Source organism: Mesoplodon densirostris, chromosome 2 (assembly GCF_025265405.1).
Source record: "Mesoplodon densirostris isolate mMesDen1 chromosome 2, mMesDen1 primary haplotype, whole genome shotgun sequence".
In the NCBI taxonomy this organism is placed as follows: Eukaryota; Metazoa; Chordata; class Mammalia; order Artiodactyla; family Ziphiidae; genus Mesoplodon; species Mesoplodon densirostris.
The window spans coordinates 26,084,068-26,150,481 of NC_082662.1; the positions used below are offsets into that span (position 1 = coordinate 26,084,068).

Consider the following 66,414-nt stretch of genomic DNA (forward strand, 5'->3'; position numbering starts at 1 on the left):
GTTCATGGAAGCCCCATGGTTGACCCATTAGAGGTGAGGCATAGCTTGGTAATGGAAGGACCATCCACTGGAAACTATAGCCACCCCTGGAGACACATCATTCCCTCTAGGCCTCCTGTCTCAGCACCAAGCTCCAGTATTGCTTACTGAGAAGGAATACCAATACCCACTTAATTATTATGGAATTAATTCTCTTTGATTCTGACTAGATCCAGTTCCAAAATTTAAATTCCATTTGCATGCCTTGGATCAGAGGGTGATTTGTAGCTTTCCACAGAACCAACAGAAAAACGAGAACAGCAGACAATTGGCCACACTCCCCTAACATTATAGGATAATATGGAGGCTGCATTGATACGTTCTATTCCCATAAACTATTCAGGACAACAACAAAATGATCTAGTCTTATAGGGGGGTTAACGGACCACATGTGGAGTCTAAATAGATTCTGTTGAGTTCTGGTGACAGGGAGAACATATTATGACAGAAAAGAAGACAAATTCCAGAAGGCATCAAATTCAGGGATTTTTCTCTGCAGAATAAACATGCAGCAGCCTTTTCTCCATCTTACAGAGCAGAGGGTTTCTCAAATTAAGAATTCCCTGTTAGGCAAACCTGGCTCGACACAGCCTCACGTGAAACCCTTGCTTCCCACTGTCTCTCCCGCTCACACTCCACGTTCCAACCACATGCACTGTCTCTCATCACTCAGCGTGCTGTCCTCAGTCATCTCTGGACCTTGACATGTGCTGTTCCCTCTGCCGACATAGATCTCTGTCTAGACAAGTTTAGGTCTCTCAGCTCTGTTCTCCCCTGGCGCCTGGTACTGCCCCATCATCCCACGTTGTTGTAACTGCTTGTTTAACTCTCTGCTCTCCCCCTAGACACTGTGGAGGCAGGGATCCTGTCTGTCTAGTTTGCCTCTGAATCCCCAGAGCCTGGTACAGTTCCGAGTACAAAGTAGAAAGAGGAAATGGACTCATCAAGTTAGATATTGCCAATCTGAATGATCCGTGTGTTGCCTTCAAAGCCTGGAATAACTACACTAAGAAATGAAGACAGGCGGGAAAGTGAGAGAGCTGCCTGAAAGGAGGGGAAGGGGTGCACCCCTCCTTCCTTTCTCTAAAAGCTTACCCAGCTCCTGAACTTACCAGCAAAATCCATGGATTTTTTTTTTTTTTTTTTTTTTTTTTTTTTTGCTGACCACTGTAACAGAGACTATAAAATTCAGCTTTCCATCTGGTTCTTCATGGTCCAAGAGAATACAGCAATTTCAAACTCCAGGGAGACAAACACTCAAATCATGAAAGCTTAAACCTAGCCTGTCGCAGAACCCCCTAAGAGTAGTATGAATTTGGCTCGAGAAGAAAAGTGAAGAAAACATCATTTACTCTGTAAGGATCGGTTCCCTGGTGGTCCTCAGAGGGTTTGAGTTTGATGTTTCCTCATAGCAATTTTCCCCCTCTGGCCTTCAAAGCCAACCTGCTCAATGCAACAGCTGGTCCTTGCTTCCCTTTCTTTCTGCTCACACCAACGTGCTCCTTATCATGAGGCCCATCATCGGTTAGTGCTTCACTAACTGGGTGGAAAGGAAGCTGGCCTTCCAATGGGAGCACTTTAACATCTGTCCTCATCGGCTGTCCAAAACCGGCTGCTACTTCAGTGCAAAGAGGATGAGTTTTCTTTTTAATGTTTTATGTTAGAATCAGGGTTAACTGAGAATTGCTGGTGAGAGGTAAAATAAGAATTGGCTCCTTTATCTAGAAACATCACGTGAGGCACTTGGCATGCTCAGGAGTCTGCCTGATTTCATTTCCCTGGCCATCGGCACACCTCTGCTCCTGGCAGGAAAAAAAAATAGGGCAAAGGTTCTGAAAAGCTCTCGGTATTTGGGGCTCAATGGGAGAAGGGACTTTTCAAAACTGTGCTGGAAATGCCAGCTCAGGAGAGATTTTACGGCCAGTTTGAAGGCTTCAGGCAGTTTCGATAAGCATCTGGACTCTGGGTACATTTCTCAGCCTGCTCTGTGATCCCTTTGAAGTTTATCCAACTTGAATAAACCTTCCAGAAAGCTGGGGCCAGTATAAAGGCTTTCTTTGGAAGTCCCTCTGGATGTGCCCTGTTGATTTCTCACAGAGCAACCAGCCCCTCAGGACAAGAGATCTGAAAAGCAGAAAAGGAAGAAGCTTGAGATAGAACGTTTCTGTAATATCCAACTTGCTGTCTTTTTTTTCTTTTTCTTCCTAGCCTTTTTACATATGGAGAAGGAGGCTGCAGATAGATCACCAAAGTCCCAGTGGACTTTGAGGACATTGAATTCAGATCTGATCGTGGCTTGCCCATGACCCCTTTGCACTGATGCAATCTGTTTCTGAAGGCCTAGACTAAGAGGTACAGGAAAAGCACCACACGAGCTAGATTAACAAAGAATAACAAAAGATGTCATGCGCCGTGCAGGAGAGCTGGTGACAGGGTCATGCACTGGTACAAGCAGGAGTTTCCATGTCATTTCCTGGAGAAGCAGCAGTCCCTCGTTGCCTGGGCCAGGGGCTGCGACCTATCGTTCCTCCTGTTTGCACAGGCTTTCTAATCATGGAATTACTGGAGCAGCAAGAAGAGACCGTGCGTGCTTGGAGGTGCTGCCAGGCACATGAATGCACCTCAGCAGCAAGTGGCAGTTCCCAAGGTGCACCTGGATTGGCTTTGGGTCACACCCAAGAAGAGGTGGGTGGGGTACCAAACACTGGTTTCTTTAGGGAAGCAAATAGGGAGGGGCCTTTATCAGCTGCAAGCAGAGTCTTCAAACCCACCTTTGGCTCACCCATGGGAAGAGGCTGAGCGATGCCCCGTCTCTGACTTGGAGAAGTGTGCCATGAAGGATAGGACACAAGGTCCAGAGGCCCAAAGGTTGACTCAGAAGTATCTGGAGAGGAGAGCTGACCTGGGGGCCCCCTATACAGCAGCATCCCACAGCTTGACTGGTTGACCACAGACGATGAAGGAAATGCCCTCTTTTGACCCTGGGACCAAGTGACAAGAGGAGGATGACAGGGAGATGCAGCTGCAGCCCCAGAGAAACCCCACTGGAAGTGAGATTTCAGATAGTTTTGTTTCTTTGTTTATTGATAAAAAAATATTAATAGCAATAAAAACTCAAAACATTCACAACCCATCCAGAATCCTATAAGTTTTAGCCATTTGTTCCCAATGGAGTCCTTCATCTGATGGAAATGGTGATTTCAGCCAAAAGGTCCCTTCATGTTTTTCATGGGTGGGTACTCTTGCTCCATTGGCATGGCCCCAAAGCAGTCAGAGGGGTTACAGTGGCCGGCCTTGCCCGGCGGGCCCATGGAGCCTGGGGGGCCAGGGATGCCAGGAATGCCTTGCTGGCCCATCGGCCCAGTTGCACCCATCTTGCCGTATCCTGGAGGACCTTGAGGACCTAGGGAGGAAGGAGTCAGAGAAGGAAAATCAGGAAACCCAGATCACAAGAAAAGAAAAGATAATAGTCATGGTAAATAATACCTTACATTTGATAAATATTTCTCCGGTTACACCATATTTTCATGAAGACCTGATCTGATCCTTACATTAGTTTAGCGCTAACAATAACACTACTGGCTAGTTTTATTCAGAGTTTCCACGTGCCAGGCACAAGGCAAGTGCTTTTTCTGCATTATTCATTGAATCTTCACAACAATTCCGTGAGAAAGAAACTACTATCGCATTCTGGAGACGAGGACGCAGGCTCAAAGACGTCACCCACCTGGTCAGTGGTGAAGCTACAGCTCAGAGCCAGGCTATCAAGCTTTAGCCATTTCTCTCTTAGGCTCGTCAAGGTCACAGAGCCAGTAAGAGGATGAGCAGGACCTGGACTTGCATTCCCTGGCCCCACCACATCCAGCTCTCTTCCACTGCGTGGTGCTAGCCCAGGTTAGGACTTGAGGGCAGGCACTGGGTCTTCCACCGCATCCCCAACACCCGCCCCCCTCCCCACGCACACTCACACACACGCCCTCGTAGAGTATTTTACACGCAGTGGCATTACTCTAAATGATGGTTGATAGGCCTGTGGTTACTTCAGGTTCTACACAACTATGTTATAGAAGGAACATAAAGAAAGGCCATCTCAACTGCTCCAGGTTCATGGTCTCAAAGGCTGGCTTTTCCTACCTGGGGGGCCGGGGAGACCAGCTTCTCCTGCAATGCCAACACCAATGTCTCCCTTTTCACCTTTGGTACCAGGCAATCCTGGAACAAAAGAAATAAAATAAGAGGCCCCATCCCTGAGTAGAACAATGACACACCCAGCAGGATTATTTGAAACACACGTATACACGCAAATGCCATATTCACAACAGACCTCATGCGTTGCTCATGTTTGCCCCCAAGAGCTAGGTATGCACCTCAGTAACCGGACGGCAGACCTACCTCTCAACCCGGGCAAGCCCTGCCGACCTTCTCTACCAATCTGACCAGGGAGCCCAGGTGACCCGGGGGCACCTGGCCGGCCCGGGGGACCCTCCTTCCCTGGGGGCCCTGGTCGTCCTGGAGCTGCTGCTATCTCCATGGGAAACTGCATCCTGGAGGTGTAGTAAGCCATTCTCTCTGTAAGAAGGGTCAGGGACAGGTCACAGGGTGCCCCCCAGGGACTCAGAACGACTGCAGATGCTACAGACAGGCCCCCAGCATGGAATCCAAGACAGCCTTTCTTCAGAGGGATGTCAGAGCAAGGAACGTGTGGGTGGATCTCTTAAGTGGTCTCCTGTGCCCTAGCCCCACCTCACTCCTCGCTCTCCACCGTGAGCTTCCTGAAGCACAGATCTGATTACAGCATCTCTCTTCTCCAATGGCCTTCCTGAGTTCACCACTGGCTTCAGAATAAAGTCTAGACTCCTTGCTTGGCATTCAAGGTCTGCTTCCCAAGCAGGATGTCTAGCCCCTTCCGGAAAGGTCCATGTTTTCCCCAGTCCCTAGCCTGTCAATGTTGGACAAAAAAATGAACAGGAAAAAAAGCTTAAAATGAAACCACAGCAGCCTTCTTAGAGCTGCTGCTTGCCCCTTTATTTAGAGCTCACTCTATGCAGACTCATTTGATATCAATTTTCTTGTCTGCTCCAGCGGGGGCTTGGGGAGGGCAGGAGGGAATCATTCTGTCTCTGAACAGAGCAGGTGGCAGGAAAGGCTGAAGCCTAATTGAACATATGCCTGTAAGTGGGAGAGCAAGGTAAGTAGCAGGTGGGGGAGGTGGATATTGAGCTTTAAGGAAAAGGAGGCCAGGGCGGGGTGGAGAAGCAGCTGGGAAGGGCGAGCAGCACCCACTGCCACCCAGCCAGCTGCCAATTACCATCAAACATTTTAATGATCTCTTGTCTGATGAACCTCTTGATTTCATCATAATTTACCATGTCTCCCTGAGGAAAGAGAAGAAACCTGCCTCAATTATACTTCCAAGCCTGGGGCTCATCTCCCCTGGGGATGGACTTCATGGAAGTAAAGGATGGGGAGGGAGGCAAGGGTCCCAGGAGCCTCCCACAGATACTTAACCCACTGTCCTAACCCCCTAAAGTGGTACAAAACATTCCGAGAGTCAGTGCATTTTTCTGGGGAAAGGGTCCCCAATCCCCTCAACTCGCCCACACAGTTAAGAACCACCCATAAGGGGGTCATGCTCTTTCCTGTAGAGTGTCAGCAAGAGCTTCTAAAATGGTCCACGCTCTACCCCGCATGCCTGCTCTGTGGGCCAGCGCCCATGGCTGCCAGCCTCCCCATCTTACCATGGTGCCAGGCACCCCGGGCAGGCCAGGGCTCCCTGCAGGTCCCGGAGATCCAGGGTGGCCTCTCTCTCCTGCAGGACCCGGCGGCCCAGAAGGTCCCATGGAGCCACTCTTGCCAGGCCCGCCAGGCATGCCAGCTCTTCCCTTCTCCCCTGCCTGGCCCTTCTGCCCTGAAGGTCCCGGGTCACCCTACAAGGACAGGAAGTCACAGTCCAGCATTGCAGAGTGCTGTCAAGTCTACCTTACGATGTCTCAGCAATCTGCTCCTGTCTTCAGCCCCCTACCTGGCCCCCAGCGTCTCCCTCTGGACTGTGGCCACAGGATCTTGACAGGTTGCCCCATGTCGCTGCCCCCAAAGCAGTCCTTCTAAAGGACAGTTTTCATGTTGTTACTTCCTACTTAGAAATTCTGATGGCTCCCAACTGCCCTCAGGACAAAGGTCTAATTCCTTGGCCAGGCATTCAAGGCCATGCATGATGCGGTCCTGACCACATCTTCTCCAGCCTCGTTGCACCTCCAGCCACACCTCACTGGTTATAATTCTGACTCGGCCATGTGTCTTAGTCCTCCCTGCCTGGACTGCCTTCCCCTCCTCTCTCCGCGGTGCACTCCTCCTACTCAGCTGAAATGTCCCTGTTCTCTGTGCAGCCTCCCTGACGCCCTAGGCTGAGCTGATTGCTCCCTCCCTCTGATCCCACGGTGCTACGTCTAATCTTCTTCGGTAAAACCTGCCACGCTCCAGTGTAAGTGTGACTGGACTAAGTGGGCACCTATTGTTCAGGGACCTCTGTTTGCCCAAGGCTAGGACAGAGGGCCTGGCGGGTAAGCAAGGCCAAGCAGATGCTCGCAGAATGAATGAATGAATCAATCAATCAATCAGGAGTGAATGAACCTTGGAACAGCCCCACGTGAGAAGCTGTCAGAGATGAGGCTGCTCCAAGTTCTGCCCACTTTTTCCCCTGCCCACTGGCCTTCCTGTGTCTCCTCTCCATGGCTAAAGTCAGAGCTTAGAGTTGGGCTTAATCAACTCATGAGCTTCTCCTCTCAAACCCAGCCAGTGCCTACTCACCTTTGGACCAGGGGGTCCGTAGATTCCTTGTTTTCCAGGGGGTCCCTAGAAGAAAACAAAAGTCAGGGATCAAGTCTGGGCAGCATCTCCAAGCTGTCCAGGAAAGACAGGTGCCGTGAAAGGACCTCCCACAGTGTTAGGTCCCCAGGCCATGTCCACTGGGCTCTGTGTGAGAAAGGATGCCAACCTCCCTGCCAACAAGAGCGGGGACATCTGGAAGGGAGACTCATGTTCCTGGGGTGTGGCCGTGTATGATCATGTTGGTTGGGTCTCTCGTCACAGACAAAAAGAGGTGAGAAGTCAGAATGAAAGGGAGGGCCCGGCTAGAGCCGGTGCCCAAGAAATGTTTATTTGGAGTCATTATTATTATTGGCTCTTTTTGACCAAGTATATGGTAAAAAAAAAAAAAAAAAAAAGAGTGAAAAACAAGGCTCACTCTCATCCTTTTCCCCTAGTCCCCAATCCCTCTCCCCAGAAGAACAAGGGCACCGATTTCCTGTATATCTGTCCAGAAATAGTCTGTGCGTACAGGGAGCATTTACTGAATGAATGAAGAGGGGTCAGGGCAAAGCTAAAAGCAAGAAGAAGCATCCCGAAGAGAAAAGGAGAAGCCCAGCACAACGGTACCTCTTTGCCAGCTGCACCATCTGCACCAGGTTCACCCTGGGGAGTAGAGAGCAATGGAGCTGTGGTGAGTGCCAACCCAGGTGGGCATTTCATGTCTCACCTCGCCCACCAGGCATGGCCAGCCCCAGTTCCACCGAGGAGTCATGATCCTCCCCACCTCCCCCCAACACTCCAGGCACAGGCTGTGGAAACTTAGACCCCATCCCACCCTCCAGCCTGCTCCCAGCCGCCCCACTGACTGAGCTCTATGGGGGAAGAGCAGACTGCGCCTGCCCTGCTCTTTGCTTGAAATCCTGGCATCTCGCACATTCCCTGGCTCTGTGTGTATGTTCAATGTTTGCTGAATGAAGGTGTGAACTCTGAATCTCTGGCCTTGATGAGGTCCCAGAGATCGGCCAGGGCAGCCTCAGTGTCCGCTCCCTCCCCAAAACAGGAGAGGCTGCCTCCAGGGCCCTGCCCATTTCTAGTGGGATGCTGGGGAAGAGGAATCTGTGATGGCAAGGCAACTGACACATTCATCCGGGGACCCTGGAGGCTCCTGAGCCTGTAGGCAGGAGGGATGGAGGGTTGGCGGGACCTGCCTGCCCAGGGTCCGCAGCAGGAATCAGATGAGTGGGAGGCAAGACTCGGCCCTCTTGGCAGATGGGCCGACCGATTACTCCTACATGGGCTAGAGTCATCCACCCCATTCCAGGGCACCAGCCCCAGGGGCATTGCTACTGCTCCCCAGAAGGAAGTCTGCTTGGGTGGAAAACACCCTGACCTGGGGGCTAGGAGACCTGGGTCCCTGCCTCAGTCCTCAGGGAGATTTTTCATCCCTGAGACTGGCAGTCAGTTCCACCTGGTGTGGCCACCTGTCTGGAACCTTTGAAAGAGAAAGTATCGCAGAGTGGCTCCGGACGCAAGTTCTGGAGTCAGGCAGCCTATTCCACTCACTAGCTGTGTGACTCTGGACAACCTACTTAACCTTGCTGAGCCCTGGTTTCCTCATCTGTAAAATGGGGACAATCAGACCTACTAAGTAGGGTTGCGGTACAGATTAAATGACAAAATGTCAAGCACGTAGGTCATCATTCAGCACATTGTCAGTGACCAATATATCACAGCTCTTAGTATAAACTCTAGCTGAAACTAAGGAGTGGTTTCTGAGCTGTTGCAAGAGCTCCAGCAGTAGCACAGCGTTTCTGGTGCCTGACATTTACAGGTTTTCTGTGGTTGCCAACAAGCTCCCCTGGGGAGGGGGCGGAGGTGGAACAGGGGTCAGTCTCTCCTGTCCGACACCTAGTGGGAGGATCTGTACAGCGGAGCACGGCTGGAAGCAGCGGTCTGCTGTGTGGTCGGCCCAGTGCTGGCTCGTACAGCTTGTCCTTCCAAATAGGACGTGATCCTCAGGCACAATCTCCGAGCTGCCATCGTCCGTGCTAAATGCCTCCCCTTCCCTGGAGACCCCGGAAGTGCAGGGCTGCGCGCAACTGACAAAGCCCACTGGCCCTTTCCCCCGGGCTGTGCCGCAAGATGTAGGGTCTTACCGGGGGGCCAGGGTGTCCAGGGGAACCAGGCTGGCCTGGAAGACCTGAAAGGCCCCTTTCTCCAGTGGATCCTCGGTCTCCTTTCGGGCCCTAGGGAAAAAGACGGGGATGGTGAGAGGGAAGAGTGAGCCCCACGCAGCCAGAGGCAGACATTGTGCGCCAGGGACCACGGCCCCCACCCTAAGGCCGCACACGGGGAGGTGGCGCCGCCTGAACTTGGAGAAGGACCCTGGGATGGCCTCCAGGCTTCTCCAAAGGTCTTCACCACAGGCCAGTGAGGGAGATGTCTGGACGCAGGAGAGGCCGATGCCAGGGAAGGAGGGGGGCTGGGGACACGTTGCTCTCCAGCCCTCACTCCCCACCCCACCCGGCTCCCTCTTCAAGGAGCCTGCAGCAGAGCAGGGCCAAACTCCGGGGAGGGAGGGACAAGGGGAGCACACCACTCACCACTGCAGAGATCCCAGCTGGGCCTGGCTGGCCTGGAGAACCCGGGGGCCCCTAAAGAGAGCCACGTCAGTGGGATGGAAAGAGGCTCCAGTAATAAGGCCCCGGAGGCAGCGAAGGACCAACAGCAAGAACACGCCCTAACCTTGTTGTGACTGCTCCATTCTCTTCCCCGAACCCTCCTTCCTTCTGCTCTTGCACTTGACCTGTGCCAGAGCTGAGGCCTGGGGGGCCCTGAACACACAAGACCCTCATGCCTGCCGCAGGCCGAGTGGTACCTCTGCGGCCCGCACAGAGGGGATGATCTGGGAGCCAGAGCCAAGTGCAGAGGGAGTAAGGTACATGGTACGTGGGCCTGGGGGTCCTCTGAGTACCGCCCCCCACCCCCTGCTGCCTTCCTTCTGTTCTCTGGGAAGAGCAGAGACCAGGAGCTCTCCTCTGCGCAGCCGGGGGCTGAGGGGCAAGGGCTCAGCACCAACTCCAACGTCCTCGCAGAGAAGCCCCAGGCTCCCTGGTCTCCTGCCGCTCACCTACTGATGGAGGGCGATGAGCCTGAAACACGCAGGAGGGCTCCGGCCTGCCCCATCTCTCCACATCCTGCCCCTGAGGCTCAGCTCAAATGTCACCGCCCTGGTGGTCAGAGCTACACTTTCTCTGAACCCCAGGGCACACAGGTCTCTCTCAGAGCACTTCCCTACATGCTCCCAGATGGAAAGTTCCAGAGGCACAGGCTCTGTTCTACTCATCTCAAGCCTCCTAAGGCAGGAATGTCCAGCACTGAGACTGGCATACAGCAGGGGGCTGGGCTGGATGGACAGAGGTGGGAAGAGGACACAGCCCCAACCGCCCAGGAGGTCTCCGATGTGGACACAATTCAGAGTGTGTGACTCCTTCTTTCATCTGTAACGTGGAGGGGATGGGACTAGACCTGGGGTCCCCAATCCAAGGTCTCTGGACACCTTGAGATCCATAAAAATAGTAATGAGGACCCGAGAATTCCTTTTTGGGGGTTCTTCAATATTCTTAACATTTCCAAAAGCCTTCTGGAAAGTGTACAGCCAGGCTCAACAGGGCTCTCTGGAACCCCACCAGCTCGGCATGGTCACACTGATCAAAGGCACCCACTGGCAGTCATCTGTGTTACAGATGAGCAAAGTGGACGGGAAAGCCATCATTGCTTAATAAACATCCTCTCCAAGTCACCCTTTCTCAGTAAATACACCACCCACTCACACAGCTGCCCGAGCCGAACCGGAGTCATCCCTGATTCCTCTCCTTCTACCGCCTCCTGCCCCCTCCCCATCCAGGTCACGAGCAAGTCCTCTATCTGCCTCCAGACACTTGCGGGGTCTGTCCACTGCCACCAGCTCCACCGCCATCATCCCTCCGCTGATACCTCTGCTGTCGTTTGCGCACCCTCCCCCTCCTGCCCATGCCCCCGAGGTCCTCCACCATCTGCAACACGTCCTCTCCCAGCTCAGCTTTCCCGTTCCCGCTCACACCCTCCTCGGACCTCCACTCCCGCCACGCTGACTCTGGGGCTCCCCAAGCCCTCCCTGCCTCAGGCCCTTTGCAGCAGATGCACCCCTGCCAGGATGCTCTTCCACCAGACTGCTCGACAGCTGGCTCCTTCTTGTCATTTGGGCCTCTGCTCAAAGGCCACTTCTCCCATAAAGTCGCCCCCCAGGCCCTCCCTATGACAGCACATCACCGCCTGATCCTTCCATGTTAATCTGTTTGCTGTGCCTGTGTGGAAGCTCTGGGATCAGGGGACCTTGTCTATCTCACTCATCACCATAGCCCAGGGCTTGAAACAGTGCCTGGTGTGGAGCAGGTGCTCAATAATTACTTGTTGAATAACTGAATGATCTTTGTTTGATAAGCAAACTCGAATGTGCCCAGAAAATCAGAAAATGGCGAAAAGCCGGGGAACCACTGGATGGGTGAGCCCAGAGCCCCTTACTGCTCTACATGGCTGGCACTGCTGCTGCGGTCAGTTCTTTCGGGTCATCACCAGCTTGCCCACCACCACCCAGCCCAACACAGTCTGAACTCTCACAGAGACAGAGACGAAAACAGATTAACTCACAACGTGGCCAGGGGGGCCGGGTCTTCCCTGGGGTCCCATGGCACCAGGCTCACCCTACAGGAGGAAGAAAGAGGAAGAAACAACACAGAAACAGACTTACACACACAGGCTGTGAGGTAGGAGAACGCTGAGCACAGCAGGTGGAACACCAATGGCCAGAAGAGCTGCATTGAGCCCTGGCCTCTAGGCCTAAGCCTTCCGGGCAAAGGGGACCAGCCCTGCCCATGAGTATGGTTGGAGGGGGAAGGCAGAGCGAGGCCTTTATGGGTTAATGACCCAACAGCCCGTAGGGAGAGGAAACCTGTTATAAACTTAAGAGGAGGAGGGTCAAGATGTGCAGTGTTGGGCAAAACCTCCCCCCAGAAGGCAAGGAAAGGAGGCTGCAACTTTGCCAGCGAAGGGGGAGGAAGTGGCTGTGTCCTGGACTCAGCAGAACCCAAGGGCTATCTAAAGGCAGCATGCACAGACCCCGGGCCCTTACCTCTGCTCCGGGGCGGCCACTGCTGCCCGGGGGACCAGGCTTTCCACAGTCACCCTGGAGGAGAGAGGGGCAACTGAGGCTCACCAGACCTCCATTTGGCTCCCACACCCCAAGCTGACCCCACATCAGAGGAGTCCTGCCACATGCCCCGGCTTCGGCCAGGGGCTCTCTGATGCCCTCGGGCTGGCAAATGGCAAAGCTCCAACCCAGTCTGCCAGGCACCGGTGGCCTCAGAAGGCCTGGATGCTGGGATGGCATCTTAGCCAAGGATCAGGCGGCACTCCACTCCGGCTAGACTGCCGCATCTGCCCGGGGTCAGACCTTGAGAAAAGCCGAGAAAACCCAGTTGGCAGAAGTCACCAGGCCCTTACCTTCAGTCCTGGGAGGCCGGGATGGCCCGGTTTTCCCTTGAAGCCCTGGAAGAAAAAGCAGGAGCTGCCACGTCCCTCACCTCAAGCAGAGGCCACTTGCCACTCCTCTTTCCTCAGGTTAAACAAGTCAAATCCACCCAAAGTCATAACATGTCCACAGGGGATGTGGATTTGAGCTGCCCCACCCATCAGGGCACCCGCCCAGCTTAGGAACCTCCCAGCTCCCAGCTCCTTCCTGAAGCTCAACTTACCGGGGGTCCCATGAGTCCAGGGGGGCCAGCAGGACCAGGTTCCCCCTAGGGAAAGAGACCAGGGGCACTGAGACAAGAGCTTTGTCCAGCTTGTACCCACTCATTCGCCAGTCTCCCCCTTTCTCCAGCCCCTCCCCCAGCTCTCCCAGGATGGAGGGATTGTCACGTGGGGCACAGGGAAGATTCCAAGCCAGGCTCAGCCTCTGACTGGCCGTGCAATCTGAGTGAATCCTGGTCCCTTTCTGAACCTCAGTTTTCCTTCTTTTGGGTCAGAAGAGGGTTGACCTTGATGCTCTGCCCTTTGCCACGGCCCCATCCTTTTCAGATGCCCCAGCAAAATCAGATCCAAGGAGCCAGGGCCACTCAAGTCCTTCCCTGTCTGCAGCCTATTCTTTCTGACACTCAGCCTAGTTTCTGCAGCTGATTGAGTTTCTGGGTATAACTTTACTCCCTTCACTGCCTGCCTTTGGTGAGACGCAGCTCATCCAACCTGGTTAAGGCAACTGGGAGAACAGAGAAGCCAGGGGGCTCTGGTGCCATCAGAGAAGTGGGGTGTGGTGAGAGGCAGACCGAGGAAAGGTGGGGCACCTCCTGAAAGGTGTGGGGCAGTGGAATTCAACTCCCTTCATCAGGGTTCCCTTGACTTTGGCTCTTGGAGAAGGAAGGAGAAGGAAGGGGGCGCCCTCCTGGGCCCACCATCTCACCCTCACGCCAGGCTTGCCGTCCTTGCCATCCAGACCATCCAGACCGGCAGGGCCCTGGAAATGGGGAAAAGGCATTCCTGCACGCCTGTGCTGGAGCCCTAGGAGGTGGGAGGCCTAACCCAGCCCCTCCACCCTCTTTACCCCCTCCACTCCCTTCACCCCCTCCACTCCTCACCCAACTCCTACCCCTAAAACACAGACACACACACATGAGTGCATGAGCACACACACATACACACACACACCTGTCAGGCTAAGTGGGCACATGCTCACCTGAATCCCGGGAGATCCTGGTGGTCCAGGGGGGCCAGGCAGGCCTGATGGACCTCGAATCCCTTCACTGCCCTGGAAATGAGCCCCCCAGCAAAGTCAGCGGGGCCTTGCCCCCCTCCCTCCCCCTGACACACACCAGCAGGACAAGAGACCCCGGCCACAGGGGCTGGTGACTACTAGAAGTCAGGACAGCTGGCTTCGAACCCCAGCTCGGTTCTGGCCTAACTGTATCCCACACACCACTCCCCCATGAAAATCTGTCTTCATCTGCCAAGCATCCCCCTTTCTGCACTGCTCCACGAGGAAGAAACAGAGCCTATTGGGTCCAGCGCCTTCCTCAGGGTTGACCAAGGACTGGCCTGGTGGGTGCTCAGTAATGTGGGCTGAAGTGAGGGCACACATTCAATTCACATTGATCCCAGCAAGGTGCCAAGCACTATGTGGCCTCTGATTCCCCCAGATGGAAAAAGGGTGGGCCCTGCCCTCGAGGAGCTCACAGTCCAGCCAGAGTCACAGGCCCAGGACCATCAAGGGCATTGCAACAGTCTATTTGCCTTGTGTGAGTAAGGGGCCCTGGGAGCTGGGGACAGAGAGCAGCTCGCTCTGGTCGGGGGCAGGGAAAGTGTCACAGAAGAGTTAGCAGGTGCTGGGCTCTGAAGGATGGCTGGGATTTGGGTAGGTTTAGGAGAAAAGGGCATGCCACAGAGGACTTCAGAGAAGGATAAAGATTTGGAGGTGGGCTTCCCTGGTGGCACAGTGGTTGAGAGTCTGCCTGCCGATGCAGGGGACACGGGTTCGTGCCCCGGTCCGGGAAGATCCCACATGCCGCGGAGCGGCTGGGCCCGTGAGCCATGGCCGCTGAGCCTGCGTGTCTGGAGCCTGTGCTCCGCAACGGGAGAGGCCACAACAGTGAGAGGCTCGCATACCACCAAAAAAAAAAAAAAAAAAAAAAAAAAAGATTTGGAGGTGTTCACATGGAGGTCTAGCTGGGGTGTCTGGGGAGCCCGTGTGATGGGAGGGGGTGTGCGGAGAGGAGACCGGAGGAGGGCCCTGAAACCCTGTACTAGATTTTATCAAACAGACTGTTAGTTTTCAAACTGTACTTCTCGGGGCCTGGGGGTTCCTAGAGGAGCCTGGAGAGGCTGGGGGCACAAAGCAGAGGCCAAGGGGGTGGGACTCCAGGACCCCTACCCTTGCCTTAGCCAGAGCAGCTCCACTTGCATCTGTTTTATAGATTGAGCGTTCATATGAGATTTTGTGTGACAAAAAGCCTTGGGGACTACAAAATAAAGTCTGAAAACACCACTATGGGCACTGGGGAGCCACCGATGGTTCAAAGCAGGGGAATGATGAGAGCGAACATGTGAATTCGAATGTTTATCGGAGAAGAGAGGGGGAGGCAGGTAGCTAAGTGGGGAGGCGGCAGCATTTCCCCAGTGGGGAGAGGGTGGCTGCCCTGGAGCAGTGGCTGTGGGGGGTCACCAAGGGGAAGGGATCCAGCTAGAGACCCCACAGAGTGGGGGGCGGGAAAGGGCTCTGGGTGGCATTGCCATGCCACCAGCTACCGGGAGGGGTCAGCACAGCCCCAGGAAATGGCAGCCCCACAGGGAGTCAGGATGGAGAACCGCTGGCCAGAGGTTTGGGAGTCTCTGCAATGACCGGCCTAAGGAGAGCAAGCAGCAGCCGGGCACAGAGGCAGCACGGAAGACTCTGGCAGGGGCCACCACTCAGGTGCCCCACAGAGAAGAGAAGGGAGGTGGCACCCACCACTGCCTCAACCATAGCTGATAGGTGCTGGCTCTGGGGTGGGGGGACACAGCCAGGGGCTTGAGGGTTCTCCTGAGCTGGGAGGGAAGTCTCAGCTCCGTCACTGTCTGGCTGTGCGTCCCTGGGATGCCCCCAGCCTCTCTGGGCTTCATTTTCTCACCCGAACAGTGAGAACCTAGACCAAGGTGGCCCTTCTAGAAGTCCTTTCCAGCTTTCAGAGGAAAGGGGCTCCCCAGGAAGCTGCAGATCTCCTGCCCCTCCCTGTGGGCTATGATCCCCCTACCCCAAGCTTAGAAGTCAATTTGGGGCCTCATTACACTGCCCACCTGTCACATCTCGAGAGCCCAGAGGATGGGCTGAGACAAGGATGTCAGCCTCCAGAGCAGGGCGGAGCTAGTCCCAAAGTTTATCTAGCCAAACCCAGGGGCGGCCAGTGCGGGGGCTCCCCAGCTGCTGCTCCTTCCTACCCTGTCACCAGGTCACAGGCCACGCCTGCCCTCTCTGGCCCTTGGGGACACCCTGAGCATCGCTTCCCAGGAGGCCCACTCTTCTTTCCTGCTGTTGTCAGACCCAGAAGGCAAGTGCCCAGACCTCCTCCTGCTGAAGGGCCCAGGGAGCCCAGTCTTGGATGTGCTTCCCTCCTTCCCTCAACTCCTCGCCCTCCCCTGGAGGAGCTGCAGCTGGCCGGGGCTGGCCTGTCGCATCTAGTGGCCCACCTCTCACTACACCCCTCTGCTTCCTCCCCACCCACACTCTCCCATTGGGTGGGAACCTCGGCGGCACAGAGACCAGTGGGCATCCTGGGCCCAGCTGTCAGCCCTAGGGGCCCACTGGTCTGCCCCGGGCCTGTTGCCCTACAGCAGTTGCTGGGCTCATCCTGGAGGTCTCTTTGCCCACCCTTGATGTAACTGAATTAGTCCTTGAATTTCTGATGGCTCAGAGCTGTGACTGTGACCAACGTGGGGTCCTGCTCACCTTCTCTGCTTGGGGGCCAGGTGGGCCAGGTGCTCCAGCTTTGCCTGGGAATCCAGGGGGACCCTAAATCAACAAAGAAGCAGGCAGGAATGCAAGCGGGGCTGGAAAGCAGCTCCCCTCCCTTCTTCCTCCTGGGTGTGCTTCACCACTGTTAATGTGATGCGTTTGGACTTCCCAGAAACACCACCCAGGAGCATTACGTCTGGCTGGGCGGCTGGGCTGGGGCCCACCCAGGAGGCCCTGCTCCCCAGGTCCTGGCTCCTGGAATCAGGCCTGGCCCCCCAGGCCATGCCTCCGTTCTTCCCGTGCCTCTTCCCTCCCCTCCCTAGGCCCACCCTCACCCAGCCTGGCCTGGCCAGGCCTGCCCCTCGCAGATGGGATCACATCGGACAGAGCTGGCTTTGTGTGTGCACTCACCGGTGGGCCTGGAAAGCCTGGCTGGCCTTGAAATCCCTAGGGGAAGAAAGCAAGGGACAGTTGGCTGTGCCACCTCTCTCTCCTGCCTGGCTACCCAGGTGGGAAGAATGACAGCGTGAGGCTGCCTCAAGTCATGGGCCTTGTCCTCCGCTCTGCCCCAGATGGCCAGCAGGTGAGGCTCTGGGCACGAGGTGAGAGGTTACAACTCAAGGATGGTGGGGGATGGGAGGCTAGAGCTGGTCACTGTGCCCCCTCCCCAACCCCGTACATGAGGGTGACCATCAGGGGGAGGACAGCTAGATAGGGCCCTGCCACCACTCACCTGGTCACCTTTCTCACCCAAGTTCCCTTGGGGTCCTCGCTCTCCTCGGGGACCCTGTCACCACAGAGGACAATGCATCTAGAACCCAACCTTCCTGTCCCCAGACCCCAGGGCAGGATCAGGGATCCCCATGTCCACATCTCCCTGTCCCCTTCCCCACTCACTGCTGGGCCTGGGGGACCTGGGAGGCCTTCAGATCCTGGTGGGCCCTGGTGACACAAAGGAGCAGAATCAGTCACTCTGACTGGGGGAGGTGGGAGATCAGAGGATGGGGCAGGGGACGGGGCACAGAGCAGAGGCAGGGATGTGGTGGGACGCCCCTCTAAGCTGCAGGATTCCTCCCCCTGCTCTGTTCAGGCTTCCCTTCCCTTGCCTGAGCTACTGAACCAGCCTCTTAACTAGTTCTGCCATCTCTTGGTTTGCTCTAATCCAGCCAGCAAGAGGCTGCCATCTCCTCTGCTTCAACACAGCTCTGATTATAATACTCTCTTGCTCCAACACCCTCCATGGCTCCCCTCTGCCAACTGAATGCTGGGTTTTGAGGCATCCTGTGATCTGATACCAACCACCCTTCCCTGCTTCACTTCCCTCCCCTTTCCTTATCTTCTGCCTGGCTTGGTCAGACTGCCGTTCCCTGAACACTATACAATCATACCACTGGGCATTTGCACAACTGTCCCCTCTACCTAGAATGCCCACCATCCCCCACCATTTCTAGGTCTCTTGAAACCTTACCAAATCATTCGATGGCTCGAATCTGTCCCTGAGGTACCCTCACCCGTGGCTTCTCCCTCTGGGATTCCCCAGCACAGACAACCATGTGCTGGTCGTCTGTGCTCCCACACACCCCCGCAGCTCCATTCAGGGCTCAGCTCAAATGCCACCCCCTCAGAGAGGCCTCCCTGACCCTCTGTCTACTGCTTCCCGTTCATGGCTCCAGCTCCTTACCCGGCCTGATTTTCTCCACCGGTCCTATCTCTCATAATTTATATGTAGCTGTTTACTCATCTGTTCTCTACCTGGCCCACTGGAACGTGAGCTCCCTGAGGACCAGGGGCTCAACTGCCTGTTTTATCCACCAAGGCATCCTCAGAACAGAGCCTGGCACCCAGAAGGCCCACGAGAAAGATTCGTTATTGAATAAATGCACAGTGGGGTTTGCTGCATCCCACCGGGGCCTCACCAGCATGTGCGAGGGGGAAGGTAAGACAAAGCCTTGAGAGGTTTGTCACAGACTTGGGTTCAAGTCCAGGCTCGGCCCTAGTTCACTAACTAGCTGCAGGACCCTGGGTGAGCCACGTCACTTCGTGAGCCTCCGTGTCCCCATCTGATGACCGCCCCTGCTCCAGTGCTCAGTGTGGGGCTGGGGACAGGTCGGGCGGCAGAGTGGGGTCCAGAGTCTGGGGCCTGGCTCTCCAGCCTGTGGGCGTTGGGGGGGTGGGAGGAGGTCCCCTGCCCGCTGACTCTGGCCCCCTCCCCCCAGGCAGCCCCTCGGCCAGTCTCCACGAAACCTGCCGGGATTCTCCTCCTCGCAGCTTCCGCCCCTGCAGCAACCAGCGAGCAGCGCTGACTGCTTGAGACGCAGCTGGAGCGACTCACGGGGCAGGGGGGCAGGGGTCACGTCTCCCGTTCAGGGGCGGCTGGGAAGCTCTCCAGGCGGCAGACAGGGACCGGCCATTTGAAGCCCTTCCTCCCGCCCCCGCGGAGGGAGCTGCCCTCCCGCACTCACCGATTCTCCCTTCTCTCCCGGGGAGCCCCCGTAGCCGCGCTCCCCCTTGATGCCCTGACAGGCAGCAAAGAGAGAGGGAATTAGCTCCGCGGTCCGCCCGCGACGGGCGCCGATGCGAGGGGTGGAGACTGCAGCTGGCACACAGACTGGCACTTAGACGCAGAAGGCGCCCCGGGCGAGGCTGGGGGGCCAGAGGGGTGGGCTGCTCCCGGAGCGGAGCGGAGCGGGGGCGCCTCTGCAGCCTCCCACCGCCACTCAGTGGAACGGAGGGGGGGGGCACGTCCACCTAACAGGCGCCTCCGAGGGATCTCCCCAACTCTCCCCCGCCCCCGGGGAGGCAGACCTCTGTCCTCTCCTAGTCTGGGAGGCTCCGGTTGCTCTGAGAGTCTGGCCCTTGATGTGCAGCGACTGTGGTGGGCGCCCCAAAGCGGAGAGGGAGGCCAAGCTCCACCACCAAGGGGGCTTATGGGGTGGGGGCTGCTCTGGACGGACAGCCTGGCAGAGACACCAGCTGAAATGCTCGGAAAGGAGGGAGCCCGCTGAGGATGCCCAAGCCTGGGCCGGTCCTGATCACCACCCCACGGCTCGGGGACCCCCAGACCCGGCTCCCCTTACTCACAGGCAGTCCCGGGGGGCCCATGGCACCTGGGTAGCCAGGTTGCCCTGGAGGACCCTGCAAAGAAAGGGAGACATGATGGACCAGCCCCCCAACATTTCTGTCCCCATCCCTGGCTATGAGGGCGGCCAAGGCCCGACAGTCTGGAGCTGCCCCTCAGCAGGTGCCCCGGTTACAGCCACCACCTTGGGCCATTTCCCCCAGACCCAGCTCCCCTCGGCTGTGATCGCCACCACAGTCCTGGATGCTGGCTGCTTGAGACTGCTCCCTCCAGAGCAGTCCCTGTCACTTTCTAGCGGAGCTGAGCCAGAGGAGAAGGCCCAGGACAGGGAATGATGAGGACTCAGGTGGGGGCAGTGGAAGGGACATGCTGAACGCTGCAGGAAGAGGGAGGGAGAAAGTCCCCAGGGATGGAGGTGTTTGCCCCTTATAGGGAGTCAGGGCACATGGAGATCAACTTCCTTTTATCCTGAGGGATCCCCCAATACTGAGGGAATCAGGGCTGAGGGGCAAAGAGTTTCAGAAGAAGGAGTCCACCTCCCATCTTCCACCCAGCAGCCATCCCAGGGGGCCCAACCTCCGTCTCCCCAGGGCTCTTCATCTACCTCCACCCCCTGCTGCCTCCACTTACCGGTTCCCCCTTCTCTCCTGTCAGGCCCCTGAGGCCTCGCTCTCCTTGAAGACCCTTGGAGAGAAAAATCATGAGAAACTGCAGGGGAGGGCAGCCTCCACCCAGCCCCCGACTCCTCCCTGCAGCCCCCCAGCCCTCTGTCCCCATTCTAGGCAAAGGTGGGGCTGCTGGTGGGCCCCGTAGTGTCCCCAGCAAAGTGACCATAGGGGGCGTGCCCAGAAGGGTAACTATCAAGGTGTAAATCCCCACGTAAGGGTGCCTCTCAGAAGCATGCCCCCCAAGACAGGTCACCAGAGAGATATGCCCGCCCAGCCAGATGACTCTCAGGTGGTACTTCTCAGGTGGCTGTCATTGGTGTGCCCTACTGTGACCACTGTCTGGGGTGCACCTTTAGGAGGGTGACACATGTGCTCCCCCTGAGGGGCAACTGTCCAGAGAGGTGTCCCTAGAGAGATGCTCCCCACCAAAATGTATCACCAGACTCCCAACACTTACCTCTCCAAGCCCCCCGCCCCAGCCAAAAATCATATGCTTTTAGGGATGCTGGGGAGGGACATGGGAAGGCTCCCTCCAGAGCAGTCCCTGTCACTTTCTAGGTGGAAAGGGATATCCATTTCAATCAAAGCCAGAGCCCCCATCCCTCCTCACTCCTCGCCCTGGCCTTCGTGGGTGCACCGCACCACTGAGGGGCCGTGTCTGCCCCTTCTCCCTCGTGCCCTCAAGAAACGGCACCCAAACCTTTCCACAACACAAGACAGATGGCTAGACGGACAGATGGCCCCTTCACCCAAGCAAGCAGAAACAGACAAGGTCTGGCCAGGATGAGGACGTGGGGACAGATGGAACTGTGACAAGGAGAGGCCTTGCTCCCTGAGCCTCCATCGCCAGGCCTGGGAGGAGAGCAGCTAGGCCCCCAGAAACACGAAATCTGACAAACAGGAGGTTAGTTTCCATGACCCAGGAGGGAGCAACAGTGAGGATGAGGATGACTCAAACATACTTGTGACGATGACGAAGGCAGAGCAATTAACGACACCTGGCAGAAGGAGGTGGCCAAGACACTGGGCACAGAGGGGCAGGGCCCCACGACACCCAGAAGCCCTACTGCTGGCATCACGTGCCCAGCCTCAGAGCAGACTGGGACCAGAGCCAAAGAAGAGGGAAGGAAGAGGAGGAAGTTTCCTCTAGGATGATGGGAAAAGTTGCAAGCATGGCCGCCTTGAAATCCCTGGGGTTCCTCTGGATAGCCCTGCCAAGCAGCAGGGCAGCAAACCTGTGCCAGCCTGCAGTGTGAAGCCCTAAAGCTTTGGCATCTCTGCCGGGCTCTGGGCCAGGTGCCTGGCAGGGCCCCAAGAACTACTTTCAGCAAATCTTCAGTCAACACCAAAGGTGGGAGAAGCAGGAGGCAGAGTGAGAAGGCAGGGATAAAGAGGCCCCTAGAGGCACCAGCTTAAAATAAGAAGGTAAAATAGCTCTGGAGGATTTAGGGGGAGTGATGTGTGATTGTGGGAGAGAAAAAGGGAAACGGAAGGGGGGAGAAGAGAGAAGATGAGAGAGAGAAAGCAGGAGAAGAGGGAGAAGGGAGAAACGAAAAGAAGTCAGAGACTGGGAGGCCGTCCAAGCTGCTGGGACCTCAGGGAACCTGTGTCGTTAGCTACCGAGCCTGAAGGGGGACAACGACAAACATGGAGGGGGGAGGCCAGGGCACGACAGGAAGGGAGACAAGCAAAAGCCACAGAGACCTGGCTGGCAGGGGAAGGGGAGATCGAGCAGCGCTAGGTTCTTACAGGCAATCCGGGGGAGCCAACGGCACCAGGAAAACCTGGGGGGCCCTGGTGGGAGAAACAGGCAGGTCACAACTCACAAGCACAGTAACCCTGGGTCACAGTCTGGGGCTGAGAGGTCACGGGGAGAGGAAGTCACGGGAGTATTTTCAAGGCAGCTGGAAAAGAGACTCATCCCCAGTCTTGGCCCAGAAGACATCTGCTCCTCGCCTCGGCTCCAGGAAGAATGGCTCTGCCATCAGCAGAGATGCGCAACAGCCCCCAGAGTCAAACCACCTGCCCGAGTCTTCCCGCGTCCGAGTGAATCCTGGTGCCAGAGTGGAAGCCCGTCATGCCTGTTACCTGACTTCCATGAGCCCCCAGGTGGGGGCTCCCTGGTTCTAAGAGGCTCCCACCGGCTATTTTGTTTTTCCTCCAAAGAAAGCATTTTCAGTTCTTCCAGGCTTTCCTAGTCACTTCTATGTGCCTGCCATATCAACACCACAGAGGACTCCAGGGTAGATGCTCCTAGTCTAGCCTCTGTAGGCTTGTCTTAGATATGGCCCTACAGAATGATAGAGGGCCGCTCCATCTTAGCCCCTGGCCCCTGTCTGAAGGTTGCCACACGCTTTCCTGGCTGCCCAGACCATGAGCCATGGGTGCAAAACACAGCAGGGACGGGGCTGCAGAAACAAGGATGCGCCCTGAGGGCCTCCTCTAAGCAGGACCACAGGCAGAGCGGGGTGGAGCAGGTCAGTTCTGGGGATTCCGTGGTGGGAGGCCACAGTCCCCGCAGATGCTCTGACGAGGGAAAGGAGAGGGAAAGGAAGTTCCCTCTTTCTGTCCTGCCCAGCTTCCCGGAGACAAGGCAGCAGAACGGTGTCTGGCTTTACAACCCCTCTGAGAGCCTCTCAAGCAGGCCAGGAAACCCACACATACTTACAATAGGGCCTGGAGGACCTGGGGAGCCCCTCATGCCGGGCGGACCCTGCAAAGGAAGCCAGGGAATATGGATGAAGAGGCTCAGGCTCACAGTGCCCTGAGGTCTCTGCAGCCCTCCTCCTAGCCTGCCACAGACCGAGTCAACAGGCAGTGCTCTCAGAGCAGGATGTTAAAGCTGACGTTAAACCTTTCATTCGGTTCATTCAATCATCCAACAAACATTTATTGAGCAGCTATTATGTACTGGGCACTGGTCCAGGGGCTGAGGACACAATGACAAATGGAACATTAAAATCCCCACCTTGTGGCGCTTACAATCTAGGGAGAGGTGGACAGTAATGCATAGAACAGAGGCTGGCACACAGGCGGTGCTCAGAACACACAGGTGTGTTCCCAAATGAAGGGAATACACAAGATGCCAGACAGTGAGGAATGTGGGGCAGAGAGAGGGACTGGGCTTCGAGCACAGGTGTGGGAGTTCTATTTTAGAGAGGGTGGTCAGGGAGTGTCTCACTGAGAAGGTGACATGTGAGCAAAGGGCTGAAGGGGTGAAGGAGCGGGCCTTGGAGGAGAGCTGCAGGCTGAGGAAGCAGCAAGGCCAGGGGAGAAGGAGTGGCCCAGGGCCCAGAGCAGCGAGGGGCGCCGCTGACCTAAGGCCTCGGAGGGCCCGAGAAGGCTTTTGGCAGGAAGCAAACTGCCCTTGGGAACTGAGAGCCATTTAAGTGGAGACTGCATCTGCCTCGGGGTCCAGCCCAGGCAAGGGCCCTGCTCTTACCTCTTCTCCTCTCTGGCCGGGCAGTCCTGGAGCACCGGGCAGGCCGGGGCTCCCTGCACAGCCCGGATCTCCCTCGCTGTTGTCTCCCTGGAGCGGGATGGACGGTGAGTGTGAGCAGCCCCATGGGGCTCGGGGCTGGGAGTGAAGAGAAGACGGAGGCCCACTCACCTGGGCCTCCTCAGCCCTCGGCCGCTCCCGCTCTGTGAAGCACTGCGGACGACAGTCAGAGGCCCGGTCAGCGGGGGCAGCCGGGAGCTCGCCCTGCACCAAGGCCACCCCGAGCCCAGCCTCCTACCCGGGCGCAGCTGTCGAGGCCTGGCACGCCGGGGATGCCCTGGTCTCCCTTTTCTCCACTTTCCAGGAGGGCCACCGGGTGGGCTGTCTGCCTCTGGACACAGTCCCCGCAGATGCTCTGATGAGAAAAAGCGGGGGTGGCATGGGGCCCGGGTCGGAGAAGGCCAGGGTGGGCCGCATGGGGGAAACCCACTCCGAACTCAGCCAGTGGCATCCTGCTGGCCGGCACCCACCCACTCTCTTCCTCCCCAGCCACATGTCTGCGGCAGCTTTGCTGTATCCTCAAGGGACCCGATCCCAACACTGGCTTTGAGTTTCCTCCAGGAAGAAGCTCCGGTAGGGCCAAGCCAACGCCACTTTCCAGACAGGCGTGTGGGAGGAGGCGCAGGGGCCTGCGGAGGGACCATCTGTCCCGGCTGTTCCTGCAACCTGCACCCAGTGTGAGGACACGCCACCAGGATTTAGACTGAAAAGGGCAGCTCCAAACACCAGCTTCTCTGCCCAAGGGAGCAAAGGAAACAGCTGCAGGAGGAGTCAGGCCCTTCGCAGACAGCCTCTGGGATGCGGCCTGCCCTGCACTTCCCAGTGGATCCCGGCTGTTACAGGCTCCCCAGTGGGCCGGGCGTGAAGTCTTCCTGACAAGAAAGTCCTCCTCCTACCTGGAGGCTTTAACCTCTTTGGGTCACAGACCTCTCTGAGAGTTTGATGGAAGCTGTGAGTCCGCTTCCCCTCAAAACGAAACCTACTAGGGAAAGCTAGACTACAATTTCAGAGGACTCGGGAGCCTGGCATCTATCCACGGCCTGGCGGGATGTCCATGGGCCCCTAGAGGAGACGCTGCTCCACCTCCACTGTTTGCTGCAAAGCTCCATGATAATGGTTGTCATTTACTCAGCACCCATGATGCCAGCAATGGTGGCAGGCCTCGCACATTATCACATTCAACCCTGACAGTGCGATGAGGCCGGTCACCTTATAAGCACGCTGGAGACGAGAGAGCCGAGGCTCAAAGAGACAGCATGACTTGTCTAAGGGAAGTGGGACCCTGGATTGGACCTTGGCCTGTCTGAGGGCCAAGGAAGCGCTCTGTCCACAGGCCCAGGCTTCCTCTGGGCTGTCGGTGCCCATCTGACCCCTTCTCCAGACCACACTCAGTTCCTGTTGGGGGCCCTCTGTGGAGCACTTGATCAAGAAGCCATCAGATGACATGTTACACAGAGAAATGTCGAATCCTGCATTTGGAGTCACATAATCACTTGCCCAGGGGCAGGACTTGGGGAACCCTAGCTTGCCAGAGGCCTAGGGCAGAAGAGCGGGGGTTCACTGCCACAACCCGGCCGTGATCCAACCTGTAACTGCTGCCAGAAGGATAACCCGACCACAGGCTGCTTCTGGAGATGACTGCTGTCCAGAGCAGGGGCAGGGCAGGCAGTCCCCGTGCTCTGTCCTGACCAGGACCACTGGGGTCATGGGAACTCCAGGGCACTGACCAGCCAGTGCTAGAGGGGGGTGACCAGGACAGGGGCTCTGGAGGCCAAGGTGTGGGAGGGACCCCAAAGGATGCTGAGCTGGAGGAGGGAAGAGTCCTGATCTGGTCTCTAGAGGTAACTGACCAAGCAAGGGCTGTGTCACCCATGGTGCCCAGCGTGGGAGATCAGACCAGGCCACAGCCCTCGAGCATGGTCTTAATGCTACTGACAGACCCTGGCACAGGCCGACTCTCCCTTCAGGCCCCAAGTCCCCTTTCTTGCCCCACTAGAATCACCTCTCAAATCCCTTCTCCTCCCTGGATTCTTTCTGGATTGAGCAGAGGACAGCCAGAGCCTTCTTCCAGGCCCCTAACCAGTCCTATCATAGACTTCGCAAATCCCTGCCTGACTGCCCTCCAAGTGCACTTTCACCTTCCCTGCCCTGCCCCCGTGTGACCTCACTGGCAACTGCTGAGGGCAGGCCTCTGAGCTACCACTGCCCAGAGCACCCATGGCCACCTGGGTGCCTTCACAGAATTCCTTCAAACACTCGCTCAGCAAACACTGACTGGGGGTCTGCTCCAAGCCGGCCCCTGACTAGGCCCCCTCAGCCAGATGCCTGGCATGCACGGTCCCCACAAACAGCTCCATCTGCAGCTCTCTGTGTGTGGGGCCACGCAGCTGAGCGCTTACTACAACGATCCCCTTAGGGGAACCCCTGCCAGTTCCTACGCCCTCCGACTCCCTTACCTTAAGGACGTGCTGCTCAATGGGCAAGGATCCCTGCAAGAGACAGACACGAGGGCTCAGAGGGCGAGCGGAAGGGGGACGGAGATTTATGGCACCAGGTGGAGCCTTGGGGAGCCACGTGGCATCCAGGTTTCTCCCAGCCTCAGAAGACGGAAGGAAGAGGGACCCCCACAGCAGCTAAGGGCGCTAGCATGGGAAGCTCAGCCCTGGGAAGAGCAGGGGAGGGGCTGGACAGTGAGTCCAGGCCGGTACCTACCAGCTCTGCAGTCAGCCCAGGCTGTCCTGGCAAACCGTTGTTCCCAGGCACTCCCTGCAGCCAAGAAGAGACACGGGTGAGTGGACACCTCTCTCTAGCCCGCAGGTCACCCAGATTCTTTCTCACCATCGCCACTGCCCCTCCCCCTCATCCCGAAGAGCTGAGAGCCCTGGCTGACATCTATTCTCAGCTCAAAAGTCTCCAGGGGCTTCCCTGGTGGCGCAGTGGTTGAGAGTCTGCCTGCCGATGCAGGGGACACGGGTTCGTGCCCCGGTCCGGGAAGATCCCACATGCCGCGGAGCGGCTGGGCCCGTGAGCCATGGCCGCTGAGCCTGCGCGCCCGGAGCCTGTGCTCCGCAACGGGAGAGGCCACAGCAGTGAGAGGCCCGCGTATCGCAAAAAAAAAAAAAGAAAAAAAAAAGTCTCCAGACTGTTTGTAGGGGGAGCTGAGGAGGCCCAGAGGGGTGACCAGTCCAAATGATTTCTTCCCCTACATGTTAGGGCAGTGGGTCTTCTATATAGTAAATAACTATTATTTCTTTCTGCGCTAAGTACTTTTCCTATATTTTCTCATTTAATCACCACAGTTGTTTTGGTGAGGTAAGTGTTATCTCCATCTTAAAAACAAGACGAAGAACTCAGAGAGGCAAGCAACTTGCTAAAGGTCACAGGATGAGCAAGGCACAGAGGTGAGATTCAGATTGAGGACCACTGGCTTCAACCCCTCTCTTAACCACCATTTCTGCATCATTCCTCAAAAGACATTCCCCAGAACACTCATGCACACACAGGGTAGAGGCCTGGGAGTCATACCCACCTAGGTGCAAATTCTAACTAACTACCTGTACAACTTTTGCCAGGTTACTTGTGGGGAGGTGGGGCGGAATCTCTGTGCCTCAGCTTCCTTTTCTGTAGAACAGTGGTAGTTTGTGGTGAGGCTTAAAGGAGATCATGGCTATAAGCTTAGTACAGAGCATGGCACAAGGGATGCTCGCGTTTACCACCCAGACTCTGTTCCCCTTACAGACTCACAGTGCACATCTGCATATTAAATACTCCACGGAGGCAGGGAGCACATTCGCTTTTAAATGCCCAGCGCCCGATCTGGAGGAGGCACGCAACACATACATGCTGAGTGAACGCACTGCTGCTCGCTCTGCTTCCCCGACACGGGATTTCCTTGGCCTGCTCTGAGAGCCGGCCTCCCTTCAAGTCCCAGCTCCCAGCAGTAGAACATGTCAACCTCCCTGGCAGCCCACCTGATTTCAGGCCAGGCTCCACCAGGCCTGAGTCAGACCTGGAGTCCATCTCCCCCGGCCCCTCCTGCACCTCCACGTGCCGTCCCCCAGCCCTGCTCATTCCGAGTCCTCAATGAGTTAAGAAGGCCAAGTGCTTAGAATAGCCCCTGGCACAGGGGAAACACCGTGACCGGGTGAATTCTAATTATGCCCCTAAATTATCATTCACCCCCTGCCCCACTCTCAGTTGTCTGTGTTAGTTCAAGCCTGATACTTTGTGATTTTCTTTTCCTGCGCGCCCAGAACTGTACCTCCCACTTGTTCTACTGTAGGAGTGAAGAGCTACCTATGCACTGTCCACTAGCTATAGAGCCGCACACTTCTTAACGTCTGTAGGAATGGATGGGGATTACTGGAGCTCTGGATGCTGTCTATCTCTGAGCCTGTTCCTGCACCTGAAGAGAGGAGCTGCTGGGCCCTCCCTTCCTTGAAAGGACTGCAGGAGATGACCAGGGAAGGGGACCTGCACCCTGCCTGGCACAGGGCAGGTGCCTGCAAGCAGCAGCCTCGGCTTGGTCTCCAGCACTGGTGCCAGAAGAGGACTCTGGTGCCTGGGACCAAACTCGGTGGCAGTCACTCTTTTCTGCCTCGTTCCCCCAACATGTCTTGGCAGGGTTCACATGACATCTGCGTGCGCTTGTTAATGGGTCACTTTGAAATGACTCTCACGCTTCTCCAGGCAAACTGCAAGCCCCCTGCAGCCTGATTCCTGTTTCCTGGCAGTGCAGCAGGAAGCCCGGACACTTATTAAAGGTGTGGCTGGCCTGTGGGGGACACAGAGATGGCTCTAATTCTGAGCTCTCAATGAGACAGAGAATTGGAATACTGACAGAGGCTCCCATCAGCAAAGGGGGCCCACCAGAGCAGATTCTCAGCCCAGGGTGAAGGGGGCTATATATAAAATCATCAGGGCAGGGGGGAGTAGTTTGTAAAAAGCTTCCATGCAGTTCTGCTCTGCCTTTTCAGGTGAGACTCACTCTTCCAGGAGCTGGGAGCCAGACACACAGAAGCTACTGTCTATGCCTCCTACAGGGCCTCTGGGAAGTGTGGCCTGGCATGCAAACCTTGGGGAGCCACGCTGCAGGGCAGTGGAGGGCAGAAGAAAGTGCCCTGCACGGGAAAGCCCCAGCCCAGCACTGCCAATTTGTAGCTGATGACTTCAGACAAGATATTTCACCTCCCAGAACCTCAGTGTGCCCAGCTGTGACTTAGGGATCCACCGCCTTCCTATTGGAGTTGATGTAAGGCTCAAACAAATGCGAGAGAATGGATGTAAAATCATAACAGTGGTTGTTGTCATAATGAGGGCTAATGCCTTCTGAGCATTCACTATATGCCAGGCAAGGTTCTACACATTTAGCATGCATTAACTTGTTGAACACTCACAAAAGCCCCATGAGGTAGGTTCTGTAATTACAATATCTTCACTTAACAGATGAAGGAACTGAGACACAGAGAGGGTAAGTAACTTACCCAGCATCACAAAGCTAACACGTAGCAGAGCTGTGATTCAAAGTCAGGCTGCCTGGTCCTGGAACACACACTCTAATCATGATGCCACAAGGATCTCATCTCCTACTGCTCTCTCCTAACTCCCTGGCCTCCTTCCTATTCTCTAAACACGGCAGGCACGTTCCCACCCCTGGGGCCTTCGTACCTGCTCCCTTGTCTATCTGTCAGGAATACTCTCCTCTGCAGGCTCTCTCCTCATTTTCTTCAAGTCTTTTTATTTTTTCTTTTTCCCTTTTTTTCCTTTAAGTCTTGATTTAAACATCCCCTTCTTTTCAACACTTTTCTCAAATATCTTCCCTGGGCTCCTCCCATTTTCTATCCTCACTCCCTGCTTTAACCTTCTTAACAGGACATATCACTTTCTAACATACTATATTTATTTCTCTTGCTTGTCGCCTGTTTCTCTCACTAGAAATGCAAGCTCCCAGAGGGCAGAGATTTCATTCTGTCCACTGCTGTATTGCCAGCACCTAAAACAGTGCCTGGAAAATACTAGGTGTGAAAAAATTTCATTGCATGAATGAATGTTGAACGCTGCTCCAAAATGGTGAGCTCTGCACCAGTGTCAAGGATTGTTAGCTGACCCAGGTTCTGGGTTCCTGACAGCTGACCAAGGCCCGAGCTTGACACAGGTGTCAGTGGGGTACCTGGGCTACAACAACAGGGCATTCCTCAAAAAAGGTCTGGGAGTACACACAGCCTGCCCTCAGGGACCAGCGCGCCCTCCGTACCACTCTGGGAAGCGGGAGCACAAGGTGTGAGAAATGACACATACAAGCGTTGGGGCAGGGGAGCGGCACACTTGGGGTCCAGCACAGAGCATGCGCCCTGTTGCCTTGACCCCCTCTTCTCTTCTCCCTCTTTACCTGAAGCCCAGGCATTCCAGGGGGGCCTGGTGGTCCAGGAATACCCGGAGGACCCTGAAGGAGAGAAGAAACCATCAGACTCAGAAGAAAGTTCTGCCCCATCGCTGGGGGTGCCGGCGTTAGGATGGGCAAGCCTCAGGGCGCTGGCGGACAAGAGGAGAGACAGAGGAGACAAGCGACACACACCTGCGGGCCCGGTTGCCAGGAGCTGCCCATCCAAAGTCCCGGAGCACCCTGGGTGGAAGTGGGGATCGCAAAAGAAGGGGAGAGGTTATAGGCAACGTCCACCCCAAGCACAGGGCTGCGTGGGGACGCAGTTGGCTGGGGAGCAGGGGCCTGTGCATCTTGGGCACAAGGCCGGAAGCCAGGCCTCACCCCCAGGCCGGGAGGGAAGGCTCTCGGCACCACTTACCGGCATGCCAGAGAAGATGGGGTCCCCTCGGGAGGGGCAGGAGCACTCCCCTGGCTCACCCTGAAAAGAAAAGAGCCTTTGTCAGCAGGGGGCGAGGATGGAGGACCCTCTGTTAATCAACAGCTGGGAGGCAGGGCAGGCTCTAGAGATGGAGAGGGCAGGATTTAAATCCAGGATCGGCCTATTTTGACTGTACCCCTGGGTAATCTGTTTAACCTCTCTGAACCTCAGTCTCCTCATCTATAAAATGGGGATAATAATACCAAATGCATAGACTGTCATGAGGATGGAATGGATGAATGTATATAGAGTTCCTGCCATGTGCCAAGCACTCAGCCATCAACAGCTCTTGGTGTTACTGAATTTTTAGCTTCATCATTGTCTGCTGCTGCATAAGTATTCAGCCCCATTCCCCTTGGCCCAGCCTGGCTTCCATGCCCTTCTCTCCTGGCCCCTCATATCCCTGTCCTCTCACTAGTCCTTCTGAACTCAGCTCCTTCCCCTGTCTTGTAACTCAGCGTCCATCTGAAAATGCAGCTTTCCCCGATGGGGGCCTTAGAGCTCTCTGGATCTCCTGGGATCCTGGTTGAGCCCTGGGCCAGCAACAAGGGAGCTAGTGGGTGGCAAGGAGACCAGGATGACTCCTCAGCACCCTCCTTCAGTCCAGGGCTACAGCCAAGTGCAGAGGGTCCCCTGGGTGGCGGAGCTCCAGGGGCTGCTAATTTCCCCAGAGTATTGGTCACAGGTTCCTGGGACTTACCTTTTCTCCCTGCGCTCCCTTTTCACCCTGTGGGGAAGAAACACAGGGGGATGAGTAGATAGGGGTGTGGAGAAAGGGCAGCTGTGGCTTCCTGCTGCCCCACGACACGGTACTCACCAGCATCCCTCTGGCTCCTGGAAGTCCAGTCTGTCCTTGCTGTCCATCAGGGCCCTGAAGGGAGAGAGCCCAGGGTCAGTGGGCGAGGCTGGACAGCAGCCAGCAGGGGAGGGTGATAGGACAAACAGAAGCAGCGCCAGGCTCCCCTGAAACCCACACCCCGGTGCCCATGTCCTAGAATAGGAGACTGAGGCCCAAGAGACAAGGCGAGGAGGAAGGAGGAAGAACACTGGCATTTCCCGAGCACTTTCTGGGTGTCAGACACTGGGCCAAGCACCTGTCAGGGAACACTGGATGGAATCCCCACTCCCAGCCCTGCAGGATGGTATTGTTCCATTATACAGGTGAGGAAACAGAGGCTTAAAGACATTTTGTAATAGACCCAACAGCACGGCTGCACCCAGGTCTGTGCGGCCCAAAGTCCCTGCTCTGTCCTCTTACCCTTTAGTGTTTGACACAATTCTCTCCATCATAAAAGTTCTCTCAGTTGATTTAAGGAGGAGACAGGAATTTCAGCCCCGATTTGTCAACAAGGAATTGAAGGCCCTGAGAGGCTGTCACTGGCCTAAGGTCACACAACTAGTGAGTGCGGCGCCAGAATTGGGAAACCTCCTGGATGGGATTCAACTTGAGGGAAGACGGTCTGGAGAAGTCAGCAGGGCTTTCTGACGGCTGCTGTCCTGTGGGACAGGCCACCTTCGCACGTGGGACTCAAAGCTCCCTGAGGACCAGGGTCGCCTTCACCTTCACCTCTGCCTTTACCGGGAGCTCCCTGGGACAGGCGGGGACCCTGACTACCCAGCTGTGCTAGGCAACCACACGGACGGTGGGGACTTGGGCAAGGCCGTGGCCCCTCTGGGCTTCAGCGCACCCTCAGGAGGAATCCATCTGTGATTCCCAAACTGGGTCTGGAATTTCTCTAGGGATCCATAAAGACAGAAAAGATACAGTTCACGGGCTATTTTCAACATTACCAAAAGGCCTAGGAAAAATTATACATCTGCCCACAACCTGGCATTGCACAGGATGGCTGAAAGGTAGCATTTCTTTGATTTAGGCTAGAATTATATCACCTTAAAAAATTCTTGTGGGTTCATGTGGAGTCGAAGCTAGCTATTATACAGGTCTTTGATGAATAAAAATGAGGAAATGCGTATATTATTACCTAATCTATGCAATTTGTTCAACAGACACATCTTTCAGAACATGGGAATCACTGGTGGGACAGCAATAAAGGGAGGTCCTTGAGGGTAACAAGGTTGAAAGTGTTGCTGGTCTAGATAGATCTGTGTGGGCTAGTACGGTAGCCAATAGCCACATGCGGCTACTTAAATTTAAAATAATTAAAATTAAATCTAAAGTTTAGTTCTTCAGTCACACTAGCTACATTCTGAGTGCTCAACAGCCATGTGGGGCTGCTGGCCACATCTCAGGCAGGGCAGAGAGTTCTATTGGGCAGCACTGTTTTAGATGATCCCGAATGACTCCAAGGTTTGAAGTGGAGGGTGGCAGGCAGAACATATGGGCTTTGAGTCAGACAGACCTGGGTTCAAGTCCCGGCTCTGTCTCCTCACTCTCTGGCCTTCAGTTTCCTCATCTGTGAAATGGGGATAATCATAGCCGTTCCCTTACGGGGCTGTTGTGAGGATTAGTACAGGGCCTCAGCACCGTCGCTGCTCAAAAACTAGTGGTGTTCAAAACTATCATTCTTCAGGGGCTCCCCGCAAACAGGGCGGTCTTCCTTCTCCCAGGCCGGGACAGGCTGAGGCCTCTCTCCTCCCATCCCCGATGCTGCTGGGACGGGCAGGGTCAGCCCCGTGCCCTCTTCCTGGAGGCAACGCCCTTGGTCCAAGCAACATCCCCAGTGTGGAGCGCGGGGTGGGGGGGGCCTTACCGGAGGCCCAGAGACACTGGCACCAGCAGGTCCCACAGGCCCAGTGGCTCCTTTCACCCCTGGAGATCCCTGTAGAAGAGAGGGTACAAAGGTTGCAGGGCCAGAGTTTGAAGCTAGCTACAATCCAGCAGGTGAGACCAGGCCTTCCTTGGGCAGCCCTCAGCTCCCATGTCCCCCGTGCCCACTGCCAGGACATTCCGAAGTGTTATAAGTCTAGAGCCCAAGCAGGCAGAGGCTCACCTTGGCACCCTTCTCTCCAGCAGGGCCAGGTGGCCCCCGAGGTCCCAGAAGCCCCTGCAGATGGAAGTACACTTAGTTATCTCTATCCTAGAGTGGCCCCTTCGCCTGCCCGTCTCCTCCAGGCCCGAGGCAGACGTACCTGAATGCCAGGCAAACCCTGGGCTCCAGGCTCCCCCTGCAAGTCAGAAAAGGCAGACTGGGCCACAGCTGCCCAAGCCAACCTGCCCCGCCGGCAGACCTGGTCTGGGGTGGGGTGTCTCCCAGCCCAAACTCAGGAGAGCTCCCCAAGGAGACTCTGAGGGTCAGAGAGGGGCCGGGGGTCAAAACCAAAGTCCCCAACAGAAACAACCGCAGGCCAGGGCTGTGCCCTTGAGCATCTGGGGGCAGGCAGAGCTCTGAGGTTTGGGGGGCAGGTGGGAGTGAGCAGCTGGGTAAGGGAAGTGCTGGGGGGCAAGCAGGCAAACGTAAGGCTGGAGACTCACCTGAGGCCCCTGGACTCCCACTCCTGGAGGCCCTGGCTCTCCCTGAAGAGGCAGGACAAGCTTGCGCTTGAGATTCCCCACTCACCCTTCTCCCCTGTCCCAGCCCCTCCTCCTGGACCTCCTCCACCTCCGCCCCATCCCTGCTCTGCAGCCGATCTCCATTCCCCCCTCCAGGCCCTCCGTCCCCACGCATCTCCGCATCCGCACCCTCACCCACACGGAGCTGCAGCCCAGGCCCTCACACTCACACACACCTGTATGCCCTTCAGTCCTGGGGGTCCTTGAACTCCTGGTAGACCAGGCTGGCCCTAAAAGACACAGGTGAGCCATGGGTCCCTCAGGGGAAAGGGGGCAGGAGGGAGAGAAGGAAAGCCCAGGGAGGGAAGGACAAGAGGGCAGGTAGCCAGAACTCACCGGTTTACCAGGCCGGCCCACGCCTTCCGGCCCCGGATCTCCTTTCAGACCTGGCTTCCCAGGAAGTCCTGCCCTGTCGGTCAACGCCCCCTGCAGGCTGGGGCAGGCAGTGCAGCCATCACCCTGGTCAGAGAGGGGCACAGCCAGGAGCTCGTGAGCCAGGCCTGGCAGCCAAGCCGGGAGGAGACATCGGAAAGGGGATCCTTGTGCCCCTCTGAAAGCTCTGCCCCTCCTCAGCCTGGGATATCAAAATCGGCCCCTGACACGCCTAGCTCTCCTTCCTGCCTCGGAGAATAGCCGAGGCGCCTCCACCCAATGATTCTGGCATCCCCTGAGGCTCACAGCCTGACCCCAAGTCCTTCCCCTCACTAGCTCTCAGCCTAATCTCTTTCTGCTCATGCAAAAAACTGCCCCCTGCCTGACTGACCTTTTCTCCTTTTGGCCCTGCAGGGCCCCGAACCCCAGGATCTCCTGACAGTCCCGGCCGCCCCATGGTGCCCGGTGTTCCAGGATCTCCAGGATTCCCAGCATCGCCCTGTAAGGAGTAGAGTTCAAAGAGGGCAGGGGTGATCCAGCTGGAGTAGGGTTCAAGGAGGGCAGGGCACGGTGCCCTCTTGGGACCTGCAGGCACTCAGAGCCCTTCACTGGGGCTGGGGGCTGGGCAGGGAGTGGAGAGTGGGCACAGGGCAATCAGGAATAGGAGGTGGGGAGGGCATCTGAGAGGAGGTGGTGCCCACCCGTGCCCGCCAAGTTATCTTACCTTCTGCCCTTTCAATCCACGCTCTCCAGCTTTGCCCTGAGGAGAAAGCACTTCCAGCACCCATTCACTCACACTAGACAGTGTCTGGCAGTGTGTCAGACTCCGGGAATGTACAATATACAAGACAGGTCAAAACCTCTGCTCTCATTCTAGTGAAGCGATATTCAAGAGAAGAGACTTGAGCCAGGCTCCCTGCCTGGGTGATCCTGGGCAAGTTACTTAACCTCTTTGTGCCTCGGTTTCTTTATCCGTCAAATGGGGACAATAAAAAGAGCACAGGCTTCTCCCTCGTAGGGTTCCTGTGAGATGAGACAAGCTGATATACGTGAAACAGTGCATGGCTCACGATGTACATATGTCAGCATTCACTGCTATTAGTAAGGCAGTAACAATAATAATCGCCACAGTGGTAATTATCATTTCTTGAATGCCTATTGTGTGCTGTTAAGTTCTTCACACACATCGTTCCCAGGCTTTACAACAACACCATGCATAGGAAACAGAGGCACAGAGAGGGGAAGTAACTGGCTCAAGCCAAAGGGCTAGTAAAAGGCAGATCTGGACTTCGAACCCAGGTCCGTCTGGTTCCAGGTTGGTGGTCTTTCTGCACAGCCGGCCATGCTGTGTCCCAGGACGAAGGGTGGAGGCCTGTGAGGTCAGCTCCCTCTGGGGACAGAGGTACTGACCCCTCCACACACTCTCACCTACTCCCCACTGCACAGGGAGCCTAGAGACCCAGGCAGCCCCTGTCCCCCTCAAGCCCTGCCTGTATCCCACCTCCACAGGCCCCAGAACTCACCTGTTTTCCTGGCAGGCCAAAGCCTGGATGCCCAGGCTCCCCCTTCTCTCCGGGAGGCCCAGGCAAGGCCACCACGTGGCTGTCCCCATCCTGGTGCTTGGACAGGGCTGTGCATGACTCACAAGGCTCCCCCTGCCAAGCAAGGACACAGAGTTGGGGGACCCCAGGCAGATTTGGAATCTGGGGCTGGGGAATGTAGCCTGGCCTGACATAGCACATGTGCTTGCCAAGGGATATCTCAGGAGACATTGTGGGAAAACAGGTAAGAAACGAAGGTGGGGGCCAAGGTCTCAGGGGTCCTGACCTCATGCTAAGGAATCAGATGTTACCCTCAGGCAGTGGGGAGCCTCGGAGGGTTTGAAGTAGAGCAGGATAGGCGTGTGTTTGGGAAGCGGGCACTGGCTGCGCGCAGGGAACGTCTTCAACTCACCTTCTCCCCCTTGATGCCTGTGGGTCCCACTGGCCCTGGAGGTCCCTGTGTGATAAGAAGCCGTGTGTGAGGCCCAGCATCTGCCTGGGCCGTGCTGGGGCCTCTCATCTCCCCGCGTCCCACTTTGTCCTTCTCCCCAGAGCTGTTGCCATCCAAAGCTCACTTACCAGACTGCCGGCTGGCCCTGCCTCCCCGAAACTACCCTGAGAACAAAGCAGAGAACACAGGGTCAAAGTGAGAAGGCCACTCTAGGTCATTCCCAAACCCCAAACTACACAAATAACCCCTTGGGACCCCCAACTACCCCCCTCATTTCCTGGCTAGGGAAACAGACCCAGAGAGGGAAAGGGATTTCCCCAAGGTCCCCAGGGGAGTCTGTGGCAAACCTGTTTCTGTCCCCAGCCTCACTCTGCAGATTCCCAGCCCCACCCTCAGCTCTGGCCCAGCACACAAAGATCACGAGTTCATTTATCCAACAGTCACTCGCTGGATGCCTGTACACAATGTGCACTCAGCGAGGTGCCGGTAGGTAGCAGTGAACAGCACAGACAAACACACTTGTGGAGCTTACACCCTTGTAGGGACACCAAGAACTTTTAAATAATTTTAACTGAATAGCGATGAGCGCTGTGAAGGAAATAAACAGGGTGATGAAACAAAGTAGGCGGGGGAGGCCGTTTTAGGCAGGATGGTCAGAGAAATGTTAGCCACAATTATTATCAGAAAGACGAGACAAAGGCCAGCCAATGAAAGAATAGGGGGAGGTAGAGAGGAAAAACCTTCTAGACAGTGGGAGTCATAAGTACAAAATCTAAGAGGTGGGAACATTCTTGACATATTCCAGAAAGTAAGGAGGGCAGCACATCTAAGGCACAGGAAGTGGGGAGAGGAAAACCAGATGAACCTTCAAGGCAGGCAGGGCCAGGTGTCCAGGGTCTTGTTAGGCATAGAAGGCCTTCAGTACAAAGTCGAGTCATAGAAGGATTTTAAGCAAGGAAATAATGTAACCTGAGGTTTTTATTTGTTTTGTTTTGTTCTTTTCTTTTTTAACAAAGCCCCATTAGCTACTGGATGAAAAAGTTTAAGAGCTGCAGTGGCCACAGGCAGCCCAGCTAAGGGGCTGCCGCCATCATCCCAGTGAGAGATGATGGGACCCAGACGAAGTGGTGGTCGTGGAGGTGAGCAAAGCAGGTGGAGTTGAGAGAGGTGCTGTCAAATGGAGATGATGTGGAGATGGGAGGAATCAAGGATGCTGCACCGTTCGGGGTTTGAGGAGGTTTGAGGAACTGGGTATATGCCATTTACAGAGATGGGGGGACCGTAAGAGGAAACAAGTGTGGGGCGGGGGGCACAAAGCTGCATTTGAGAAATGACAGGCGCGGTTTGCTTGGTAGAGCGGAGTCTGAATGTATATTCCAGTGTTTCTCACACTTGAACACTCGTATACCCACAGGACCCCTCATTTGAGTAACATTGCATTATTAGTTCCATGCTGTCATTTGTCTCCAATGCAACCACAAATACAAATGTTCACATGGCACTGAAATTGAGTAACCCAGCCGAGTAGGGAAGATGACCAACTCTGGAGACACATTCCCTGGGCTCAAATCCCAGGTCTGCACCCAAACACCCATGTGACTTTGAGCAATTTACTTGGCCTTTCTGGATTTCCGTTTCCTCATCCATAAAATGGGAATAATGGAGTACCTAACCCATGAGGTTTTGGGAGGAGGAAACAAGTCAATACACCTATAAGCCCTTGGAATGCTGCTCGGCACAAAGTAAGTGGTAAAGAAGGGTTATTATTATTTTATTATAAGGTAGCCTTGAATGTACTTAATTGTCTTGGATTATCAGTAAATTAAAAATACAACGCTAAGGAACTTTCTTGGAGAACATGCGGGCTCTCAGAAATCAATTCTTTGACTCCAGTCTCCAAAACACTGATGAATTTCTTTCTCTGTGGATTTACAGTTTGATCTCTTGTCTATGTTGTCCCTATTCCCCGTCCAGGGGCCCCCTCCCCTACCTCCTGGCCAAGAAGACCCCGGTGTTCCTGACATCTAACCAGGTCTCACCTTCTCTCCTTTCAGCCCTGTTGGCCCTGGAGCCCCAACTTTCCCCTGAAAAACAATCAAGTCACAGTCACTGCATCTCCCCACTCCCATCCCTCCAAGACTCCATGGGTCCCAGTGTCCACCCAGAAGGAGAAAGGCCAGCTCAGAATTACAAATCCCACAACCCTGCAGGTAGCTGGACAACTACCTCTGTTATACAGATGGGCACTCAGAGGTCCTAAGAGGGAGTACCAGGGCAGTGCAAGGGTGGAGGGAGACACCGGGCTACAGGTCCGGAGAACCTGCCTCAGGGCCTCCCTCCTGGTCTCTGCCTTGAGACCCAGAGCCTAAGGAGCCAGGGAGGCCACCAGTGTGGCAAAGAGGGGCTGGCCTGGCTAGGAGGAAGCAGTCACTCACCGGAAGGCCAGGCAACCCGAGGCCAGGAGGGCCCACATCTCCTTTGGGCCCTATAGAGGGCCCACGATGTTGGGCTGCTATGGCTGAGCTGCAGGACAAGCAGGACTCCCCCTGGGGAAGGAAGAGAAGGGATCAGAAAGGCTCCCAGTAGTCAGAAGGGGTCAGCCAGAGAACAGCGTCCCTCACCTTTTCTCCTTTGAGGCCTTGGATGCCAGGGTCACCCTGCAGGGAGAAAAGGTTTATGGGCTGAGAGACTGGGTATGTTGGGGCACCCCAAATTTCCTAGCCATATATGAGGACAGCAATGTCACACACCACAAACCCTTCAAACACCCAGGGGTCCCAGGGGATTCAAGGTCAGCACCCCAGAGCTGGGGCTCATCAACCCATGTGACAGATGGAAGAAATGAGGCCAGGCTAAGCTACCCCGCCAGAAGTGCCGGTACATACCCGATCACCCTTTTGTCCAACAGCTCCCAGGCCCTCCTGAAAAAAAGGGTCTGTGAGGGAGTGGGGTACAGAGTCCAGCCCAGGACCATAACCCAGCCCTGCCCGCTCCTTTCCTCCACCTCCAACCCATACCCAATCCCAGGAGGAGGGCACAATCTCACTCACTGTAAGGGTTGGCTCCACCCCAGCTTGCCCAAAAGGCATCTTAAGCTTTGGCTGGGAGAACCCCGGTTGGTTGCCATGGAGACCTGGGGTGGCCTTATAGCCTAGCCCTAAACTCTATGGTTCAGCCCCCACCCCCATGGAGCTAAGAGCCTAGACTCTCTGCCCACAGTGTCTCTATGGCCATGAGAAGTTTCCAGCCCCTCTCCATGATTATGCCCCCTGGTGTTTTGGTGGAGTCCTGCAAGGGCCACCCTGGGCACTCACCCTGGCTGGTGCAGGATCACCCGGTTCTCCCTTGGGCCCTGGCTTTCCAGGGAGCCCCACAAAGTTCTGGAACCCTTCAGGCAGCGTTGGACACACTTCGCAGGGGTCACCCTAGCAGAAGGGAGAGAGCATGAGTGGACAAGTTGGGGCTAAGACCCTGGGGAAGGCAAGGAGCTCTAGGCATGGGGTGGGCCAGGGCAAAGTGGATAACAGGAACACTGAGGGGGCTTTCCGTTCAACTACATCCTCAAAAAAAAAAAAAAAAAAAAAAAAAACAAACTACATCCTCAAACAAGGCATAAAAAATCACTGTGTCCCATTTAGAGGTGTGGCAACTTGGGCAAAGGGAAAAGCTCATTGACTTGCTGTGTTCATGTGCGGGGTTGAGGTGGGATTTGAACCTGTCTGTGTAACTCCAAAGCCAGGCCCTTTAGTAATCACACTCACATCATGGGAACAAAGAAGGGGTGGGGGTCCCCCGAGGAGGGTCCCAGGCCCAGCGCCCTTGATGCTCAGTGTCACCTTCAGAGAAAGGCTTGCCCCCCCATCCCAACCTGGGGTAACCAAGCCTGGGACTCACCTTCTCTCCCCTCAGCCCTGGAACCCCTGGCTTCCCCTGTTGGAGAAGCAGTGAGTGTTAGTGCCACAGCAGAGAGGGACCGAGGACCTAGCCCCTCTCTCTCTGGAGGCCTTGGTAGATGAGGCCTGGGTGTGGTGGGCAGTGGCTCCCCTCCCCCACCAGATTGGGGTCACTCACAGGTTTCCCACCAGGACCTTCCTTTCCCGGCACTCCGGAGCTGCCCTGTGGTCAGAAGAAGAGTGAAGGGGGAGGCTTCTGGCCGTGACCTCAGCCCATGCACCCCTTTGCCATCCAGTTCCCTCTCTGGACGGCAGGACAATCTCGCCAAATCTCCCATCTCCTCTCGGTCGGTTTTGTCAACAAACACTCCCTTCCTGTTGCCTGTCCTTCTCCATGTCTAACCTGAGTCCTTCTGGTTGCAAAGGAAGGGAGAACATGAGGCCTCCATGTGCCCCTTCCCCGGTGCAGCACGTTTGGAGGTGACATGGGTGACCCCAGAGGAACCACAGCAGAAAGACATTTCCAGGGTTTTCTGCTTGTCAAGGCGTAAGGCCCTAAAATGAGCTTGGGCCCTCCAATTAGGCCACTCCGGTCATTACCAGACTTAGGCCTCCCCGTCCCTGTGCCTGCAACCCACGCCGAGGCTCCGAAGTCGGCAAGCACTGGGATGGGGACACTGCCCACTGCGGGGCCCAGCCCCCTAGCCCCTTCCCCAACATGCCGGCCACCTCCCTCCTCCCCGCTGCTGTCCCTGCTGCCCCGGCCACCCCGGCCCCACTCTCCTCTCTCCTCCCGCTAAGCAGGGGGCCTCCCGCATGTGTCCCTGCTTCTGCTTGTGCTTACCTTGTCTCCCTTGGGGCCTGGAGGGCCACCTGGGTCCCCCTGAAGGCAGAAACAGGGTCAGGCAGGGGCTTCCCAGGGCCCTTCCCCCAACCAGGCCCCCTGGGACCAAGCCTTACCTCCCCACCCCTGGCCAGGAGGGAGAAGGGTCTCTGAGGAAAGGAGGGCAGGAGGGGCAAGGGGTACTCACCGGGGTCCCAGGAAGTCCTATCCCAGTGGGCCCAGGGAGGCCAGGGGGTCCAGGCTCTCCCGCCAGCCCCTCAGGCCCAACAAAGCCAGGGTCTCCCTGGCACAGACATAAGGTGGGTATGAGAGAGCCACCGCCTCAGCCCCATCACCCACTCTTCACCCCTCAGACGCCCACAGCTCACCTTCTGCCCTTTGGGCCCCATGACACAGATCTCTCCTGGCCGGCCCTGTGGGCAGGGGGAGGGTCTAAGGATGGCTGAGGCCTGGCACCTCCCGGGGACAGCAGCCCCACTGGGACGTGTAAATACCCAGCTGCCCACCCTCCCTGTCCTGTCCTGTCCCAAAGCCTGACTTCACCCAGTGCCCCGAGGTCACTAGATGTCAATGTCAGGACATTGGAGGTCAGGGGCTCCTAGGCTGGGAGTCAGGATGCCCAGGGTCAGGCCCTTTTCTGCCCCCTCCTGGGGCACAGTTCTCCCCTCCCTGGGTCTCTGTTCTCTCTGAGCAGAATAGTGGGTTAGATTAGGAAGCTTATACTCCAGCATTTCAGGATCACGTGCTGAGGGGTGTGGGGATCATGCTGAGGAAGGGTCCCAAGAACCGTACATCTCGGCCTGGCTTTCCTGACGAGCCCTTGATGCCTCCGTCTCCCTTCTCGCCTTTCTGGCCCTGAGGAAGGAAGAGGCAAAGTGACTGGGGCTGAGAGAAGGGGCTGGAAGAGCCAGGACAGCTCCATCTGGAGAGGGAAAACTGCTTTCTAGATCCGTGGTCTCAGCCTTCCTAGAGATTAAATGGCTTCACAGGAGGGGAGACAACAGGAAGAACTGCCACCAGCCAGGCCACTCGCTCAGGGAGTCTGTGGCTTTTCTCTCCAGGTCTGGCAGGAATCTGGACAAGGCAGGAGGACTGGGAGGCTTCGGGAGTACTACCAACTCTGGGCCCAGTGACACCATCCCCTAGGATGACTTTGGACACCTCCCTCCTCCTGTCTGTGAGGTTCGCAGACCTCCCTGGCACCCACCCCTCAAAATCCTGGCCCATTACCTTCTGGCCTGTGGAGCCGGGGAGTCCTGAGGGTCCCTGAGATAAGGAGGGGACACAAAAGAGAGGTGAGGAGAGGAAGGGGAGGCTGGCCAGGACCCCGCTGCCCTGCCCTGTCTCTGGTCCCACACTCACCAAGGCTCCCGACTCCCCCTTCTCTCCCTTTGGGCCTTCTGTACACTGAACAGGGAGATAAGGTGTTGAGAGGGGCCCAGGGTCACCCCCATGGGCTCTGAGGGCACAGCCCCTTCCTCAGGGGCTGACCCCATATTGGCCCTAAAGCAGGCCTCTCCTCCAGGCCTTACCTGAAGCGGGGCGTCCGGGGAGATTCGAACACAGTCATTGCCCTAGAGGTAGGGAGCAAGGGATCAGCCTCCTAGGGGAGCCATCCTAGACCTGTTTTGAGGAGGATGGGCCCAAGAATCCCATAGTCGCAGGTGCCCCTAGAAGATACAGGTTTCCACACACTAACCCCTAGAGAGACCCTGGCCCTCATCCCCTGTTTGGACCAGGCTGCAGTTTTCCATCTGAGATGACAGGATGATGGCTCACATTCCGGCCCAACCCCAGGGTACAGGTGGGAACGTCCTGCCGTGGGCATGGCCGGGGCACTTACCCGGGCTCCCTTTTCTCCCTTGGGTCCCGATGGACCAGGCAGGCCCAGCTCACCATTCCCTCTCTGTGGATGAGACCAAAACAAGGGCTGGGACCAGAGGAGCACATGAGAGCCTTGAAGAAGCTCTCCCCATCCTGGTCTTCTCCACGCATCCACCACACACGGGTGTATAAATGAGCACAGCCCTGCCCCAACCCCCTCGCCCCCACTCACACAGCATATGGATTCCATGTGCATTCATCCGCCTGTCCCTCCCACCCCAAAAGACCATATTTGGCAAATCCGTAGTTTCAGGCAGAAGGTACCTCTTCTCCCACACTCTAACCCAAGCACGCTAGCTCACACACAGCACACCCAGGGGCACAGGGACACGTGCGTGGACACACACATGTGCAGTGGCAGACACCCATGATGATGAGTGTCAGGCTGCCCGAGTTCAAATCCTACCTCCACCGCTTACAAGCATGTGTCTCAGGGCAAGCTATGTGAACTGTCTGAACCTCAGTTTCTTCATCAGTAAAATGGGATTCATGTCAGTACCTACCTCAAGGGGCTGAGGTGAGGAAGAAATGTGACACTGTAGGTAAAGTGTGCACCACTTAGCACGCACGTGGAGGTGGCTCCAAGAATGACATTATATACTCACAGGCACACAGAAGTGTGCAATCTCACATTTGCACATCACCCACAAGCTCTGTGATCCTGTCAGGCCCACAGGTATATGGGTTCACCCCCCTCCACATGTACAAACGTGTCCAGAAATGCACGTAGTCACACACACACAAAATCACACCAGTCACCCACGTGGGCACAGCTGGGCCTCGGTTTTCCCTGAAATAAAATGATAGTACCCACGCGGCAAGATGCCTGAGGGGGTTCAGGAAGGTCATGGTGCCAATGGGTGGCCCAGTGCCTGGTGCACAGTAGGCCCTCAAAAAAGGGCAGTTCTTAACATCCTCACATACACACAACCCCCTACTCTCTCCAACACACACACACACACATCTAATCACCCCACATATATGCAGGCTTGGGTAGCCCTGATATATACACACAGCCAGAGGCCACATGCCGTGAGATGGACTAGCACCACTGAAGAGGTCAGGGGTGTCCTGTTCTCCATCTGGGACTCACCTGGGGGCCAGAGGGACCAATTGTGACCTGAGGGGACAGAGGAGAGAGGATGTAATCATCTCAGGGAGGGAGAGGAAAACAGAGGCCCAGAGAGGGCAAGCAACTTAGCCAGGGTCACACAGGGGTGGCTGAACCAACAGCCCAAACCCTAGCCCCTGCTCTGTCTCCCAGGCCAACCAGCATGCTGATTTTATTTCCCAAAGCTGTCAGACTTACGGAGGGGTTTGACCTACCTTCTCTAACCTGCCTGGCTTTGGCTAGCTCCACCCCACAGTTGCTAGGATAACATGGCTGCTCGGTTGCCATGGTAACCCCTGCATAAGTGGGGACCATCAGCCTTACTGGATTTGGTGGAGGACTGGACAGAAACAGGGGAGGGCAGCAGAAGGGATACTTCCTGATGTCCCCCAAGGCCAGGGGCTTAGAGCCGAGGGGAGCGGGGGTTGTGCCCTTTGTGGATCAATGCAGAATGTCAACTCAGAATGTCAGGCTGTGGGAAAGTGGTGACTCATACTGCCCACGGAAGAGACACAGTTGGGTACCAGCTGGGCTCGCACTGAGCCCCTTTCCCTTGTCCTTCTGGACCCCGGAGGGAGGATGGGCCAGGACCAGCTAGAGAGGGATAGGAGGGGAGGCCCTGAGCCAACACGTGGTTTGGGGGGCCATGCTGGGCTGTATCACCCTGAGCCAGCCCTTCCCCTTCTCTGCCTCTAAGATGACATGGGAAGCCTTCCAAGCAGAGCAGGCCTGAGTCCTTGTGGGGCGAGCCAAGCTGGGATCAGCAACCAAGGCTCTGATTCTGCCAGCAGCCACCCCGTCCCCATTCCACCCTGGAGCCCAATACATTGCATGAGACTTCCTTCCCTGGGGCCCTGGCTTGGTGGGACTGCGAGTGTGGGACAAACCCAGCTCTGGGGGGTGGGCAGGCAGAGAGTGTGAAAGTGCACAAAGACCCCCTTGTCCTGAACCAGGAAGCCGCCAAGCCAACCTCTAGGCAACGCCCACTCCCAGGCCCCGTCCACCCCACCCAGCACATTCTCTCTTCACTCACGTTGCTCTCCCGGGCACCATGGACACAGGGTGGGCACTGAAAGGGAAGAATGGGCCTGGAGGTCAGGTCTGAGAGCCCAGGACCAGCCCTCTCCACCCCACTGGCCCCCATACACACACCAAGAACATCACAGGTGTCTGGGTGGAGCTGAGGAACGTAAAGATGGAAATCCTACCAAATAGGCCTCGCCCCTCAACTGCCACCGACCCAGAGCCAAGCCATTTCTCAGATGAGGAAACTGAAGCCCAGAGAGGAATAGCAGTGGGCCCTGGGTCACACAGCATGCTGGAGCAGAGTGAGGCCCAGAATCCAGGGTCCCATGGCCAAGGCCTGGGCTCTCTCCAAGATACCCGTGGCCATTTGCTGCCAACTCAGCAGGAGTGTCCAGGGCTGAACACCCCGCTCCTAACGAGAAGCAGCATGCAGACAGGGTCCAGCATCAGGTCCCCAAGGAATGCTGGGAGCTGTGTGGTCATCCCACACCCCCATGCCCAGGATCCAGGGCGCCAAAGCCTTGTCCGAAGGGCTCATGCTGGCACCTTTCCAACCAAGCTCTTTTTGCCAGTCTAGATGGGAGGCTTACCTCATCCACTGCTGTCTCCTGGTGGCCCTGGGAAGAGGGAGGGCATGAGAATGGGTGGGGAATGGAGGGGACAAAGCACTGCTTCCAACACCCCTACCCAAGAACCACCAGGAGCGGGTGCCCTAGATAGCGCCAGGTACTGTCTGTCTCGCTCCCGTGCATCCTTCTTTCTCAGAGCTGGCACCTACAAATCCTAAGCTCTGTCCAGGAGAGTGGGGGCAGGTGGGAAGAGCATGGGCGGAGAGTCTCTTACTCAAGGGGTTTACGGAGGACAGGGAGGGCAGACTCAGGACACTGTGGGCTCCTCCGCGCACGCACTGTCTCTACCTTTGTTCCCCTTTCTGCCTTCTGGCTGATTCTTCCCGTCAGCTGGGCATCCACCTGAGCAGACAGAATAAGGGGGAAATCTTGAGGAGGGGGCAGTTCTGGGGCCCACACTAGGCATGGACCCCTGGGATGCCTCAGTCTGACATCTGGCAGCTCCCAGGTCATCAAGAGCCTGCTCAGGCCCCTGGCACCCCAACAGGCCCCCCCTTCCTTTTCACCCCACCCACGTGATGTCGGAGAAAACAAGACCATGAATCAATGGGATCCTGTGTTCCTGCAGCCAAAGGCTGGGCAAGATGCCTGGTGGGCAGGGAGGCTGCCTCGCCACGGTGTGGGGCTATGGGAGGAACTGGGCTTCCCTGCCATCCCTAAAGAACCTAAAGCGGGCAGGGCAGCTGGCCATGGTGCTGGGCATGGAACCAGCTTGGCACTTGCCCGGGCTGAGCCCAGGAGAATGAGTGAGCCCCAAGGCAAGCAGTGTGGCACCTGGCCTCTGACCCCAGATATCCCTGTCCAGGAGAAACTGCCTTTGGGTGCCAGCCTGGCCCTTCCCTCACCAGGGTCTGGGACGGTACCAGTGAGGGTCTGGGTAGTACCAGAGCTAGATGGGCACAACTCTTAATGCCAGCAGGCAGGCGGGCACAGGGTCATACAGTGGGCTGTCTCTCTGCCTACCAGAATCCAATAGGGGTGGGAAGCAAAGAGGCAGGGCTTCCAGTGCCCTCCCTGCCCCGGGGCACATGGTCAACTGACCCTGGGGGCGGGCCCCAGTCAGGTCAGGGGAGGGGCAGGCCCACTTGTGCCTGCCTATGCCCATGTCTGCCTGCCCTGCCTACCCACCTTGCTGTTTTGCGGCTCCTCCAGGCAGAAGCAGCGGGTGTAGACCTTGCCCTCAGTCTGTGGATTGATCTCGATGAGCTCATTGCTCTGGGTGTCCCGGCGGGCCTTGGAGGTCTCTGGGGGACACTGCCCAGTGTGGGGGAAAGGCTGGGGTCAGTACAGAAGGCAGACACCCCCCCCCACTTCACCCACTCATCATCCTAAGATCTCTAGGCATCCCCTTCCTGGTCCTCCGTCTCCAGCACACTGTGTCCCTGGGCAGTGCCCCAACCCCTCCCAGCTGTGCTGGGGCCAGGCCACTCACCCCTCCCGGTAAAATCTCACAGCAGCCCTCCTCCAGCACAAGATCCGGGTCACAGTAGATGTGTGCCTGCTGAAGGTCAAACTGCAGGGGACACACAAGTGTCACTTCATTTTAGCAAACAGCTCTGAGTCCTGGCCCCTAATGAGGCACAGGGATGGCTCCATCCCAGAGTTTGCCCTCAGAAGGTTTCCAGTCTGGCCTGGGAGACCATCGAGAATACAGCTGTCACAAAAAGCAAAACAAAACTGTACGTGAAAGAAAGAGGGAGAGGGGGGAGAAATGTTTGCTTTGGCCCAGAGGAAGAGGGGAAGAGGAGATTTCATTCAAGCTGGGCCTTGAGGACCGGTAGATATTCAGCAGGTAGGTATGCAAGGAAAAGCATTCCAGGCAGAGGTGCAGCATAGGCAAAGGCTGGTGGTGTGAAAGTATTAGGTGAGAGGGATGTCTGGGATGGAATCAACCAGCGCAAAAGCTGCATGGAAGGATGGAACAGAAGATGCTGCTGCAGTCATTTATAAGGACCAGATCATGAAAGGCCTTGAATGCCAGGTTAACATGTTCAGGCTGCATCTGGAGGTCAATGGGGAACCATGAGAGGATTCTGAGCAAGGGAAAGCCCTGGTCAGATATAGGTTCCCGGGAGCTCACTCAGGCTCCCAGAAAGTAGGAGCAGAGTCCAAGCCTGACCTAGCACTCACCGAGACAGGTTTGCCCTGCTCAGCATCCAAGCCCAGAAAAACATGGCCCACAGGCCGCATGGGTCGCCAGGGCCCCAGAGGCCGGGAGGAGACTGATGTGCAGTCCACATGCACAGAGGCTACGCGTTCAGCCACGCTCAGCACCAGCTTGTGCCAACGCAGGTCAAAGAGCTGAGGCACTGAGAAGATGCAGGACACAAAGTCACCATCTTGGCCCCGGGCCCGGAACTCCAGGCTCCGCTCTTGGCTGTTGACTTCCAGGGAAATCTGTGTGGAATTGGGAAAGGCAAGGACAGAGAATCAGAGCCTCCCAAGCCACAGCATGACAAAGGTAAGGGCTCTCAAGCTCATTTCACAAGAGGGGAAACTGAGGCCCAGAAAGGGATGAAAGCTGGCTGGGGTCACAGAGCAATACCTCCTAAGAGAATGGGATAGGTGGGGTGGGGGTGGCCTTGAGGGTGGGCACTGGGATGGAGCAGGGAGGCCCCAGAAATCACAAGCTGGGATGGACTGGTGCTGCTCAATGGCCAAGAGCAATGGGGGTGGAGCGGGGGGCCGGGCTCACCTGCGGGTACCCATTTCCATCGGCCACTTGAAATAAATACCACGTATTCTGGTGGGTGTGTTTCTTCAGCAGTAATGTCAGCACCAGGGCAAACTCACTGGGGAGGCCCCGAGGGAATACACGTCTGTGGGTAGAGCAGGGAGGGTGCCTTGAGGCTCAGGTAAGAGACCACCTGCTGCCCACCCTGGGCCCTCAGGACTGTTGAACCTACATGAGACACGCACAGGCACACACCTCCAAACTGCCACACACATACATAGACACATCCATTCATTCTACAGATGTTTATTGAGGGCCTACTATGTGCCAGTGGTGGATCTGGCTGCTGGGGGTAACAGGGGTGAAAACACAGAGAAGAGGCCTGTCCTCAGGGAGCCTTCAAGTCTGACGGGGTGATGCGGGAGGTGAGGCCATAAACAAAGGATCCTCAGAATGACTATTGCATTATTCCATTAGGATTGTGGTAATCGCTTCCAAGGAATCCAGGATGCCTCGGGGAGAATAACCGGGCCTGGGGGAGGGGAAGAAATACTGAAAAAAGATGAACAGTTTCAGCACGACTGGAGCAGCAAGAAAGAAAGGGAACATTTTGGAAGATGAGGCTGGAGAGGTAAACAGGGGCCAGACCACCCAGGGACTGTGGGACTTTGGACTTCACATGTGTGGGCGCACACACACACAAACACACACACACACACACACACAATTCTTGAAGGTTCCCTCCTCCATCCTGGAGTCCTCATGGTGCCCACAGGATGCAGACTTGTCCTCACCCACTGCTAGCCAGAGATGGGGAAAGGACACAGGGTGGGCCTGCCCGTCCCCTTCTCTCTGCATGCCCTGCAAGGCCCAGGAGTGGAGACCAGGCTGACTCCTGACAGGAGGCAGGATACAATGACCCACGGGTGCCCCTGAGCTTAGGCCCAACATGCAGAGTTGCTGGGAGTGTGGCTGAGGTCAGTACTGATTCCCAGTGGTCACACTGGGGCCTTTACCGCATGGGCTGGGTGACTGAGACCGCTCCCAGTCTCAGGATAAGAGGTCCCTTGGGGTTTCGGATCTTCTTGATGGCAGATGCCTTCATGAGGTTGAGTCGGCGGATGAGATTGAAGCCTTTAAGGGAGACACCAGGTGACAAGCTCAGCTGGGCAGGTGAGTGGGGTACCGGCCACTCCAGGAAGATGGTGGAGGGGGGACGACAGGATGAGATGAGCACTCACCAGTCACGTTGGTCGATAAGTCGCTTCTGTGTTCCAACTTGAGTCCTTCTTGCTGTGAAGGTGGGCACCGCTCCCCTGGAAAAGAATTGGCAGTGGGGCATCTGGTGGGCTCAGGCTGAGGTGACTGCACAGCCGGGCTCCTGGGGAACCTGGGATGGAGCAAGTTCATGTTCCCCACACTGCACCTTTACCCAGGCTCTGCCTTGGGGCTGCTTTCACCTTTTGCCTTCTGACCCTGGCTACCCTGGGAGCCAGTGCACAGATGGGAAGACTGAGGCCTGGCCCAAGGCTACTAAGTAAGTTCATAGCAGAGCAAGATCAGAACTCCTAGAACCCAAATCTCCCTAGGACCCCCAAGTCAGGGGCCAGGCCAGCAAGAGAATGAAAGAAACTCTGGGCAGCCCTACAGCTCACATGAGGTGGGGAGCTGTGTATATACATGCACTCCCTCCACAACATACACCCAAGTGGGAGAAAGAGGAGCACTTCAGGGGCAAGGAAATGTCAGGTCCATGCACACTGTGTTATATACCAGTGCATGCGCATGTCTGCACATGTGTGAGTTGTAGATGCCTGTGCCACCAGGGATGCCATGTGCTGCTGGTACACATGTTCTCAGCAATGGGTGGGGTTCCACTTCCCACAGCCAAAACAGACAAGCAGGCCAGACACAAGTCTGAGTCAACAGATTGACTTTTCACCTGGATAACTACCTTATGAAACTGTGAGAAAAGACTGAGGGCCTGAGTGGACCACAAGCTCAAGGGACCCACCAGAACCTTGGGGCTCCAGACAGGGTATATTAAGGGGGTAAAGGCTCATGCAGAAGGCGATAGCTTAGTCAGGTCTCCAAAACCCTTAAGGGACAGGTAGGCAGCCATGGGCCTGCCTCTTCTCTAGGGCTGATTGAGCAGAAGTAATGAGAGAGTGCTACAACGGGAGAGATGGAGGCTAGAATCAAAAACAAAAAACAAAAAAACCTTTTCATCAATGCAGCTGGGGTAGCTGGGACAAGCCGGTGGATACAGCTCCTAGAAGCTGGGCATTGGACTCCCTGGATGCCTGGCGGGAAGAAGGAATCCTGGATTCCTAGGTCCAGTGACCCCCCTGGAATCTTCCTCCCCCAGGTATGTCCAGAAAAACTATCACTGTCTTTAGCATCGGTAGCAGCAATGGGTGACTCACCCCTTGGCAACAGGCCCAAATTCCTTACAGATGTTGAAATTATCTGCCCCAATCCCCAGGGGACCCGGTGAGGGAGAAGAGAGTAAGGCATATATGCAAACATGCAAAAACACATATGTACACACACACCCCACAGACAGTCACATGTACCCCACTCACATCTGCATCTTGGTTTTTCTGCCTCTTTTGGCTGGATTTAGGGTTCTAGGAGTTCTATTTCTGCTCAGCCACACAGCCAGAGGGCACCTAGCAGGGCAGGGCAAGTTGCCTGGTCAACTTCCTCTGGCTTTGGGCCCTGGAAAGCTACACGCTTTGTCCCATCGTCTGGGCCTTGAGGCGGGCCCTTTATCCAAGATCGCTGTGGAGGAGGAGGAGCACGTGGGCTGGAAGATGGATTCTCCACCAGGGCAAGGACTGGAGAGGCCTGGCCTGTTTGGGGATGCAGCTTGCCTCTGCAGGGAGAGCTTGCTGCCAGCTCCTGCCCACCACGCTGGCCCCACCAGCACTTGGGGCACAGGTTGGGTTTATGTATTAGGGTGGGTGGTTCTTCTCACACACAGAGACACAGGAGTATGTACAGATGCACACAGCAACTCTGAGATGTAAACACAGAGAGGCCCAGAGACACACAAATATGTAGACAGAAACACACATCTCTCTAGCTCACCTCACACTGGCCCGTGTGTGCAAACACCTCAGGCCACCCTGAGCCCAGCCTCTGGACTCTCCTATAAATCCCACGTGACCCAGGCCCGTGGTCACATACGTACACAGGACCCCACACCTCAGAGGGCCAGTGGCAGGCCTATGACACTCTGATCCTCACGTCATCTCACCTGTATCTGCCATATGGCTGCAGATAACACAGAGACTGAGCAGCCACAAGCCAGGAGCCCAAGATGCCCACATCCTGGTCCAGAGAAGTCGGCCGCAGCCACAGCACCTGAAAACCATAGAGAGCAGGAAGGTAGATTCCTGAGCTCACAGAGCACAATTCCACACGTGGGCAAGCAGCAACCAGCCCATGGGGCCCAGGCGCTGGTACTGGGGTTGCAGGAGGTCTAGCCAGGCGTCAGTCCCCCTCAGAGGCCCAACCACGGGCCTTGGGCTAGGATTTGGGCTGAGGTGATATTCAAAATATTTAACCACTGGTATGGCACGGACACCGAGCAGCCAGAGCAGAATGCTGGCTGGAGCACTGAAACCAGGTCCAGGCAGCATCTGGCTGTGCCAGTGGACAGTTGCTGGATTGAGGAGAGATCTAGAGGGTCCTAGAAGGCCAGGTCACTCGGGATAGCGAGGAAGTTTGAGGCAGAGGCTATTTGCCAAGACACTTGGAAGTATTTCAATATTTTATCAACCTGTGCACTGTATTGGTATATGCTAGCCTGGTACCTGGCTAGCCGCATCCAGCTCAGCCAGGCGGCCCTGTCTGGCACCCACAAGGTCAGGGGCTGACAGCTGGGCTGAGTCTCCTGGAAGGCATCACAGGGTTGAGTGTGAGCCACGGAAGCCTCCCCCATGGGTGCAGTGGGCGGGAGAACAGGTCAACGGGCTCAGGACCTTGTTGCCAACCTCCCCTGCTGATGGATGCTCGTCTTTTAGTTTTATTAAACCCTGATGGATGGGCCCAGATAAATCCATGCAGGCTCAGCAAGCGGCCAGCAGAGCCATACATCATCCAGCTTCCCCCGAGACAGGCAGCTCGCTCACGCGCACAGTCATGCATGTGTCAGCATGACACACACAGATATACAGGCACATATACACAGAGACATATTTGTGCCCGTGTGTGCATACAGTCCTACCTGCACACAGGCATGGTCACGGGGACACATGTTCACGGTACACCTAGACACACCAGCTAATACATATACACGTGCACGCAGCCAGCCTATGACTACCCCTCCATAGGCCCTCCTGTCGGGAAGTTCTTATGCAAGTCTGACCTCATTCCCTCCAGCTGTAAAGGAATTCTGTTTCCCCTCCCTCTGTTCTGGACAGAGAATGAGAGCAAGAAGGACCCCTAGCCTCAATATATTTGGAGATAGGACCCCAATCTCCTTCTTCCTGGGGCAGAACTGGTCCCCCACCCTATTCATCCCCCATTCTGGTGGCACCCACATCCTATCCACCCTATTCATCCCCCATTCTGGCGGCACGCACATCCTATCTCTCAAACCCTATCCTGACATCCCCCTCCTGCCAGTCAGTGGAAGGACTGCCAACTGTGAGAGGCATGTGAATGCATGTGAACTTCAGTGTGTTCCCTGTCCCCTTCCTGCTCCTGACCTCTCATCTTCACTCCTCTAGCCCCATCCAGAGCAGGGGGCTCCAGGGATAAGAGAGAAGCTTCTAAGGAGATGACCCCATCCATATACGAAGGCACAGATCTGGGGGCAGGGAGAGTCAGAACTGCAATGGAGGTAGAGCTCATCCTGCTTTAAAGAAGGGGACTGAGGTCCAGAGAGGGGATGCCTCTTGCCCCAGGTCACACAGCAAGTCAGGGGCAGAAGGGGCCCTTCAGTCCAGAGCCCCGAGGCAACCCGCTCCACCCCCACTTACCGTGGCTGGGGATCCCCGCCACCTCACTGTGTAATCCAGGCAGCCCAACGCAGCCAACTGCGGGAAGCAGGGCCTGGGTTCTTCAGACCCGCTGGAGGGTCTTCGATTACTTCTGGCCGGCCTCGGGTCCCCAGTTTCCCCTGTCCTGAGCTTTTGGGGCTGAATGCTGCCCCGCTCGCATGCCCGCTCGCCTGCCGGGGACTGCCGGCCACATCGGATGGGGGAAGAGGGGGAGGCTCCAGGGGGCTGGGGACTTGCCAGGGCCGCTAATGGAACACAGCTGGACCCGCCCGCCAGGCAGGAGGAGGGAGGGAGAACCGGGAGGGGGCTCCAGCGGTGGCAGAGGCGGCGGGATGCAAGGCCCACTCCTGGCCTGGCTGCGCTCCCAAGCCCATCCCTCTCACTTGCTCCGCCAGGTGAGCGAGCCAGCAAGGCGGGACCCTGCGTGCCCGGAGTTGCCCTGCAAGGGGCTCTGGCGGCAGGCGGGTGGGCGGGGAGCCCGGCCCTTTAAGAGCCAGGCCTGGAGCTTGAAGGGCCTCCCCTGTGCCACCCCCTTCCCCTTCCCTCGTTGGGCCTCCAGAAGGGTGGCGGGGCTGGGGGGAGGGGAGGATGGAGACCCTCCTCCCCAGTTCCGCAGCACCCGTGACGTGGCTGCTGCCCAAGCCTCCTTGGTCAGTTTTTTCCAGTTTCTGAGCCTAACATTCCCAGTTAGTCTGTTCTCTGACCGTCTGAACTGGGGGGAGGGGGCCCCCTCCAGGAGTTGGGGTGTGTGTGCGCGCCTGGATGGGTGCGCGTGCGTGAGCTAAATTAACCCCTTCTGCTCTGGTCTCAATTCCAGACAAGTGGAACCCAGCGGGTCCCCTTATTCCTACTGACTCCGTGAAGTTAGAAGGGCTCAAATCCCTGTCCTCTGCTCTAGCTTTGTGGTTTTGAACTTACTATTTAACTATGACTCCACTTTCTCATCTGTAAGATGGGACAATGACTGCATATACCTCACAGGGCTGTGAGCAGGAGGCAAGTTAGTCTGTAAAAGTGCTTACTAAGGGCACAAAAGAGGAGCTCAATAAATATTCACTGTTATTATCATTATTATTGTGAACGCTGGCAGGAGGTGAGGGCCAAGGATGGGGTGAGGGGGTGAGACTGGACCAGCCCAGCGATGGAGAGGGTTTTGCTTTATACTCAGGATCCAAGGAACCGAGAGGAATTGAGGTTGGATGAGAGATTGGACTTCTGAGGAGAAGGAAGCAGGTAATGTGTCCAGTTCTGTCCAGAGGCAGGAGGATGATCAAGGTGACCTTCCCAAGGGTCTCCCCTGGAGGCAGCAAACAAATTTCTGGGCCCCAAGGATGAGGAACTATGGAGACGTAGGTTCAAGAGGCCCTTGAGTGGTAGGAATGGGTGTGGTGGGAGCACCTGGAGTGCCCTGATGGGGTGGGGCACCTGGAGAAGCAACATGGTGGAACCTTAGCCCTGTGGCCCCATCTAACCAGAGGGGCGGCAGGCCTGGGGTTTCCCGCCTCCGGAGCCCGAGGCGCTGAGTCAGCAGAAACCCGCAACCACGGCCACGGAGACGCGCCACTGTGGTCCCTGCGAAGAACTGGCCAAGATGTGGGTACGACAGTGGTGGGGCCTGGGAAGCGCTGAGCTCAGCAGGCGGGAAGTGCAGGGGTGGGGCTTTCTGGGAGCTTTGGCCTGAGGAGTGGGCAGGCACCGGCTCGCCTGCCCATACGGTGCTGCACCAGTGGCGGGCACTTGGGAATGAATAGACAACACCCATAGGTCAGGCTCTGTGCTAAGAACTTCACATAGGCTAGCTCCTTTCATCCTCACAACAAACCCAGAAGGAGAATTCTATGCTTACCCCCATTTTACAGATGGGGAAACCTGGAGCCCAGGAACAACTCAACTTGCCCAAGATCACATGGTTAGTGGATGGTAGGGCAGGGGCCCATGCCAGCTAGGCTGGACCCACAGCACACGCTCTTAACCACTGTGCCATCCTGGGCAACTCCTATATCCTTCCTCCATTCATATCCCAGACCCTCCCGGGCAGGAGGGGACAGCTGGATGCAGTCTAGAAATGGGCCTATGTCCCTTCCTGCCCCTGACACCTATGTGCACCCATCCAGAAGCGTGCAGTTAGATATGTTCTCTCACGACACGTGTATAGACTCCACGTGCATATGTAGACAGGTTCACACAGACACATGCAAACACTTGATACTCCTCCACGTAAACAGACACACAGAGACACATGTGTGAGCACAGATGAAGCCACAGAAATATATCCCTGGATGTACTCAAACACAGGTGCATAATTTTCAGAATGCATGTACTTGGCACTGCTTTTACTTGGATATGCACACATGAGACATATGCATGCACGCAGATGTGTGTGTACAAACATACACATAGAAACACACACCTGTGCCCACAGGCATAATTCTTCATATATGCAAACAGAGAAACCTGCAGACCTACAGCACATACACATGTGTGCACACAGACACAGGTGGCCACACAGACTCAGCTCCCACAGAAACGCCGACTCAGACACGTACACACCAATGCTCATCCACACACACGCAGGCAGCGATGCTGACACACTTACATGCATTCAGCCCCAGAAAGCCCTGCATGCCAGCAAGCAGGGTATCCCGTGAGGCTGGGCTCAGTGCCCTCACCCCAGATGGCATCGCCACGAGGTAATCAACGCTGCTAATTGTCACCAGCTGCCCCGGAGACTGCCTGCCACTGCCGGGCGGGGCTCCCAGGCCTCCTGGGCCTGGGGTTGTGTGCCCAGATGTCGGCAGTGCCAAGGGTCCACCCACCCCATTGTTCCTGCTGGCCACTGGGGAATCCCCAGCTGGCAGGGGCAGCACCTGGGGCTGGCTAGAGTGAAGAGCCAAGACAGGGCCTGGTCCCAGGTCAAGCCCAGGAGCTCCCGCCCAGCCAAGCAGAGGTGAGCTGAACCGCCACAGGCACACGTGCACACCTGGGCCCTGGCATATGGGCACATAGGTGCACACACATACACACAAGGGCATATCACACTTAGCCGAAATAGACCTCCTGACTGTTCCCCACAGAGCTGCATCTCCCTGTCTTCCTCATTCTGAGAAACACCACCATAATTCATTCAGATGCTCAGGCAAATAACCTAGGAGTCATCCATGGCTCCTTCCTTTCCCCTGCCATCCCTGCTATCCTGTTGATTCTACACCCAAAACGCAGCCCACATCCATCTACTTCTCCCCGGTCTCACCCAAGCCACCATCCTCTTTTGCCTGGACTGTTGCAGGAGCTTCCCAACCCCCTACTTCCCACCCAGCAGCCAGCAAGACCTTTCCAAACCTGGATCCACTGGCTTCACTCTCCTGCTTCAATCTTCCAGTTTTCATTTCACCTAGAAGAAACCCCCAAATCCTTCCCTTGGCCTTACCAAGTCCTTCATGATCTGGCCTCTGCCTTCCTGTCCAGCCACCTCACCCCCAGAAGCTGTGGTCCCACGGGCCTCCTTTCTCAGTCCTGAATTCACCAAGTTGGTTTTCTCCTCCGGGCTTTTGTACCAAGTCATCCCTCTGGAAGGATTTGTCCCTGATCTTTGCGAGGCTGGCTTTCGACATCCAGGTCTCACCTCATAAGTCACCTCCTCAGAGTGGCCTTCCCTGACCACCAGGTCTAGAGGAGCCCCGAGTCACTCTCTAGCACGTGACTCTGTTTGAAATCTCTGCATAGCTCCAGCATTTGTTTGTGTACTGTCCTTCTTTACTAATAAGCAAGAACCTCCAGGAGAGGCCTTGTCCGCTGGTACCCACTGCCCTGCAGAGGAGCCTGGCACCCCACAGGCAGCCAGTGGTGAATTAGCAGATGAACGCACACAAGCACTGTCTGGGCACTCAGACACGGACGGCCCCCACAGGAGCACAGACATGAATGTTCCTGTGGGCAGAGATACACACACATGCCCAGCTTCTGGGTCCCAGAGGAGAGACTGAGATCAGAGGACCAAGGTCTCCTTCTGCCTCCTTGGGTTTCTCTGGGTGTCTCTGTCCCGTCTCTTTGTGACTCCGGCTTGTCTCTTGTGGTGTGCTCCAAGGACAAAGAACAAGATAAACTCAAAGGGCAAATATTGCCGGAACAAAGAGTTAACAGCACTCCTATCACTCTGTCGTGGTGCGACCATTGCAATGTCCCAGAGCCCTCCCAAGAAGCATGCCCTGTCCCTTTCCCATCCCATATAAGGAAAGACATTTGCCCCGTTTTTCTACTCTCAGCACATTGAAAGTATACATACTCTGCCCAGTCAGCAGATGCCAGGCAGTTTCCCTGGCTATAAAAACAGACAAGCAACCCATGCTCAGGGTCGACTTTCCCTGGCTACCAGGAAGTTGGCCCACTCTTCTTGCAGCAACCTTTCTCTTTAATAAACTCTATCTTCCTTACATTCTGCCTTGTGTCTGGAAATTCTTTTCCAACCCGCGCTCAGACCATGACATCTCTCTCACTGAATCTGGCCTGCTTTCTCTGCATCTGGTTTTCTAGCTCTCTTTCCTTCCTCTCTGTGACTCCGGCCCCCTCTCCAGCTCTCTCTCATCTTTGTCTCTGTTTCTGTCTCTTCTGTTGCCCTCTGTTTTTGGATCTGCGTCTCTAACTCTGGATCTCCCTCTGTGTCTCGGGTCTGTTTCTCGCACATTCTGCATCTTTACGTCCTCATCTCCTATCTCTCTTTGTCTTGGAGCTTCCGTGTTCTCTGTTTCTCTTCACCCTGTCTTCTTTCTCTCTGTCTCTCTCTGGTTGTGTCTCTGTTTCTGGCTGTGTCTCTGTTTCTGGCTCTGTATTTCTGACTCTCTGACTGTGTCTCTTGTTCTCCCTCCTTCCCTCTCTTTGCTCTAAATCAGTCCTGCCACCATGTCTCCACGGCTCTCTGTATCCCCGGGGCAGGGGGACCCATCTTTCACCTCTGGTGACAGCTTTATGGTCCCAGCAGGTGGGGCGGTGCTCCACTTTGCTGATGCCCTCCTCCCCTGCAGGGCCATGGCGAGCTCCACACTGACACCCCCAGCCCTGGCAACTTTGGCCCTGGCAACAGCATTCTTAGATGCCTAACAAGGGTGTCTTACTTCAGTAGCACATGACACCAGGCACCTGTTTGGAGCTTCTGGAGAGGTAAGCCCAGACTCTGATGGGCTTTGCAGTGGATGTGGCAATGGTCAGGCAGGTAGACACTGGGGGAGGAAGGGGGAATGCTCCAGGCACCCTGGGTCCCAGCTTGGTTGTCCCCTGGGCTCTGCCCACCTGTTCTGAGGGACCTGTGGAGAGGTGACAGGCACAAGAGCCCTGGATTCCAGACCTACCTCTACCCACTGTGTGCCCCTGGGCCCCAGCCTCCCCACCAGACGAAGAGGTAAACCGTAGGATCCTGTGTTAACCCACCTGGTGTGTTAAAGCACCTCAAACCACTTTGCCTGATTACCTCAGTAACTCTCAACCAGGGCAATTTTGCTCCCCAGGAAACATCTGGCAATGTCTGGGGACATTCTGGGTCATCACAACTTGGTGGGGGGACACCTCCTAGCATCTAGAGGGTAGAGGCCAGGGATGCTGCTAAACATCCTGCAACACACAGAACAGTCTCACACAATACAGAATTATCTGGTCCAAAATGCTCTCCCCTGAGGGGAAGATTCCACTCCTCAGAATTCCCACGCTCTCTGACCTGCACTAAACTCTTAATCATGCTCTGACCAGGGGTGGGGGGCTGTTAGAAGACAGTAGGGATTGATCCTGTCTCTGCCTTTAATAACAGCAGCTAACATTTACTGAGCCCTTTTGAAGTGCTGGCCGGCACCATACACAGAGAAACTCATTTTAGTCTCACAACAACGGCCCAGGCACTGTTACAATCCCCATTCTAAGCCTGAGGAGACAGGCAGAGAGAACATGAGGAATCAGCTCAAGGTTACACAGCTGGCAAGGATGGAGCTAGATATGAGCTGATCACTTTGGGACAGACCCACAGGGCAGAGTCCTCTCTGGAAAGGAGCCCACACAGCAGGGGCCTGGGCAAGTCCTTTTCCCTCTCTAGGCCGCCATTTTTTCATCTGTCAAATGAGATCTACTCTCTCATTTAACCCGGCAACAATTCTAGGAGGTGAGGCACTGTTACCGCCACTTCACAGGCTAGAAAAAGGCAAAGATTCATGATTTAAGTCTCACGTTCATAGGGCCGGGAAGTGGTGGGACAGAGATTTGAACGCAGCTCTGCCTGACTCCAGGCCCCATGATCTTAGTCAGGACACCTGCCCCCTGCCCCTGCCCCTGCCCCCCCAACCAAGGTGCTATAAAGCAGGAGAGCAGAAGCTCTGGAGCTTAGAGGACTTGTTAAACACAGACTGTCGGGCCCCACCCCCAGAATTTCTGATTCAGCAGAGTTTGCTTTTCCAATAAGTCCCCAAGCAAGGCTGGTGCTGCCAGCCCAGGGATCACATTTGAGAACCCCTGCAATAGAGCATGGTGTTAGATCGCCTGTCCCTGGGTTCAAATCCTGGCTCTGTAACTTGGTGGTATCACTTAACCTCTTCCTCGGAAAATCAGAAATACAGCAATAGCTGTCACTTAGGGTTTGCTGAAAGGATTAAGGGAGAGAACGGCAAAGGGAAAAGTGCACTCATGCTGCTGGCACCTAGTAAATGTGCTCATGAATGCTCGCCAGCGTAACAATCCCCAACACAGGCAAGTCCCTCCTCCCCAGACAGACTGGAAGCTCCCAGGGGTGAAGGACTAAGCAAAGGCCTAAAACTTCCTTTTCTCCTGACTACCAGCCACCTCCCCAGGTCTGCACAGAGCAGGACACAGAGATGACATCTCAGAACAAACACAGCAGGGACAGTAGGATGTAGCCCACATCTGCCAAGGCATCCCAAGTGTCCTTTGCCCCATGGCACAAGGCCTGTGGAGAGGGGTGAGGGTGGAGCACAGGCAGCACTGAAGACCCCCAGATGGACCTGGCCCCTAATCTTCCTCCAGGCCCTGCCCCATCCCCAATAATCCCTTTTGGGGCAAGAGTTGGCCTCCCAAGGCCCTGGTAGGATAGTTTGTATACCCTTACCCAAACAACCCTTTGGGTGCCAACCAACTCAACTCACGGTCCTGTTGTGCTGTGCGACCTTTAGCCAATCGCTAGGCCTCTCTAGGTCTTAGTTTCTTTACCTAAAAGTCAAATAAGAACTCAGCATAGTGGCTAACAGTGGCGACTCCAGCCCCAGAATAACTGGGTTCAAACCCCACTCCTGCCACTTACTAGCTGTGTGACTTTTGGCAAATCCCTTCATCTCTTAGAGAGAGCTTCAGTTTCCTTGTTGGTAAAATGGAATTGTCCATGGCTCACAGGGATGCTGTGAGCGTTACCTGAGATGACAAATTTCAAGTGCTGAGCACAGTTCCTGGAGCTCAATAGATACACACACGCCCGTGTGTGTATGTGTGTGCGCCAGGTATTCCATACATGCGATGAGAGAGTGTAATCTTACCACCACTACAAACACAATCTGTTGGCTGCCTTCCCTTCCCACCTGTCCCGCACATGTTTAGCTTTGAGACTATCTTCACCTTCCTTCCCAATAGGGGCTGGGGAAGGCAGCTGGGAACAGTCTCCCAGAAGGGGTAGATCTGAGCAGAAGCTTGGAAGAGGGAGGGTACAGCCCTCCCTGCAATCAGTTATCAGCCTGCTAGACTGTAAGCCATAGAAAGCACTGTTTTGGCTACCATTTGATCCCCAGAGCCTATGACAGAGACTAGGCACTTTATAAATACTGGCTGCAGGAATGAAAGAGGGCCCAGGACAAACTCCCTTCCGTGGAGAGCAAGCCAAGGAGTCTCCTGGGTGAGGCGTGGTGGGGAGAGGAGCATTCGGGGACTTCCGGATTCTCTTTTTGCATGCTCTCCATGCGAAAGCCTCAGACAGTTGGACTCGTAAATTCTTTGAAACCTGGAATCTCTGGTAGAGAGAAACTCTGGCTGCTGCCCAGCCCCACCTCCTCCCAGTAGTGCCCGGGGCTGAGCTTGGGAGGCCTGACAATCTAGCTGGAAAGGGTGGCTGAGGGAGTGGGCAGGGCAAGGGAAAATTCAGAGTGAAAACCAAACTTTTTCATCAAGGCAGAAAATAAAATCTAAGCTCAGAGAGGGTTTAATCCTGGCTCTGCTGCTTCCTGGTTTTGTTCTCTTCCTTCATCTCTGTGAACCCTTAGTTTCCATATCTGTAAAATGGGATGATAATGATAACACCCACCCACATGGAATTGTTTGGAGGATTAAATGCGATAATGTATGAAACTAAGTCCATAGTGAATGCTCAAAAATGCGCATTATTAACATTATTATTATTGGGGGGGCGATATAATTCACCAGCGACTCTTGTCCTGCACCTCACACCCATGCTCATCCCCTTCCTATTTACAAAGCTGATTTCATGTAGCTTTGAAAGGTCAATGACATTTCCAACAGATATCAGACTTTTTTTCCCCCCCATTAAGTGGCCTAAATAACAAATAATATGTAAAGAAATAAAACCAACTTGAGTATTGTCAGCCTTGACCATTCAGAAAAGGCTAGATACTGGTGTTTGGAATACAGAGGACAGGTGGTTGGAAGGTGGGGAGAAAAAGCCTGGGACTGGGGAGCTGGCTTCAGGGCCAGGGTCAACCTTGATGCACCGTTTGGCTTTAGGAGGGCCCCTGCCCTTTGCCAGCAAGGAAAAGTTGATCTTAGGGACTCTTGAGTCCCTTCCATTCCCCAAGTCTGAGGCTCTTAAACCTGTAATGACCCAAACATGCCTCCTCCTCAGAAAGGGGAACAGGGTGAGGTGAGCCAGACCCATGCAAAGCCAGGATGCTGCCCCTCCTCTCCCCCAGCTCTGGCCCATGTGTTCCACATTCACCTAAGTGCCCATGTGACCAGGCCCCAACCACCTTAGCTGAGCCCCAGGGGTAGGGTGGGCAGGGCGAGTTCACCACACCCATTAACCCTCCTCTGTACATGCAGAAGGGGAGAAAAATAGGTGCCAGAGATGATAACTAACTTCCTGAGCTGGGACTGAACCCACGTGTAACACCCAACATGTCATTGCTGCTTGTTAAAAACTAATTTTTTGGCAAGGGCGCACCACCCAGCTTGAGGGATCTTAGTTCCCCGACCAGGAATGGAACCCTGCCCCGCAGTGAGAGCACCGAGTCCTAACCACTGGACCGCCAGGTAATTCCCGTAAAAAAATAATTTTAATCATCAGGACGATCCTAAGTATTTATCATTATTCCCATTTCACAGGTGAATGGGTGTCATCCTCAACTTGAGCGCTTTACAGGAAGGAAAAGAGCCCTAAGAAGTGGCTGGCTAAGAGCTGGGATTTGAATCCAGGGCTATCTGCTGGGTGATAGGCCCCTTCCTCTCCCCTGGGCTCAGCTTTCTCATCTGTTGAATGGGGATGCTAACTCTGGAACCTCTAAGATCCAAGTTGGGACTTTTTGTTGCTCTGAGCCCAGGTCCCCACCCAGAAGCCTAGAACATCTCCGTGGGCCTGGGCGGGAGAGATGGGCGGGTGGGGGATGGGGGGCTGCCGCCAGACACACAAAAACAACTAAATAAATCAGGACCGGGAACTCCTAATCCTTCCCGGCTGTGGCTGCTGCCGCTCACCCAGCCTGGGCCGCCATCGCCTGGCCAGCTCCCGGGCCTGGGAGGGGGACATGGCATAGCCAAGAGCGCAGAGTCGGGCCAACAGGATCAGAGCGATGCCAGGCCGTCAAGGCGGCCTAGGCTCCGGAGATGGGGGGAAGGCCCTGCCGGCAGGGTGACTCAGGCCTCCCAGACCCCCTCCCGCGTAGGCACGTTCCCGCGCCTCAGTCTATTTTTAGAGCCGGCTCCAGGCCTGAGCGTTGAGGGGCAGGGAAGGGGTTGCTGGTGGGATTCAGGCGCCTGACCAACTCCTCCAGCTCGGGACTTAAGCCCCAGGACCTCCAGCTATTCTATCTAGAAAAGAACGGAAGCACTTGGGGTGTGGCGGAAGGTGCAGGCCCAGAAAATGCATCCCCCTTTCCCCCGCCTGCTCCGCAAGGCCTGGCAGTTCCAGGGAGCTGGGCGCGGCTTCCCAAGAAACGACCTCTGTTAAGTGAGGCCGGGAGCTTCCCGACGGTTGGTCTGTCTGGCTATTGGACTGAGGGCCAGAGCGGGATGGGCTCCCCTGCTACCGCAGTGAATGGGGCGGGGCGGGGCGGGGCGCGGCGGGGCGCGGCGGGGGTGGGGAGTGCTGGGGTGAGGGGAGGATGCTTCCAGGTTCGGGAGATCCCGACCCCACCCCGCCATAGGCCAGGCTCCTATCCCTTCTTGGGCCGCACCCACGGCCCCAGTGGCTTCCCTGACTCCACCCTTGGCCCCGCCTCCTATCTGGCTCCGCCGGGAGCCAACCTGTATTCGGTCCCAAAGGTCCAGGGAGGTCTAGATGCTGGGCGTCTAACAGCCTGGGACTGGAGTTGAGCCTGCCTTTGGGGGCCGGGTTAGAAGTGAAAGGAATGGGGGCCTCTCCCTCCCCCAGCGTGGGGTCGGGGAGAAGGAGAGCGTCGGGGGGCAACAATGGCGCCATTGACGGGGAGGCCTCTAGGCTGGGGACGTATCTATCTGTGGGAGCCAGGCGGTTTTGGAGGCTGAAGTGGTGGAGGCAGCCCGGAGCACGGAAACACCCCCGTATACGCGGGCACAGAGCTGCGCGCGGAGGGACCTGGGCAGAGGTCTCTGGCCTGATGGCCCTACTGCTGGGCCCTAGAGGCTGAGGCCACAGTCCTGGGGAGTGGGGGCAGCTGACGGCCCCAAATACAGACGCTCTCCTATCGAGTTCAGGGACACGGGGTTTGGAAAGGCCCAAGTGGAGGCCCATCCCACTGGGGGTGAGGGGCAGAGGATGAGAGGCGGAGCCTGTCTCCCAGCACCAGCCCTCCATCTAGTGGGAAGTTTGGGAATCGCGGGATGCAGAGATGGGGTGGGGGAGGGGCCCATTGCACCCCGAATCCTTCCTTCTTCTCCCTCGATGTTCTGCTGACACCTTCACACCACCATCCTGCTCTGCCCCATCTCAGGGATTTGCCCCAGATAGTCATTGGAAGATCTGCCCTCCCCCCTTCCCCCCAAGTCCTGTCCCTTCTTCCTAATAATTACCTATGGATAATGCTTCTGTCCATCACTGCCACCACCAGGGGTCCAGGCAGCCACCATCCTTTGCCTGGATCCCTGCAGCTCCTGCCAACTGTTTTCCGTGCCTCAAATTTTACCCTCTCTCTATTCATTTTCTACTAATAGCCAATTAAATGTTTCTAAACCAGAAATCTGCTCGGGTTTCTTCTTTAAAATTTTTCAGTGGCTTCTTATGGTCAGATTAACTCCAAACCTTCGCTTGGGATTTAGGAGGCTCTTCATCACCCAGCCCCACCTCCTTCAGTCCCAGCTATTCTCACAGGGCAACTGTCAGTTCCTCACACACCCCTGTTGGCTCTTACCTTGAGGCCTTCAAACCTGCTGTTCCCTCTTCCTGGAACACTTTTCCTTGCTGTCTTCAGGACTCATCTGGCAAAAACTTCCCTCCTTGAGAGGCTTTTCCCTTCTGGCATGAGTTAGGTGCCCCTTGTCTGAGCTCCCACAGGACCCAGTGCCCGGGTCTCTCATCACCTATCCACTTTCTGTGGCAGGATAATTTATTGAAATGTTAATTATTTTGCTCCCTTCCCACTTCCAAGCTGGTATCTGAACCCTCTGATTTTTCTAGCCTCTGGAAACTTGTGCGGGGTTGAACATAAAAGCTGCTTGAAGTCTGACGGCGCATCCTGATTTTGAAAAAGCTAACCTTCTGGAAGTGACTGTGCTAGGTGTTCCCAAGGGGATGGGGAGAAGAGGGCAGCCAATGTGGTCAGAGAAAGGAGAGAGCGCAGCTAGCTGCAGAGGAGCCAGAAGTGGGGGTCATCTGAATGGTGGGGATCTGTGGCCGGCAGCCCCTCCCCTGACAGATGATGGGAGCTGGGGGGCAGGTGGAGCACCTTGGGAGGCTGGATCCCAAGCACTGAGGTACTAGCCTCAACGCTTCCGGGTGGCAGAGGAACAGCTGAGTTGCCGAACCTCAAGGGATCACGTGGACCAGTACAATGGGCATCTATCTCTCTGTAACCAGTGTACCCGGAATCAGGACTCCATGCTTAGACCCTGGTGGGACAGCAGGTCCTTGCACGAGCCTATCGAGAAAGTGGCAGACGGCCCCGGGGATGGTTGAGATTGAATCTTCTGCCAACTCCTAGGCAAGGGCTAGAATGAGAGTCAGATTGGAGCTGATTTGATGAGAAAACAGAAATAGTGTGTTTCTTGAGTCTGTGTGCCAATAGTCCCGCCTGCTCCACCTGTCTGTGTATCTCACTGCAGGACTGAGACTAGGTGTGCCTCATTCAGAATTGAATCCTTAGGACCCAGCATGGTGCCTGGCACACAGTAAGTATGCATTCAAAATGTATTTGCGGGACTTCCCTGGCGGTCCAGTGGTTAAGACTTCGCCTTCCAATGCAGGGGGTGCAGGTTCGATCCCTGGTTGGGGAGCTAAGATCCCACATGCCTCAGGGCCAATAAACCAAAACATAAAACAGAAGCGATATTATAACAAATTCAATAAAGACTTCAAAAAGGGTCCACATGAAAAAGAAATCTTTTAAAAAAGAATGTATTTGTCGAATCATTTATGCTCGGTTGCTACAGAAATCTTTCTAAAACCCAAGTCTGTCCCAGTGATTTGCCGGCAGCCCTCAGGATAAAATCCAAACCCCTACCGCAGCCCACAAGGCCCACTGTGATCAGAACCTGCCTCCCTCGCCGCCTCATCTCTGCAGCCCATCCTCCTCGCACTCCCCTCTCCACCCAAACCATATGATTTGCAATTTTCCAAACTTGCCAGGTTGTTTCATGCCTCTGCGCCTTTGCTTACATGGCA

General features: G+C 55.9%; 1 protein-coding gene across 3 annotated transcripts; it reads right to left on the minus strand.

The window, feature by feature from the left end:
- Positions 1-3,090: 3,090 nt before the first annotated feature.
- Positions 3,091-53,806, minus strand: COL16A1 (collagen type XVI alpha 1 chain). Of its 3 annotated transcripts, XM_060089370.1 has the most exons (72): positions 53,397-53,806; positions 51,668-51,774; positions 49,647-49,721; positions 49,422-49,539; positions 48,427-48,550; positions 47,862-48,128; positions 47,164-47,244; positions 46,860-46,985; positions 46,020-46,073; positions 45,693-45,719; positions 45,110-45,145; positions 44,059-44,085; positions 42,925-42,987; positions 42,614-42,655; positions 42,444-42,488; positions 42,312-42,347; positions 41,874-41,936; positions 41,450-41,494; positions 41,269-41,364; positions 41,082-41,120; positions 40,416-40,460; positions 40,239-40,274; positions 39,659-39,769; positions 39,230-39,265; positions 38,966-39,001; positions 38,780-38,890; positions 38,384-38,428; positions 36,473-36,508; positions 36,306-36,350; positions 35,876-36,007; positions 35,077-35,112; positions 34,744-34,851; positions 34,317-34,439; positions 34,157-34,210; positions 33,903-33,944; positions 33,560-33,595; positions 33,421-33,474; positions 33,181-33,249; positions 31,287-31,340; positions 31,170-31,196; positions 30,410-30,469; positions 30,184-30,231; positions 29,998-30,051; positions 26,322-26,375; positions 26,066-26,098; positions 23,848-23,964; positions 23,721-23,762; positions 23,553-23,639; positions 22,779-22,823; positions 21,860-21,904; positions 20,073-20,126; positions 19,445-19,498; positions 18,826-18,879; positions 17,261-17,305; positions 17,097-17,150; positions 16,775-16,810; positions 16,358-16,420; positions 13,616-13,687; positions 13,343-13,396; positions 12,639-12,683; positions 12,388-12,432; positions 12,017-12,070; positions 11,536-11,589; positions 9,450-9,500; positions 9,003-9,092; positions 7,474-7,509; positions 6,847-6,891; positions 5,778-5,966; positions 5,348-5,414; positions 4,432-4,608; positions 4,174-4,251; positions 3,091-3,442 (listed from the first exon to the last, which is right to left on the minus strand). In XM_060089370.1, the coding sequence occupies exons 2-72, from the start codon at positions 51,738-51,740 to the stop codon at positions 3,240-3,242; spliced, it is 4,878 nt and encodes a 1,625-aa protein (XP_059945353.1). In that variant the 5' UTR covers positions 51,741-51,774; positions 53,397-53,806; the 3' UTR covers positions 3,091-3,239. The 3 variants fall into 3 exon arrangements, with proteins under 3 accessions (XP_059945353.1, XP_059945354.1, XP_059945355.1); XM_060089371.1 differs by lacking the exon at positions 26,066-26,098; XM_060089372.1 differs by lacking the exon at positions 21,860-21,904 and having other exon boundaries at positions 53,397-53,805.
- Between the last annotated feature and the right edge of the window lie 12,608 nt (positions 53,807-66,414).

Excerpts from the sequence above, each read along its gene's own strand:
- COL16A1 (XM_060089370.1), bottom strand. The coding sequence starts at position 51,740 with ATGTGGGCATCTTGGGCTCCTGGCTTGTGGCTGCTCAGTCTCTGTGTT. Across the intron at positions 16,421-16,774 it reads CAGGCTTTCCAGGCCCACCG|GGTCCCCCTGGATTCCCAGG; the intron begins GTGAGTGCACAC and ends TTGTTGATTTAG. Across the intron at positions 12,684-13,342 it reads ACGGCAAGCCTGGCGTGAGG|GGGGAACCTGGTCCTGCTGG; the intron begins GTGAGATGGTGG and ends CTCTTTCCCTAG.